Source organism: Lathyrus oleraceus, chromosome 5, assembly GCF_024323335.1.
Source record: "Lathyrus oleraceus cultivar Zhongwan6 chromosome 5, CAAS_Psat_ZW6_1.0, whole genome shotgun sequence".
In the NCBI taxonomy this organism is placed as follows: Eukaryota; Viridiplantae; Streptophyta; class Magnoliopsida; order Fabales; family Fabaceae; genus Lathyrus; species Lathyrus oleraceus.
The window spans coordinates 254,262,287-254,334,375 of record NC_066583.1 but is presented as its reverse complement, the minus strand read 5'-3'; the positions used below and the strand labels follow the sequence as shown (position 1 = coordinate 254,334,375).

The 72,089-nt window shown below is 37.1% G+C and overlaps 5 protein-coding genes, 1 long non-coding RNA gene and 1 other non-coding gene across 9 annotated transcripts; 4 read left to right on the top strand and 3 right to left on the bottom strand.

Moving 5' to 3' along the window:
- The first annotated feature begins 8,397 nt into the window (after positions 1–8,397).
- Positions 8,398–9,613, top strand: LOC127080050 (ABC transporter C family member 3). Its single transcript, XM_051020383.1, has one exon. The coding sequence runs from the start codon at positions 8,510–8,512 to the stop codon at positions 9,611–9,613; it is 1,104 nt and encodes a 367-aa protein (XP_050876340.1). The 5' UTR covers positions 8,398–8,509.
- Positions 9,614–19,043: 9,430 nt separating this feature from the next.
- On the bottom strand, positions 19,044–20,060 carry LOC127080049 (uncharacterized). The gene has a single exon (XM_051020382.1). The coding sequence runs from the start codon at positions 20,058–20,060 to the stop codon at positions 19,044–19,046; it is 1,017 nt and encodes a 338-aa protein (XP_050876339.1).
- A 21,125-nt stretch (positions 20,061–41,185) lies between these two features.
- LOC127083608 (serine/threonine-protein kinase STY13) lies at positions 41,186–43,323 on the top strand. 2 transcript variants are annotated; one of them, XM_051023923.1, is made up of 6 exons: positions 41,186–41,859; positions 41,983–42,104; positions 42,250–42,410; positions 42,494–42,668; positions 42,743–42,877; positions 42,959–43,323. In XM_051023923.1, the coding sequence occupies exons 1-6, from the start codon at positions 41,586–41,588 to the stop codon at positions 43,163–43,165; spliced, it is 1,074 nt and encodes a 357-aa protein (XP_050879880.1). In that variant the 5' UTR covers positions 41,186–41,585; the 3' UTR covers positions 43,166–43,323. The 2 variants fall into 2 exon arrangements, with proteins under 2 accessions (XP_050879880.1, XP_050879879.1); XM_051023922.1 differs by having other exon boundaries at positions 42,214–42,410.
- On the top strand, positions 41,299–41,372 carry TRNAT-AGU (transfer RNA threonine (anticodon AGU)). Its single transcript has one exon. It is a non-coding gene; the product is annotated as a tRNA-Thr (tRNA).
- Positions 42,207–43,885, bottom strand: LOC127083612 (uncharacterized). The gene is made up of 2 exons (XR_007788479.1): positions 43,530–43,885; positions 42,207–43,160 (listed from the first exon to the last, which is right to left on the bottom strand). It is a non-coding gene; the product is annotated as an uncharacterized LOC127083612 (long non-coding RNA).
- Positions 43,886–44,564: 679 nt separating this feature from the next.
- Positions 44,565–45,598, top strand: LOC127083609 (E3 ubiquitin-protein ligase ATL4). The gene has a single exon (XM_051023924.1). It carries the CDS (start codon positions 44,790–44,792, stop codon positions 45,255–45,257), a length of 468 nt encoding a protein of 155 aa, XP_050879881.1. The 5' UTR covers positions 44,565–44,789; the 3' UTR covers positions 45,258–45,598.
- Positions 45,599–46,578: 980 nt separating this feature from the next.
- Positions 46,579–48,948, bottom strand: LOC127083610 (protein DSS1 HOMOLOG ON CHROMOSOME V). 2 transcript variants are annotated; one of them, XM_051023925.1, is made up of 3 exons: positions 48,785–48,948; positions 48,534–48,644; positions 46,579–46,925 (listed from the first exon to the last, which is right to left on the bottom strand). In XM_051023925.1, exons 2-3 carry the CDS (start codon positions 48,622–48,624, stop codon positions 46,795–46,797), a joined length of 222 nt encoding a protein of 73 aa, XP_050879882.1. In that variant the 5' UTR covers positions 48,625–48,644; positions 48,785–48,948; the 3' UTR covers positions 46,579–46,794. The 2 variants fall into 2 exon arrangements, with proteins under 2 accessions (XP_050879882.1, XP_050879883.1); XM_051023926.1 differs by having other exon boundaries at positions 48,534–48,638; positions 48,785–48,947.
- Positions 48,949–72,089: the final 23,141 nt, after the last annotated feature.

Sequence of the window (72,089 nt, the reverse complement as noted above, 5' to 3'; positions counted from 1 at the left end):
CCTGGTCCTTTACCTTTCACAAGCGATAGGGCCATTCCTTGGCATTATGGGGGGAGTGTATACACACACGATCATGGGGTGGAACGACTTTTGAGGGTAGAAGAGGGTCAGAAGTCTGAACTCGAAGTTGAAGGTCCCGCAGTGGACAATGTTGGTGGAATCGGGCGATTCACCAGAAGTGGTAGACTGTTCTCACCACCAGTTACCCAAGCTGATAATGTTGATGCTGCGGCGAAAGCCAAAGGCAAGCAAGTTGTGAGTGAGGGTACATCTGCACCCCAGGCTGGTTCTGAGCCCACTTTTGCGAAGGATGTGGACGAGCTTCTGAGAATCATAAAGAAAAGCGACTACAAGGTAGTCGATCAGTTGATTCAGATGCCGTCTAAGATATCCATTCTCTCACTCCTATTCTGTTCAGAGGCACACAGGGAGGCACTTCTGAAGGTTCTTAATGCTGCATATGTGCCTCAGGAGATCTCAGTAAACCAACTAGAAGGGATCATTGCAAATGTTCATGCAAGCAACGGGTTGGGTTTTACTGATTCTGACTTAACACCAGCTGGACGCAACCATAACAAAGCTTTGCATATCTCAATGGAATGCAAAGACACCGTGTTATCTCATGTTCTGGTGGATACAGGTTCCTCTCTCAATGTGCTACCCAAGAGAGCCCTGTCAAGGTTAGAAGTAGAAGGTTTGATCTTGAAACCTTCCGATCTCATGGTGAGAGCCTTCGATGGTTCTAAGAGGTCGGTGTTTGGAGAGGTAGAATTGCCAATTCAGATTGGATCACAAACCTTCAACACCGTATTCTATGTGATGGATATCAGTCCCTCGTACAGTTGCCTTCTGGGTCGTCCTTGGATCCACAATGCTGGGGCAGTCTCTTCAACTCTACACCAGAAGATTAAGTTCCCGGTCAATGGAAGAATTATCACTGTCTGTGGTGAGGAGGACATCCTGGTCAGTAACCTGTCTACATTCAAGTATGTAGAGGTGGAAGGTGAAATTCAAGAGACTCTCTGTCAGGCCTTTGAGTCAGTTCAGATCAAGGATGCAGCTCCGGTGGAAGGGGTTAAAGCAGGAGCCCCTATCTCATCCTTCAAGCAGGCGCAAGCCTTGGTGGATTCAGGTATTGCTCCCGGTTGGGGACGTCTGTTGGAGTTACCAATGAAAGACGACAAGTTCGGGATTGGGTATCAACCAGCGCTGACTTCTACAACTTCAGCACTTCAGACTCGTCAGGGGCCGATTACTTTCTCCAGTGCTGGCGTCATCCAATATGGCCAGATTTCTGTGATCAACGATGAAAATGGGGATAGTGATTGCGACATCGACAACTGGGTGCGTCCGAGGATCCCTGGTGAAGTCATCAACAATTGGTCTTCCGAGGAAATTGTCCAAGTCACTCTTCTAGAGGAGTAATTTTTCTTTGTTTATTCATGCATGTCCAAGTCTTACGTTCCTCCCAGGGCGTAATGACTCATTGTAGGGCTCATCTATGTGAATACCTGCATTGTTTATCATAAATGAAGGACGTCTTTTGCATTCAAGTTTTTTGTTTACTGTCTTTCTATTTTTGCAGTTTTCAAAATTTCAAAAGAATAAAAATATTTGGCAATGTTTTGTTTAGTTTTCACTCACTGTCCACACTCATAAGCACATACCATCACTCATGCAGATGCACACCACCGGATCCTATTGATAACAGTTCTGCTATGGCTCGCTTCGACTTCGAAAATCCAATCTTCCAAGCTGAAGAAGAGAGTGATGAAGACTGTGAACTCCCTGAAGAACTTGCCAGGCTGTTAAAACAGGAGGAAAGGGTCATTCAACCGCATCAAGAGTCTACTGAAGTGATTAATCTTGGCACCGAGGACGTCAAGAAAGAAATCAAGATAGGGGTTGCTTTGGAAGATGATGTGAATAAGGGGTTGATTGAACTGTTGCAAGAGTATGTTGACGTCTTCGCTTGGTCTTATCAGGACATGCCAGGGCTTGACACAGATATTGTGGTACACCGTTTGCCTCTCAAAGAAGGTTGTCCTCCGGTCAAGCAGAAGCTCAGAAGAACAAGACCAGAGATGGCTGTCAAGATAAAGGAAGAAGTGCAGAAACAGTTGGATGCAGGGTTCCTAGCGGTTACCAATTATCCGCCATGGGTCGCAAACATCGTTCCAGTACCTAAGAAGGATGGAAAGGTACGGATGTGTGTCGACTACCGGGATCTGAACAGAGCTAGCCCTAAAGATGATTTCCCATTACCTCACATCGACGTTTTGGTGGATAACACGGCTCAGTTCTCGGTATTCTCCTTCATGGATGGCTTTTCTGGCTATAACCAAATCAAGATGGCACCAGAAGACATGGAGAAGACAACTTTCATAACCCCGTGGGGCACCTTCTGCTACAAGGTGATGCCGTTTGGTCTGAAAAAACGCTGGGGCAACATATCAACGAGCTATGGTGACTCTATTCCATGATATGATTCATCATGAAATCGAGGTTTATATGGACGATATGATTGCCAAATCTCAGACAGAAGAAGAACATCTGGTGAATCTGCAGAAGCTGTTTGAGCGTTTAAGGAAATTCAAGCTGAGGCTTAATCCGAACAAGTGCACTTTCGGGGTGAGATCTGGAAAATTGCTGGGTTTTATTGTTGCGGAAAAGGGATTGAGGTGGATCCTGACAAAGTGAAAGCAATACAGGAAATGCCCGAGCCAAGAACGGAGAAGCAAGTTCGTGGTTTCTTAGGAAGGTTGAACTACATTGCAAGGTTCATCTCTCACCTAACAGCCACGTGTGAGCCAATTTTCAAATTGTTTAGGAAAGATCAGGCTATCAGGTGGAACGACGATTGTCAAAGGGCTTTTGAAAAGATAAAAGAGTATTTGCAGAATCCTCCTATCCTTATGCCTCCAGTCTCAGGGAGACCGCTGATTATGTACTTGAGAGTACTTGACAATTCTATGGGTTGTGTTCTCGGTCAACACGACGAGACAGGCAGGAAAGAACATGCCATCTACTACTTGAGTAAGAAGTTCACAGATTGCGAGTCGAGATACTCAATGCTTGAAAAGACATGTTGTGCACTTGCATGGGCTGCTAAGCGATTGAGACAATACATGCTGACTCACACAACCTTACTAATCTCCAAGATGGATCCAGTCAAGTATATATTCGAGAAGCCAGCTCTCACCGGAAGGGTTGCTCGTTGGCAAATGGTACTGACAGAGTATGATATCCAGTATACATCCCAGAAAGCCATCAAGGGGAGTATTCTGTCAGACTATCTTGCTCAACAACCAATTGAAGACTACGAGCCGATGAAGTTTGATTTTCCAGATGAGGACATCATGTTCCTCAAGATGAAAGACTGTGAAGAGCCGGTTGTTGGGGAGGGACCTGATCCAGACGAAAAGTGGACTTTGTTATTTGATGGGGCCGTCAACGCCAAAGGAAGTGGAATTGGCGCTGTCATTACTACTCCGAAAGGTGCCCACATGCCTTTCACCGCTCGTCTGACTTTCGAGTGCACCAATAATGAAGCTGAGTACGAGGCCTGTATCTTGGGTATTGAGCAAGCCATTGATTTGAGAATCAAGACTCTGGACATCTTCGGAGATTCGGCTCTAGTGATCAATCAAGTGAATGGTAATTGGAATACTCTCCAGCCCACTCTGGTCCCCTACAGAGATTACACGAGAAGACTGTTGACTTTCTTCACAACAGTAAAGCTGTATCATATACCTCGTGATGAGAACCAGATGGCAGATGCTCTTGCTACTCTATCCTCCATGATCAAGGTGGTTCGGTGGAACCATGCTTCTAGGATTGATGTGATGCGCCTTGACAGGGCCGCGTATGTGTTTGCTGCTGAACTGGTAGTCGATGACAAACCCTGGTATCACGATATCAAGTGCTTTCTGAAGAATCAAGAGTACCCTGCAGGGGCATCCAACAATGACAGAATGACTTTGAGAAGATTGGCAGGCAGTTTCTTCTTGAACAAAGACGATGTGCTGTATAAGAGGAACTTCGACATGGTTTTGCTCAGATGCGTGGACAAACACGAGGCTGACATGTTAATGCAGGAAGTTCATGAAGGTTCCTTCGGTACTCATGCCGGCGGACATGCAATGGCTAAGAAATTGTTAAGGGCGGGTTATTATTGGATGACCATAGAATCAGATTGTTTCAAGTATGCTCGGAAGTGCCATAAATGCCAGATTTATGCGGATAAGGTGCATGTACCTCCGAATCCTCTGAATGTGATGTCTTCGCCGTGGCCGTTTGCAATGTGGGGCATTGACATGATTGGAAAGATTGAGCCGACTGCTTCCAATGGGCATCGCTTCATCCTTGTTGCCATCAACTATTTCACCAAGTGGGTCGAAGCAGCGTCATTCGCGAATGTCACCAGACATGTGGTTGCCCGTTTCATTAAGAAGGAAATCATTTGTCGCTATGGGATTCCCGAGAGAATCATTACTGATAATGGTTCCAATCTCAATAACAAAATGATGAAGGAGTTGTGCCAGAACTTCAACATTCAGCATCACAATTCTTCCCCCTATCGTCCTAAGATGAACGGTGCTGTTGAGGCAGCAAATAAGAACATAAAGAAGATTGTGCAGAAGATGGTCGTTACGTACAGAGATTGGCATGAGATGCTACCCTTCGCCTTGCATGGGTACCGCACTTCAGTACGTACATCGACCGGGGCAGCCCCTTACTCCCTTGTGTATGGTATGGAAGCGGCCCTGCCTGTCGAAGTGGAGATTCCATCTCTAAGAGTCTTGTTGGATGTCAAGCTAGACGAAGCTGAATGGATTCGAACAAGGTTCAACGAGTTGAGTCTTATCGAAGAGAAGCGAATGGCAGCCATTTGTCATGGGCAGTTGTATCAGACTCGGATGAAGAGAGCCTTTGATCAGAAAGTGCGTCCTCGTTGTTTCCAAGTCGGAGATTTAGTGTTGAAAAGGATCCTTCCTCCTCAGACGGATCACAGGGGCAAGTGGACTCCTAACTATGAGGGACCTTATATTGTCACCAAGGTTTTTGATGGAGGGGCCTTAATGCTTGCAACGATGGATGGCGAAGACTTCACTTCCCCTGTGAACTCAGACGCAGTTAAAAAATACTTCGCATAAAATAGACCCGCTGGACGGTAAAAAGAACAGTCCAGGCAAAAATGGGCATCCCGACGAACCAAGAAAAGGAAAAAGGTTCGGGCAAAAATTAGGGATTGAAAATGAAAAGATTGTACACCCGGTAAGTTGAAAACCTGAAAAGGCAACTTAGGCAAAAATGGGTATCCCAAAGGATTAAAAACCCGAAAAGGGCGATCCAGGCAAAAGTTAGGGATTAAGCGAATGACTACGTTCTGAGTTAGTTCTGAATCTCATCTCATGTCAATGACTGGAAACTTTCAAAAGGAAGAAAACAATCTAATCACCTTTTCAGAAGGCTGATCATCTGGAAGATCTTGAAGACGGGCAAGTCATAGCAGAATTGGAACCCAATAGAAATCCATTTCACATTGCCATTAGATTAATTCTTGTTTTGCGATTACCTCTTTCCAGGGATTGCTTCCTGATGTAAATGCCTATTCAGAGGCCATTCAATCAATAAAATCATGTTACTCAGTATATCTCTGTTTTCATTTTCATTTTACTGTTTTGTTTGCAAAAATGACGTCCGAATTTTTGATAAACATTGCATCATGACACATAAGGGCTTTACAGGTATATGCTTAATAAACATTTAAAGTTGATGTGAAGTTTAAGTGCTTTGGATCATCTATTCAGAACAGATACCCTCGGGGCATTTCCTAAGCATGTGTGTCAGACTATACACTCCCCAGCGGAGTTGACAGTACCAGACTGTATCTTCCCAGCAGAAGCAGCTGCTCCTCACAGTTCGATGTCAGATCGAGGATTTCAATCCCAGATCGATGATCTCTTTCCTGGAAGCATAACCTCGGTACCGTATCGGTGTTTGCTCCCCCCTGCTGAGTCATCTCTCGTAGATTATGGTTGCCAGAACCACTATCGCTTCGCCCAACAACAGTTTTGTAGCACCGTTCTCTCCCCAGTCAGAGTCTCGGTATCTCGTCATTGCCAGAGCACCGCGTGGCCGGTCATTTCCCCGCATAGTTCATTATGCTGTGCATCTCCAACAATAGTGCCAGGGTCCAGAAAATTGTGATCATTTCCCCAACAGGATTCCTTGCTTCAGCTTGGCATTTTCCCCAGCATTTCGCATCCCTGCATGTAGAATCATATTGCATTGCATCCTCCCAAATCGCGTAGCATTTCCATTTTCATGGAGCATTACGCCATCGCAAAATTCAAACATACGCATGTAAGCATAAAACATTCTCGGTATCCCAAGTGATAAGCCAGAAGTTTGTTTCCAGTGCTCAGACTGAAGGTTGTTATCCCCAGCATGGGTCGTTGGCCCACGTGCCGCCTCAATTATCATTTTCCCTATTTCTGCCGAGGCTGATAGGCATGAAGTTTCCGGTATCCAGACCGAAGTGGCATTCAGGCCAGTTTCCGATATTCAGATCGAAGAAGTTTCCGACATTCAGGTCGATGCAACTTGTGGTATTCAGGCCAGTTTTTTCTGATTTTCAGATCGAAGAAGTTTCCGACGATCAGGTCGAAGTACTTGTGGCATTCAAGCCAGTTTCCGATATTCAGATCGAAGAAGTTTCCGACATTCAGGTCGATGCAACTTGTGGCATTCAGGCCAGTTTCCGGTATCCAGACCGAAGTGGCATTCAGGCCAGTTTCCGATTTTCAGATCGAAGAAGTTTCCGACATTCAGGTCGATGCAACTTGTGGCATTCAGGCCAGTTTCCGGTATCCAGACCGAAGTGGCGTTCAGGCCAGTTTCCGATTTTCAGATCGAAGAAGTTTCCGACGATCAAGTCGAAGTACTTGTGGCATTCAGACCAGTTTTCCGATTTTCAGGTCGAAGTGGTGTTCAGACCAGATTTCCGGTGATCAGACCAACATTGATACTCTCATATTCCGATGCTTAGTGTTCAGACTAATGTGCGGAGTTCAGGCCATGGGTATTCCTGTGTTACCATTTATTTTGGTATCCATGTCAACTTTCTGTTTCGGTACTCAGGCCGATTTTCACCGTACCAGACGGATTCTTCTTTTGAGATTGCTTCTTTGCCGATTCTGACAGGCATTGTTAATCATTTCATAGGGATTCAGGATCAAAATCCGGGTCTTCTTAATATTTAACCATCTCCCACTATGATCATATGAAGAACGTCCTGCTTCATATTCTCTAGTTGAAGACGCTTAAATAGGGGCAACTGTCATACCCCAATTTTGGTCCTGAATTTTTTATTTTTTATTTTATTTAGCATGCTTGGCCTAACCTTACTTTGGTCTTATATGAGGATTGGTCTTGGTCCAAAGTCATGGTGTTGTTCATGTGATTGTGGATACATCTATGGCCTGGGTCATCTGAACAACCAAGCTTCTTGTGTTTCAAGCCACTTGCTAGTCATGTTTTTGGTTCATGGATACTATGTCAAAACCCTAACCTTATGGTCTCATTTCATGGCCTTGTTCATGTACATTATCAGTCAAGTTATTTTTTTCAAAAGTCAAACATTCAAGTCATAAGACAAAACAATTTGGAAGCCAACTTCAAACCATTTGTTAATCCATTTCAATATATTTCATGTCATTGTAAACCATTACATGTGGGATCCTATTACATAAACCATTTCAACTATAATATTCAATCACACCATTCAAATTTTCATTTAGCCCGATTGCATCCATACACAAGGTTTCCAATCAAAAAATACACAAAACCCACAATTTACAATTCCTAGTCAACTCCAAAGAAAACTATAGTACATCATGGAGCCTTTCAATCTTCTTTGATAGAAAACCAACACCCTGCCAAAGAAAAATAACAACAACAAAATGCAACAAGGAGATCCAACATTGAATTCTTGTGTTGATTGATGATGTTCTTACTTCTCGCCAATGTTGTTTTTTCCAATTGAACCTTAAGGCAGAAAATCCTCGGTTAATTTCAATTCTCAATGCAGATGCAAACTGCAGAAATGGTTCCTCAGGAAGATGAACTAATGGGATGTGAGGTGGAGTCTTGTGAATAAATGTATGAGCATTGGACCACAAGAACAATAGTGCAAGAACCAAAATCGAACTGTAAGAAAGTGATACTCTAGCAGCTCAAAAAACACCCAAATAGCAGTTGCTACACCGAGTGCACCAGCAGATATCTTCTTGTTCTTCCATAAGAAAACATCAGCACAAATCTGCAACCTTTCTAGATTTCCAAACACAAACAATGTTTTTTTTAAACAGACCAACATGGCACAAACCCAAAATCATAACAAGCAATTAACTATATCACAACTGCATATGGAGGAGCTCTCGCACCGTTCATAATATTGGCTCAGATTTTGTTTCAAACTCTTCAAATTGGAAGCAACTATTGGATGGCTTGGGCAACTCCAATCTCAGCAGATGTAGAGCCACCTGTTAAAGGAACAACTCTTATTGAAGTCTATGTTGTTTTGGCCATTGGAAGTGCTTTATGCGTTCTTGTTAGAGCATTGTTACTTGTTACATTCGGCTATAAGACAGCTACTATACTCTTCAATAAAATGCACTTGACCATTTTTCGCGCCCCGATGTCGTTTTTTGATTCTACTCCAAGTGGCCAAATCCTTAATAGAGCTTCAACTGATCAAAGTGCAGTGGATATAGACATTCCTTATCAAGTTGGCTCATTTGCCTTCTCCTTGATCCAGCTTCTAGGAATTATAATAGTGATGTCTCAGGTTGCATGGCAAGTTTTCATCGTCTTTATACCTGTCATAGCAATTAGCATTCACTATCAGCGATTTTATTTACCATCAGCGCGTGAACTATCACATTTATGTGGAGTGTGCAAAGCTCCTATCATTCAACACTTTGCAGAAACAATTTCCGGCACTTCAACCACTAGAAGCTTTGATCAACAGTCAAGATTTCATGCAGCGAACATGAAACTGGCGGATGGGTATAGTCGGCCAAAGTTCAATATTGCTGCTGCTATGGAATGGTTATGCATCCGCCTAGATATGTTGTCTTCCACCATATTTGTCTTTTCCTTGATGTTCTTGATTTCAATTCCACCTGGAATCATAAATCCAGGCCTTGTTGGTCTAGCCGTTACCTATGGACTGAATTTAAACCAAATACAAGCTTGGGTGATATGGAATATTTGCAACTTGGAGAACAAAATTATATATGTAGAAAGGATACTTCAATATACAAGCATTCAAAGTGAGCCTCCCCATGTTTTAGAAGAAGAAAATAGGCCAGATCCTTCATGGCCCGCAAATGGCGATGTTGTCCCACTTGATGAAGAATCAATTAACCATCTTCAGACTACAATAAACCAGTTTGCCAATGAGGCACTTAGAACTCTATGCCTTGCCTATATGGAATTGGAAAACAGGTTCTCTGCCGAAGACACCATTCCTGTTACTGGATTCACTTGTATAGGAGTTGTTGGTATCAAAGATCCTGTTCGTCTAGTGTTAAGGAGTCTGTAGCACTATGTCGTTCAGCTGGAATAACCGTAAGAATGGTTACAGGAGACAATATTAAACCTGCAAAAAACCAGTTGGCAACATCAGCATACACACTGAACCCAACATGTGTGAACTCTGCATAAAATGCCAACTCATGACCAAAAGGCTAGCCAAATGATGAAGCAAAAAAAACCAATGAACCAAACTTGAGCCACAATTCAAACAGATAAAGGCAAACATTTCAAGTGCAACAGGGCATGAACTTACAACAAGTATACACAAAGTTTGCGATGGATAACTGGAAACACGAGGGAATCTTCATCAAATCCTCAGCTTCTTCAATGTGTCCACTTGTAACCAATTTCACTGCAGTAACAGTTAATTACCAAAGCGTTAAAAATCCAGAATATCCCGATTAGGCAATAGAGACAAAACTCAAAGAGAAAGTTTGAGCTCAGATTACCTTTCCCGAATTGTAGCATCAAATAGGATAAAACTGATTCTGAGCAGACAAAAGCACTTATGGAATTTTTTCTTCTTTGAACTTTTGAGTACCAAATCAAAACCCTAATTAGCAGAACATAAATAGTGAGTGAGAACACGAAATTGAAGGGGCGGAATTGAAAACTTGAAAAGCAAAATTAAAACCCTAATCCTAAAATACAAGAAAACCAGCGTTTGAAGAGAGGAAGGGATAAGAAAGCATTACCTGAGCTCGCCGTCACCGTCGAAGGTTAGCCGTCCTGTCCAATTTTCTTTTGGGAACCATGGATTTGTCTTGTCGCGCTTTGTGCTTTGTTTGAGAGACGATGTTTGAGCGGTTTTGTGAGAGAGACGAGAGATTGAGAGTGACGCGATTGAGAGAGACTCGTTGGGAGAGTGAGAGAAGTGAGTGAGGTCGAGCTTGATATGCGATTCTGAGAGCAGAGAGAGGTTTCGCTTGAGAGAGTTATGAGTTAGAGAGATTTCTGAGTTTGAGATTGGAAAGGAGGACGATGCGTTTAGGATTCGTTTGCGTCCTCCATTTTCTTTCTTTTATTATTATCATTTGGTCTTTAAATTAAACATTATAAGACAGATCATTTAACCCCATTTAAGTGACCTTTGAGTGTTTCCAGTAAATATTAACGTTGGTGTTTAACAATGATTCCATTTTTTCTATTCCCAACTCACCAGCCTCTTAAACCCAACAGCCAAGCGGCTGGGTTTAATTACTGGTAGTCCAACAAACTTTTTTTTATTTTAGTTTTTTATTCTAATGTTTAATCTATTTTGGTTTATATATTTAAAGCAGCATCAAAATAATAACTAGTCATGAGTGGTCTGGTGGAGAAGACTAGTATCATAGTCTTGAGTGGGTTGGGTTCAATACTCATATGTAGCATTTTATTTTCTTTTAGTTATTTATTTCTTTTAACATTTTTTGTTATGTTTATGCTTTATTATTTTCATAGTTTCATTATCATAACATAGATTTATTTTCTTTTAATTTCATCATTCATTCAAAACCATTTTAAAACTATAAAAATCATATTTTTCTCGATTCAATATCGAGCCCATTTTCACACCTTTGTAAGTCGATTGCTTTTTAAGCATCGCCATCAACCTCATAGCTTACTCTTGGGCTTTCTTACAATGAGTCGGTTCTCTTGCACTCACACTCATGCATTATTTGTTGTTTGGGTCCGATTTAATTATTTCATGATTTTTAATCCCCATTTGACAAAATGTACCCCACTTCCCCCGATGTGTAATAATTTTACTGCTTTTCATTTCTTTATTTGTTTGACTGTTTAGTTAGCTACTAACACAAGAATAAAATCAGCCATTTCCAAAAGATATCAAAAATAAGACTCGATCCAACGTCGAGTATTTTCTCAATAAACAAATCAATCCATTTCTTTTTCCCATTCTATTCCATTTCTTTCAAAAACTTCATCAAATGCTTGATCCAATGTCAAGCCATTTTTCATAATAAAAAATAAAAAAAAACTTAATTCATAGTCAAGACTTTTTCAATAAAGATGGAAGTGGAACGTGGTGTATACCACGCACTCCTGAGACTAGGATTCGAGATGTATATCTCGCCAATCCTAGCTCTCGCCATCATCCAATTTACCCACTTTGCTCTATCAAACACTCATTCAAATCTTTCTTAAACGTCCATCAATACTTGATCTTGGTCAAGTCATTTTCACAACAAAAACTCAAAAATACCTAATTCTCATTTAACACTTTTTCAATAAAGGTGGAAATGGAACATGGTGTATACCATGCACTCCTGAGGTTAAGATTTGAGACGTATGCCTCGCCAATCTTAACTCTCGCCATCGTCTAAAATTGTCAATGCGGTTTCTTCAAACCCTTTCTCAATCAAATTCAAAAATACTTAATCTCTATTAAACACTTTTGCAAATAAAGATGGAAATGGAACATGGTGTATACCATGCACTCCTGAGGCTAGGATTCGAGATGTATATCTCGCCAATCCTAGTTCTCGCCATCACTCAAAGCACATCCAACCAATCAAACTCTTTTTCTCGCCGCCGTGCGACCAATCAAAAACCTTTTAAAATGAAAGATGTATTGTCATAAGAGATACAAAACAATGTTTCGACCACGTTTGTTGAGTAGAGATAGATGACGCTTTTCCGAATATAGATTTGTAAATCCTAACACCTAAGTACATATTGCATGACAACTCTAGGGCAGAGCTTCCCCATTTCTTTTAGACCTTCCGTGCGTCTCCGATCTTGTGGCATGTAGTCCGTCCTATTGCAAAGAGGTAACTGCCTAAGACTCGATTCAGCGAGCTGCGACACCTACTGCTAGGACGTGAACACATTGCCCACTCTCCTTTGACACAACTGGTGTCTTCCTTTGTAAGTCCATGTTCAGATGGCAATCCCTATGTAGCCGAACTACGGCAACTCTGATTCTCATGTTCAGATGAGATACGTAGGCACAAGATGCAATGTCTTGCCGAGTTTAACTAACAACTAACAACTAATCCTTGTTTGCTTTCGCCCTCGTTGCGATCCTTTCTCTCGCCCTCGTTGCGATCGAGACTTTCCTTTTCTCTTGCCCTAGTTGCAATCGAGACCCTTGTTCCCGTAGTTAGCTGAACTACGTTCTGCTCTGATTCTCATGTTCAGATGAGATACGTAGGCATAAGACGCGATGTCTTAGCGAGCACACATCTTTTTACCCATAGGTAGCCGAGCTACGAAGACTCTGATTCTCATATTCAGATGAGATACGTATGCAATGGATGCGACATCCGTGCGAGTCATTTTTCTCTTGACTCTTTTAGTAAATAGTACATTAGATAAACACACACCCTTTAGACAAGAACAACAAGAGTGGATCCCGTAGAGTACTACGGATGCGTAGGGGTGCTAATACCTTCCCTTCGCATAATCGACTCCCGAACCCAAGATTTGGTTGCGAGACCTTTGTCTTTTCCTTTCCTTTCTCCAGGTTTACTTCGAGCGTTTCCCTTCCCTCCTTTGGGATAAATAACGCACGGTGGCGACTCTTCTGTCATTTTCTTTCGCCGGTTGTTTTTTCGCACCTCTGTATTTTTCAGGCTGCGACAACAGTTAGTGAATTTCTTGCTCAAATAATAGATGGCATACTCTTTTCTTCCTGTTTCATCCTGTTGACCCAAGACACAACCCATAGATTCTTCTAGTACGGTCAGATACATAATCAATGGTCTTCCCTCAATTGGAGGGGACAAGATAGGAGGTTCTAGCAAATACTCTTTGATATTGTCGAAGGCTTTTTGACAATCATTCGTCCAAACACAACCCCGATCCTTTCGGAGGAGCTTAAAAATGGGAGCACAAGTAGCAGTCATATGAGATATGAACCTCGAAATGTAGTTCAAACGTCCAAGGAATCCCCTCACTTGTTTTTCTGTTTGAGGTGCTAGCATTTCCTGAATGGCTTTAACCTTGTCAAGATCAACTTCAATACCCTTTTGACTGACGATGAAGCCTAAAAGCTTTCCTGAATGAACCCCAAAGGTGCATTTGTTTAGGTTCAAGCGGAGTTTGTATTTTCTCAAACACTGAAACAATTTCGAAAGATACTCAACATGATCTTCCTCAGTATTTTATTTTGGTATCATATCATCTACATAATATTCAATCTCTTTATGTAGCATGTCATGAAAAAGAGTAGTCATAGTTCGTTGATAGGTGGCACCAACATTCTTCAAGCCGAAAGGCATTACTTTGTAGCAAAATATGCCCCAAGGTGTAATAAAAGCTGTTTTTTCCATATCTTCGGGCGCCATTTTGATTTGATTGTAATCGAAAAATCCATCCATGAAAGAGAAGACATTGAACTTGGTGGTGTTGTCGACCAACATGTCAATGTGTGGCAGAGGAAAGTCATCCTTAGGACTGGCTTTATTTAGATCTCTATAGTCAACGCACATGCGAACCTTTCCGTCCTTCTTGGGAACTGGCACAATGTTGGCCAACCACTGTGGATATTCTGATGTGACAAGGAAACCTGCATCAATCTGCTTTTGCACTTCCTCTTTGATTTTGATCGCCATGTCCGACCGAGTTTTTCTTAATTTTTGCTTGATCGGTGGACACTCTGGACTCAATGGTAAACGATGCTCCACAATATCGGTGTCCAACCCTGGCATGTCTTGCTATGACCAAGGAAACACATCAGTATATTCTCGGAGAAGCTCTATCATCCTCTCTTTGACCTCTGGCGTGAGCAGTGCTGCAACTTTGACTTCTTTTCTATCCTCTTCAGACCCCAAGTTGATTACTTCCATTGGCTCTTTGAATGATTGAATGGTCTTTTCTTCATTTTCGAGCAGTCTAGAGATTTCATCTTGAATGTTTTCCTCTTCTTCTTCTTCCGCTTCGTACACAGGGAATTCAAAGTTGCAAGAGGGCATAGGGTCATTGGTTTTAATGGATATGTCATGAATTAATCTACACATGTGATTTTATGCTTGCTTTAGAAACAGATAAAAGTGTGAAGTTATGTGCAGCTATCTGGAAGTGTTTATTTGTTTTTGTTTTTTAGATTACCATTTTTCCAGAAAAAATAGCAAAACATAACATTTTCATTGATTTAATTCTTGAAACATAAGCCCAAACATTATCACTTTCGCCTTAGGCATAACAAAAGGATTTTTTGAAAAGAAAACAGACAACAAAATATTACTTTGAAATGTGAACAATAACAGGAACATCAACAGAGGTCCAGTTTTGGTGAATTACTCCGTGAGCTATGAAGTCGGTCGGAACATCTTTAAGATTGTCTTCCACAATGGCATTGGCTTCAGCTGCTTCATCTTCTGACCCCGGGATGTATTCAAGTTCTCTATGATGAGGAAAGTACAAAGGCACATATGCATCTTCCACCTCAAGATCATATTCAGGATCATCGTAGTAGGGTTCCCATGTTGAATCATTATCCTCAGTGACGACACTAACTTCTGGCAAAGTGGGATTAATGAACCCTCCACTATGGAAAGTTTCTTTGATTGAACGAACAAATCTACTTCCTTCTGCAATCTTCTTGGAAGTAGGAGAAAAGCCTAAACCCTCTCGGTGTTTGTTTTCTAGGAGATCCAAAATTATTCCCCAACCATCGGTTATACCATCATTGACTAGCCGTTGTGCATCCTTGAATGAAGAGATGGATACTCCTCTCTTGACATCTTTGTCAATCAAAGAAAGGGCTTGGAATTGAGTTCCAACACCTTCTTCAGGTTCAAGATAAGAGAAAGATGATAAGTGACTCACAACCAGTGTTTTCTCCCCACAGACTGTCACTAGCTTCCCGTTCTTCACAAATTTAAGCTTCTGATGCAGAGTGGAAGTGACTGCCCCAGCTTCATGGATCCAAGGCTGACCCAATAAACAACTATACGCAGCTTCTATGTCTATCACCTGGAATATTATCTGGAAAGTATGAGGTCCGATGGTCATAGGAAGGTTAACTTCTCCAATGACTGTTTTTCTGGAACCATCAAAAGCTTTGACAATAATCCCGCTACTCCTCATAGGAGCACCTTGAAAAGAAAGTCTGGAAAGTGTCGACTTCGGCATGACATTGAGAGACGAGCCTGTATCCATTAACACACTTGACAAAGAGTCATTCATACAGTTGATTGAGATATTTAGTGTCATGTTATGATTTCTTCCTTCTTCGGGGAACTCTTCATTACTGAAACTCAAGTTGTTGCAGGCCGCGATGTTAGCAACGATACCATCAAACTGTCCGACCGTCACATCATGGTCTACATAGGCTTGTTCTAAGACTTTCTGCAAAGCTTCACGGTGAGCCTCAGAGTTCATCAACAAAGATAACACAGATATCTTGGAAGGTGTATGCAGTAATTGTTCCACCATATTGTATTCACTTTTCCTGATGAGCTTCAACACCTCATCATCATCACTTTTAAGATTCATGTTATTGGATTAGCCAACCGGTTCAAAAGGGACCTCAACATGAGCCTGCTTTCCTGCTGCGACATCCTCGGTCCTTTTTGCAAATATACGTCCACTCCTTGTGACTCTGCTTACATTAGTGACGTTAACAATGGAGGGTAGAGGAACATCCTTTCCATTCTCAGTCATTGTAGCATTGTACTTGTAAGGAACAACTTTATCAGATTGGTAGGGAACTGGGTCCGGTAAGTTAATGACCAGAGGAGTCGCAGAAGTCTTCCGACTGTCATAACTAATTTGTATAGGCTCAGAGTCGTTGAACTGAGGAACTATGACATTCACTTCGTTGTCACTATTGACCATATTGACTTGATTATAATCTCTATCTCGGTAGGCTTCAATGTAACCTTGGTCCATTTGATCCTGGAGATCCGTTACAACAGTTAGGCATCCTTGAGAGTTCCTAGAACAAACCCTACAAGAGGCGTAGTTATGTGGAGGCACAAAACCATTCTTGCTATATCTGGCGTATTTCTTTACTAAGTTCTCTCCCAATAATCGTACATCATAGATCCGGAAACTGCCCGGGCAACCATATACCATCTTAACTAAGGCTGAACCATGTTGCGGTAGAGGATTAACTTGAACATTGGGGTTTACGTCCTTAAATGAAAGGATACCACTCTTGACGAGCCTCTAAATATCTGACTTTAGACCAAAACAGTTTTCAATGCTATGTCCTGGTGCCCCTTGATGGTAAGCACAAAATTGATATGCCTTGTACCAATAGGGAAGGTCCTTTGGCATAGGTGGTGGAGACCTTGTCTGGACATGATTTTTAGCTAGCAGTGCATGAAACAATTCTGCATAGGACATTGGGATAGGATCAAATTGTGGCCTTTTTTGAATACGACTTTGATTGTTAAATTGAGAGCGATCCTGTTGTGGAGGTTGTTGATGCTGTTGATTTGGTGGTTGTTGTTGAACATGTTGTTGTTGCTGATGTTGTTGAGGATAATGTTGTTGATGTTGATGCGAGAACTGTGGCTGATAAATTGGCGCTACCGTTGGTGGACTAATGATTGGTGAAACGGCTGCAACATGTTGATACTTTCTTCTTTGTCTGCCATATGGAACGACACTAACATCTGATTCTTTCTTTTTGGAGAAATTAACATGACTAGAAGCGCCGACTTCCTTAGTCAAACGTCCCTCTCGGACTGCTTCCTCAAGTCACATGCCCATGTTTACCATCTCGGTGAAATCACTGGGTGCACTGGCGATCATGCGGTCATAGTAGAATGAACTCAGAGTTTTCAAAAAGATTTTAGACATCTCTTTCTCTTTAAGTGGAGGGAAAATTTGTGCAGCAATTTCACGCCACCTTTGAGCATATTCCTTGAAACTCTCTTTGTCTTTTTGAGACATGGCCCGGAGTTGATCTCTGTTTGGAGCCATATCTACATTATATTTGTATTGACGAACAAAAGCTTCACCAAGGTCGTTGAAAGTACGAATCTTTGCACCGTCCAAGCCCATGTACCAGTTAAAAGCGGCACCAGTTAAACTGTCTTGAAAGTAGTGGATCAGAAGCTGATGGTTGTCAGTCTGAGTGGACATCTTCCTAGCATACATAACCAAATGACTTTGAGGACATGAATTTCCTTTGTATTTCTCGAAGTCTGGTACTTTGAATTTAGGTGGAATTTGAACATTAGGAACCAAGCAGAGTTCGGAAGCGGTCTTGCCAAAAAGATCCTTACCTCGAAGAGCGTTGATTTCCCTTTCCATTTCTAAGAACTGATCTTGAAATCCCTCTAACCTTTCATCTACTCCCACAACTTCACTTGGAGCAGTGTGAAAAATGTTTTCTTCATTATAAGGAGTTGTATGCACCACAGGAGAAGGTATAAACATCACAACAGTCACTACTGGAGCTTCAGCGTTTTAAGGGCGGTATCCTGTTGGCATATAACCGTGAGGCATGCCCCAAGGGAAACCAGGTGGCATGTAATAATGTTGATCGTTGACGGCCGCCACTGGAATGGGCGTTGAGACGTTCTTAGAGATTGTTGTTCGTTGCAATGGATCTTGAGAATTGTTCGATGACTGATTCTGAGCAGCCACTAAAGTGTCCATCATAGCAGTAAGCCTTTCCAAACTATCTTTCAAGGTGATTACTTCCTCCCTGAGCTCTTGGTTTTCTTGTTCAAGTTGACTCATCCTTCTCCGGCGACTGACTCGAGTATTGTACTGGTGATCCAGTTTGACTATTGGAGGGAGAAGACACGTGTAAGTTTCTTGAAATGCAGGAACTTGTGCTTGAATGATGCATGATATGCATATGCAAAATATGAGTTTTAATTTTTTAAGAACTCAATAATTTATTGCAAATATTATAGAGACAAAATTTGGTATAAGCTGAACAAAAACCTCTTTTTATTAAACAATTGAGGGATTATAAAGGATGAAATACAATTTTAACGATCCTAAACAATACAAGAGGAAAATAGCTAAGTCTATGAGTCCTAAGGAATCTCATATGTAGAAGGTCCTGTTGTTGGCTGATGCTTCCTTTTCTGCCTCTTTAGCTGAGCATTCTCGATCATAAGCTTGTCGACGATTCCCTTCCAAGCACCTGAGGTGGGAGGTATGCTGGAGTATTCATGAAAAGGTTAGACTTTAGAGAGAAGTAAACCTTCTTGTTCCTCCTGTTTCTTCACAGCTTGTTGTTCCAAAATCTCAATCAAATCATCCTTCTCTTTTAGCTGCTGCTCCATCTTCATCTTCTTATCATTCAAGACACGGTACTTGCCTTCCCAAGTGTCTCTTTCCAATTTCAACCTATCCAAAATTTCTTGAAACTCTTCCCTATTCTCAATAGGAATAGTGGATGATGATGTTATAGCATAAGGAAATGAGGGCTTCTCAAAAGCATATGGCATCTTAAGTTCATTGGCTATAGCACAAACCCATCGGGTGTAGGGCTCAAAAGCAACACAATTATTTCTTCATAATCAGTCTTTTCCTTTTCTATGAATCTTGCACCAAGCATGTATGATTCTATCCTTCAAACCGGAACTCTTTTCGTCGTTGAGGTAAAAGAAACCTGACAACAGAAGGTTGGCGGGTTTATCTGCCATAGGATATCCTAACTGGCGTTTGGCAAGGATGGGGTTGTAGTTAATTCCCCCATGTACACCAATGAGAGGTACGTTAGTAAATTCACCATAATTGTCAATAATTACTCCAACATCATAAGAGGGGTCATACCAATGTATACTCCCTTGATCAATGGACATGAACCTCTGAGACCATCTGAGCTTCTGCGGATTCTCCCTGAAGAGCCTGGATCTGGGCAAGTGAGAAATAAACCACTTATATAGGAGAGGTGCACAACAAAGAATGGTTCCACCACCTTTCTTAATCCTGTGATGGATAGAATGGTAGGTATCTCCAAGTAATGTGGGTATTGGGTTACCAATTAAGAAGATTCGTATAACATTAACATCCACGAAGTCTTCAATGTTTGGGAAGAGTACAATTCCATAAATGAGTAGAGCAAAAATGGATTCAAAGGTATCTTTACTATCTGCTTCTGCAAAGATAAAGGCTTTCTCCAACAGGAATCTAGAGATTAGACCTAGAATCCCTCCTTTTTTAGTGAAGTTGTCCTTCACAACAGACGCTTCTAGGTGAAGTGCTTCTGCAATAGCTGCTGATGTATGGGTCTTCTCTGAACCACTGAATGGTAATTTATCAGAGACTGGCAAACCAAACCAATAAGAGTATTCTTCTAGAGTAGGCATAAGCTGGTAGTCTGGAAATGTGAAGCAATGGTAGAGTGTATCATAAAACTGTACCAGTGTGTTGAGAACTCCATCTTCAACCTTGGTCTTCAAGATACCCATAAGTCTTCCATACTGAGCTCTGAGATCCTCTGGACTAACAATCATAGAACCAAGCTTCTTCAACTCTGTTAAGTCAGGAAATTTGAAAGTGTATTTCTTGGTATTCCTCCATCCCCGTTCCATTTTACCTATCGATATTTGCAAAAGAAAACTATTGAGTTTCTTGGTTTTTATGCAAAAAGGTTTTTTATGGATGCATGAATGAATGTTTCACAAATACAGGTTTAGGGTTTTGACATTAAGCATGGAGCTAAGGGTCTAACCATTCCATAATGTATGAACTAATAGGTTTATTTTGTACCAGTAGAATAAGGTTCTAAAGTGGTCCCTAGAGTCATTGATCCATCTTTTGGATATTATCGGTTTAACGACTTGCTCGCAGACCAATAATATTCTCAAGAGAAACTCGTCTGAGTGTAGCATCGCGTAACAATTAACTCAGATCTTACACCTGAATAATCTCCGCACTACATCCTAAAAAGGCTTAGAGGGGTTGAAAGGGTTCTAAAGGTCCTCAGTTTCTTAGACTCCTAGATCGAAGATAATAATGCCACTACGATTTACTCGTAATAACAAATATTACCATCAAAGGGGTCTTCACTGAGCGGGGTTATATCATATGTTAATCATGCTTAGGATTACTCCAGACATGTAACTTTGATTATACGACCATCCTATCTTATTTGTATTCTCTAATCCGGGTTAGGATTTCGTCACCACTTATAGATCTCCATAATGAAACCCAAGAAAACATAGCAACAAATAATAATAAACACATATAAATAAGTTAGGTATCACCCACTTAATATTATGTCCCCAGTGAAGTCGCCATTTCTGTCGCGGTGAAGAATCGGAGACCAAGCTATTGATTAGACTTGACTCATGAATCAAAATATCACCACCGAACTTTAATTTAACCAAGGGAAGGGGAAAAGATTCAAAAATAACCCAATATGTATATGCAAATCTAGAATATTAAACTTAAGCTAAGCAAAAAGGGGGGAGATTCTAAAGGTACGAGGGGGTGTTATGAAAAGGGAAGGTATCAACACCCTAATCATCTGTAGTACTCTACAGGAACCTTTTAGATATATGTATTTGGTTTAAAATTGTTTGCTATTTGATTGGGGAGATGAGAAAAAGAACATTTTTTATTGTTTGATAATTTGGAAAGACGTTGAGTCTTATGCCTACGTACCCGTGAAGGATCAAAACCTCGTAGTTCGGGTTTAAAAGTAAGAAGGGGTTTGTTGGGGTTGATTTTATGAGAAAGAGACAAATTGTCATATTAAGGAGAAAAATCACATTTAAACCACCACAAATATGTGGAAGATAGATCTTTACATCAAATTGAAAGAAGGGCTTTCACTTGGATATAGAATCAACAAGTATGCCACATACCTCTTCCAAATGGAAAAGAATCAATGTCAAGCTCAACAATGTTATGGGGTAGGAGATTTAAATCTCAACTAGGGATGAATCATGTCTAATACTTTTATGAAAAGGTTTTAAACATGGAAAAGCCAAAGTGGCAAAAGGGTTTGAATTAAGTTTGTGTTTTTTAGGTCTAATGAAAAGATCTTTGAATATGCTTAAGTGTTTTGAAGCATTTGATTAAGAAATAAAACGAGAAACAATGACATAAGTCAAAGTTTATTACAAAAGTGGTTATAAGAAGGAGAAAGAGATAGAATCCTAAGGTTTAAATTGAGGGGAACCTAAGATTGTATCTAGAAGTTTTTGGATTAAGGGGAATAAAAAGTTGTATAGAATATAGATGAACACACACATGCAAATGACAATAATGTCATGATTCTTTTCCCTTGGATATAAACAATAACAAGATTGAATATGCATTAACATAAGGGTACAAAATATGGCTAAATACAATGGAAATCACAAGGTATGGATGACAATATTAAACATGGTTTTTTAGGCACTGAGATAAGCATAAAAAAAAACATGACAAAGTTTCACACAACATCACAAGACACAACATATTGATGGTGAAGACAAAATCATACTTAACATGGTAAACATAAAATGGATAAAATTAGGTCAAACATGCATCACATTACAAGTCTTCATAAAATAAACATTAGACTTGAATCAAAGTTCATGATAAGACCAAACTTAAGTGGAAACCTAATCACCTCCTAACCATTCAATCAAGCATGTTTTTTAAGGTGAATCATATGATACATTGTATGAAGATAATCAATTTCAAACATGTTAAGGATAACAATCAACATTTAAAGAGTATGCTTTAATCATACAAACTTCCAACATCAAGAACAAATAAGACATAAGCCAAAAGAATAAATTAGGAGCCTTAAAAAACACTTAAAACACATGTTTTTCTATCCAATCAAAAGTGGTGAAATAAATAATATTTTTTTGGGATTTTTTGGTGTCACCATAAAATAGACATTCTCATGAACACATGGAAAAAAGAATGGGTAAAAAATGTTAAGGGATCAAGAAGTTATGGATATTTGAAGTTATGAAGAAAAATGAAAATTTAACAAGTGAAAATTAAAAATCATTACACTTTCCAGATTTAAACCCACACTCAGTAACTTAACAAACCAGTGTTTTACCACTGGGCACAATGCCAATTCATGTATTCAGTTACATCAATTAAAATATATATTAAAGTGACTTTAAAAATTTTTAAAATGGCTCAAACATCATCTTCCTCATTCATCCCGTAGTCCATAGTTTCCACCATTTTCACATATTGTTAAAACTCTAACTCTCTCAATTCTTAACGAAATCAACATTGTAAAAACCAAAATTACTTAGAATTTCACAAGGAATCTAATGGTACTCACCAATTTCATTTATTTTTCATAAATATCCAGAAATCAAACAAAATCCATATGATCCCTAAAAATTGAACTTAAAATTAGATTCTAAACATCACCGATTAAGACCAATGATCATAGGGGTTTTGTTCCTGACATCTTAACAAGTGTAATGGTAACAAGAATGATGCAAAATGGTGTCTTAAATAATAAATTGCAGAAATGAATACATACCTCAAAAATGAAAACCGTCCTTTGGATTAGGAGTGTTCCATATGTGATTTTATGATCTGAACAGCTTCCTTACACCTCTAGGAAGGTGTTTGAATGCCCGACTTGAGGTGAGAGTGTTTGGTTCTTCCTTTCCAAATCAAGTTGAAAATTATGAAAATGTGATTTGGAAGATGATGGTAGGGCTGTTACAGAAGTTGTTCAAGTGTTTGGACAACTTCTAATGGATGTTTAGAAGTTGTTTGAAGTGTTGGTTTGGAGAAAACACAAGCACAATTGAATTTGGAAGTTTGAGGTTTGGAGAATTTGCTACAATGGAGTTTTTGTGCCAATTCGGGTGTGTTGAGTTATGAGGCTTGTCTCTCTATTTATAGAGGCTCCATATGGTTCATGTAACTTGCAGAAATCAATCTTGGTTCAATTGGAATGCTAGTTTGGTGACTTGGTTTCATTTTGCACAAAAAATCATAATGGATCATGATGAAAAGGTGGAGTCAAAGGAGGAGTTTAGAGGTACTTTTAGGATGTTGCTTCTGGTTTAGAGGTTAAGTGTGACCAAAATAAACAAGTTAGAAGCTCAATGCAAGAGTGGTTGGAAAATTTGGCCTTTATCAAAATGGATATGAAGCTTTTTGCAAAACCTTCCAAATATGGCATCAAGACTTGGTCAATGGCTCAATACCTTGTGTAATGCATCAAAGGTTTGTGTAATCTTATGATTAAGGTGAGATTTAGAAGCAAGATAGATTGAAAAGAAAGATCACGTAGCTTTGGCTCAAGGTTACATGATGAATTTGTCATGAAAATGACCCAAAATTCAGATTTGGAAAGCCAACTTCAACTCTTCGTAACTCCTAGCTCAAATATGATAATTTCACGATATTGGACATTTTGGAAATATAAGACCATCCTCTACAACTTTCATATTTATCACTTTTCTTTAATCAGTTGGGATCTGGGTGAAAAACTGGCATAAAGTTGGTCACTTGACTAGGTCAGCATGCTGAAAATTTCACCAAGTGTTTTACCACTTGACAAACAAATGAATCATCCACTTCATGGGCCCATATCTCCTTATTCGTGAATTTTTTGAGGTTTTATCACCTAGGAAAAAGTTGAAGTATGAAGAAAGGTCTTTAATATGATCGTTGGAGCAAAGAAAATGGTGGCTTGGATCATAAGTTGTGGCCTTGGAAAGTTGGGTACTTGGACATGTATTTTTTCATAACTTAGAAACATTTTCAAAACCAAATCTTGCCCTTTTTGCAAGTAACCTCAAATTTCTTGTTTACTCTTGATCAAATGACTTCAATGATAATATTTTCATAATCCTTGACTTGAAAAGTCCACAGTTGCCCAAAAATCTTAAAAGTCAAACTTTGACTTTAAGGATTTGTTAACTTTTTCATTAGTTGTGTTCAAACTTTCATCTGCTTATGAACCTAACCTCTTGAGCCATATGACTTGTATGAGTGGGTTATGAGTACACATTTTAATACCTTGGATCATACATCAATCCATAGAATCATGCTTTGGTCAAAGAGCCAACATTAAACTGACTTTGACCAAAACCCTAATTTTGAGTGTCAGATAAATTGTGGCTTGATGAACTTGAGATGGAATGATCTTGAAATAGATTCTTATTGATGGAAGTCACTTGACTACTTGGGAAGGATGAGGATTTTGAAATGTTAAAACTCATGTCAAGTCTTGATTGATCAATCGTTGAAAGCTCTTGGTGTAAAACCTTAAATTAAGACAAACAAAGTAGGAAATCTTTTTGTATTTTCAATAGGTTAGTAGTGCAAAGATCCTAGATGTCATGCAAATGATACAAATGATGGTGACATCTTAGGGTTGAAAATTAGGGTATGATACCATCCTCCTTCAAACTTCCACCTTCACAAAGTCAGTCACATAAATAACCATTAAACCACTGATGACTTCTCAGCAAATGTGTACCAATAATGTTAAAGTAATAAAAATATCGAATTCAAAAGGACTGCCTCCAAGCAAGACAAAATATGTGCAATGTATAAAATCTAGTAAGGGGAGGTCGAGTTTTAATGCGAAAAATAAATAAACGAGTAAACAATGTCACGAAAGTGGTCGGGTTGTGTTCTAGAATCCCCTATTCCTCTATTGTTAATGTTTGATACCCTGTATGAATGATCTAATCACTATAACCCTACGATGAATTAACAAAATTGCTATAGTTGATCCTTCACGAAATAACTCACTAGCCACTCGGAGCTTTCTATCCCTAGTTCGCCAGCGTAGGCAGGGTGAGGCAATGTATAGAACGTTAATTCTCTATGCCATTACTTAGGGTCTCCTATCCCTATTCAACCAGTGTAAGTACAACAACTACCCTAGGTCCTACACATAGACTAATGGTGAATATTCTCTATGTTCCCAAAATCAGATTAAAAGCATTACGAACAAGAAGCAATTGAATAAGATTATAGATCAATAGGTTCATACAATGGTTATACCAACATAGAATCCAAGAATATAGAAATGGGTTCATCATAACACAACCTAACCTAGAAGAGTTTAACTACTCATAATGTAATTAACAATACCATAATTGATAGATAAAAATAACATGAGAAGTCCCCTTAAGTGATGGCATATGTCACACCCCAAATTTTACCCATATATTTCATAATCATTTTCATCCTAGACATCATTCATGCATAGCTAACCTCAAGATCAAGATATGCCCGGTTTGTTTCATCTGTGAGTTAGGGTTTCCCTCAAAGAGTTCAAAGGATTGATCAGTCAAAGTTTTGGATTTATCATCAATAAATCAAGTTCTAATACACTCAATAGATCTCTATTCATCAACAAGTAAGTGTATTATGTCCTAAACACAAGTGCATCAATCTTCACTTTCATCTGGTTCACTAATTAGGGTTTCTCGGCAACATTCAATTTCATATGAGAATTTTGATCAAGAGATGATCTCAAGCCTTGAGATATGACTCAACATACTAAATTACATCCTTATAGCCCATCCATGATGTTTAATTGGCTCAAGAGTATAAATTCATTGAAGATCAAGAAATTCAAATTCATATGATACACAACCAATGCACTACAAAGTCAAACCTTTGACTTTTGAGATTTATGATCAAATATGAACTTCTCAAGTTAAATTTCATGAGTATATGTTTAATTGATGAATTTTATCAAGAAAAACCATGATGTTTAATTGGCTCAAGAGTATAAATTCATTGAAGATCAAAAAATTCAAATTCATATGATACACAACCAATGCACTACAAAGTCAAACCTTTGACTTTTGAGATTTATGATCAAATATGAACTTCTCAAGTTAAATTTCATGAGTATATGTTTAATTGATGAATTTTATCAAGAAAAATCAAGAAAAATGTGGTTACTTGCAAAAAGGGCAATCTTGAAGACATTGAAAATTTCACTAAGTATCCAAATTTCATATTCAAGTGCACTACTTTCTCAAGCCTTAACTTCCAATCCGAGCAACCATTTTCTTTGCTATAAAGCACAAATGAAATTTATTGTTCCATACTTCAACTTTTTCCTAGAGGGTTGATTCCCTAAAAGTGTAAGGATTTTGAGTTATGATGCCATAAAGTTGGTGTTTCAAGTCAGCTTTGATCCCTATGAAGTGATAAACTTTATAACCAATTTTCATCATGATCCACTTTTATTCAGAAAAAACTTAAAACATGAAAGTTGTAAAGCATGTTTGGGGCTTTTTAAAAAGTATAAGTACATTTTTTCCCATGCATGAGCTATGAGTTTCGAAAATGGGAAGTTAGGGTTCCAAACTTGAATTTCAAGTCATGTTCATGATGAATTCTTGGAGGAAAACCATTTCAAATGTGAAAATCTCTTGATTGCAGGTCCTCTTGTGTATAAATCTCTCTATAATCAGATGTTTATATGAACCTTAAGTGCATTACACAAGGAATTGAGGTTTTATTCATTGCATTATACCATTTATGAGTGAATTTGAAAAAGGTCACATTACTACTTTGTTAAAGCAAGCTTTATGACACCAACTCACTCTTTCACCCTTGAAACTTGTCCCTAAAGATAAAAAAAAATCTTAAGTGATTAGAAGCAACCTTGTAGAGGCTAGGAAAACATGACAAACTCCTTGGAACTCCATAATTCATGCAAACTTCTCATTCATTCTCAACCAAAACCATAACTTCACAACTCTTGTTTCTACTAGTTTCAATCCTCACTTTTTCCTTATAAATAGCGGGATCCCTTAAGCCTCAAAACACACAACAATGACCCCTCAACACTTCATCAAACTCTAATTCCATTAGAATTTTCAAAAATACACTATTTTTGCAAGTTCTCTAACCAAACTTATTCCCCACGTGTATCTTCCAAACAAACACCACAAACCATCTCTAGACACCATTTAGAGCTTGTTTAATCACTTGAACAAGTTTTCTATCCTCTATTTTATCATTCACCATTTCAATTCTTCATTTTTCAAGAACATTTGTGTGAGATAATACAAGTTGTTTCTGCCCATTCTCATTGTTCAAACACTATCCTCAAGGATCAACAAGGCTGATAGAATCTCTCTCTTATCTCTGTAGTAGCTAAGAAGAAGCATTGAACTTTCTCCAATAGGTAAGTGCACTTACACTTGAAAACTCTTGTTCATGCATCATTCTTGAATATTTATTGAAGTAAAAATGTAGTACATAGTGTGTTTGTTATATGTTTGCTACTGTATGCATTATACCATGCTCATGCATTGAGATTTTATTGTTTGAAAATTAAAAGTGCGGTTTTGGTTTTTGCCTTGGCACGCTTTGTAAATTGAGTTTTAGGATGAGATGATGATACCATTATATTCCTTGCGAAAAATAGAGCAATTTAGGTTCTTACGGTTTTTAATTTTATGGAAAATTGAGAGAGTTATGGTTGTTGGAAGTTTGAGAAAAAAAGAAGAAAAGAAATTGGAACAAACATGCAGGAACACGAGGAAGAAGATGATGAGCTGACTCCATTTTTCCAATTTCTGGAACCTTTTTATTATATATATATATATTAATGTTTGTAACTAAATTAATGGATATATCACCTCCCCAGCGGTTAGAGTGTGTGTGTTAAGGCTTTGTGTGTGCAAGAGGTTTGGGGTTTGAATCCCCCTCGCCCTAGATCCATTTTTATTTATTACTTTTTTACCTATTTATTTTTGTTATTTTTCATAACTTCAAAGGCTTATAACTTGATGATTCCTAAGTCTTTTTGAGCCACTCTTTTTGCTATGTGTTCATAATTTTGTCTATTTTATGATGGTAAAAAGAAATTTCAGAATTGATTTATTTTTCACATACTTATACTTGTCTAAAGTTGGTACCTTTTTAAGATTGTTTTAGGATTTCGAATGACCTTCTTTGGTTGATACTTTAATTTTCCTTGATCACCATGACTTGTATGAATATTGTGCATCATATATGAACTTTGTTTGATGTTTTTAATATGTGACTCTTGGTTTTGACCTAATTTTGACTTACTTTAATGTATGTTTACATGTTTATGTACTTTGAACTTTGTTACTATGCCATAAATTTTTGTGTGTTTATTTTTCCATTGATCCATGATTCACATGTCATTATTTCATGTCTTGTTTAACCTTAACATGAATGTCTTGAATACCTTAAGTTGTTTTCATGATTAAGTTGATGTTATGTCCAAACCATGTCTTACTTCATGCATATACATGTTCATTCATACTTATTATGACATTCGTATACATGTTCATGCATTGCTATGTCATTCATATTTATTTATTCATGATGATATATCCATGTCATTCATATTCATGTTAACTTTATACATCTTTGATTGATGTTGTTATATCTTTTGTTCATGTTCACATGTTATACATATGTGTTTACATACCATGCTTGATATTGTTATGATCATGCTTCCATATATTTGTTGATGTCATGTATGAACATCTTCTTCATCCTTGTTTGTCCTTGTTGATGTCATGCTTGAACATATTCTTTACCATTTGTTTATCTTTGTTGATGCCATGCTTGAACATCTTATTTATCATGTGCTTATATTTGTTGATGTCATGCTTGAACATATTCTTCATTTGATTATCTTCGTGGATGTCATGTCTGAACATCTTTCTTTACCATTTGTTTATCTTTGTTAATGTCATGCTTGAACATCTTATTTATCATGTGCTTATATTTGTTGATATCATGCTTGAACATCTTCTTCATTTGCTTATCTTCGTGGATGTCATGCTTAAACATCTTTCTTTACCATTTGTTTATCTTTGTTAATGTCATGCTTGAACATCTTCTTTATCATGTGCTTATATTTGTTGATGTCATGCTTGAAAATCTTCTTCATTTGCTTATCTTTGTGGATGTCATGCCTGAACATCTTTCTTTACCATTTGTTTACCTTTGATGTCATGCGTGAACATCTTTCTTTATCCTTTGCTTATCTTTGTGGATGTCATGCTTGAACATCTTGCTTATATTTTGTTTATCTTTTTACCCAAATCCAAGGGAATGGCCTCTTTATTGACTTAATGTCATAGGTAGTTTAGCAATCCCTAGTTCCCCTTTGACCTTGTTAGAGTCATTCTCACTTTTAACTTAGATTTAAGTAAGAGTTTGTAACTCTTGTAAGTGTGTTTGTTATGAACACTTACTTCCCCCTTTGGAACCTTAATCATTATCAATTGTTCTTTCTCCCTTAGTTAGGTGAACTACGGTTGCTCTGATTCCATCCTTATAAGGATACGTAGGCACATGACCGCGAAGTTTTGGCGAACAAACTTAATAAAACCTTTAGGTCCTTCCCAATAAAACATTTCCAAACAATAGCAAATAAACAATAACATAACACAAATACTTTCAAAAGGTTCCTATAGGATACTATAGATACTTAGGATGCTAATATCTTCCCTTAGTATAACCAACCCCCGAACTTTAGATCTCTTCATATTGTTTTTACATTGCACAATTAGGGTTTTATTCGACCTTTTCCCTTTCCCTTGGATAAATTAAAGTTCGGTGGTGAACATTTAATGTTTTCTGATTCAAGTTAACACAATAGCTTGATATCCGATTCTCACTGCGACAGCCTCCAATGGCTTCAAATGCTCTAAAAGTCTCCTATTATACCGTCAAAGTTGTGCTTCAATCTCCAAATTTTTTAACCCTTGTGAAAGTGCAGAAAATCCTCTTTTAAAGGCGTCAAAATGGACCGTAACGCATCAAAAAAAGCCCAAAAAATTTACCATCGTTTGTGATACCTTACGCCGCGCACGTGATGCAACTTTAACTGTCATATCGCGTGCGCGATGCTGCGCATGATTATTCCAATGGTTGCACGCGTTTGCTCCATTTTTCACTCCAACTTTCACTAAGTCCATAGTTTTCACACTTAGCTATTTTTTTCTCATTCTTATTTATTTTAGCTCAACTTTCACTTGTTTTGCTCTAATTCTTCAACTAAACATACGCAATGACGGACTGTCATCACAACCCCAAACTTGAATTGTTGCTTTTCCTCAAGTAACTTGCATGCAACTGCATATTTCAATAGTTAACAACTAGCACAATAACAATTGAACATCACCAAATTAAATATTTCTTTTACCTAACCATTGTTCTAGCTCCTAACTTCTATCCGAAGAATTCAAAAAAACTTCTTCAACATTGCCGAGTACTCAACATGTCTCTCAACTTACTATAACTCACTCATTGGATAGGGCGATCTCTCAATCAACATGCAAAATCAATTAAACTTAGCTTGATCATATTCTAATAGAGTTCATCATAAAAATCACAATACACACATTAGAGGACTTTTCAGATTGTAACTTGACTTATGTTAGGGTAGGATATTTTTTAGGAAAGTAGGTTTAAACCTTTGGAGTTAGGTTGCTAGTTCTCCTTCTATTATCATACCTCTTTGTTCCTTTTTTATAGTACTAGAGAGTTTTAATCCTTCTTATAATATCATTCTTTTCTTTTCTCATTCTTTTTTTTTGAAGAAATGTCCTTTTTTCACTTCTTTTCACAACAATTTTTGAAATTTTGGATCATATTCTCTAGTACCCCAACCCCAAACTTAAAAATTTGTTCACTTCCAAGGGAACCCCCAAACTTAATCTTTTTCATATACTTTAGGAACTATACTTCTACCTAACTTCAAAGAGAGGGTGGAAATAAAAGATCTTTCAAGTAATATGGCTAAGAATTTTAGGCCATGTCACCGAAATAAAGGCTTAAGCTCAAAGTGGTTAGCAATTGATATACCTATTACTACATGGTGGTTTACAAAGGCTCAAAGTTATAAATAAAAAACCGCATCAGTGTGTGTTGGTCAAACTAGATAACTTAATCGGAAATCAAATCAGATAAGAGAATAATGCATGGATACACTCATAAATAAAGAAAAATGAACAATATAAATATTTGGCTTAAACCTTACTAGATGAAATATTTATAGGTTGAGTATAAGTCTGTTGATTCTTTTCTCATTCTTCGCCTTCAAGTTTCTAGTTGTTATTGTGATAATCAAGTTCCTTTTGGATCATTTGTTCAATGCTAAAGTGTTAAACTTGCAATCTGAAAGAAACAAAATAGCTACAAACTTGTTTATTTAAGACAACATGGATCTTCATAGAAAGGTTATTCTTAAGTAGCTAGTTTCTCTTGTGGATGGTCTTGAATAAAAAGAAAGTAAAATTTTCAAAACAAAAACTAATTAAAATTGTTGGGGTTCCTCCTATCTAACGCTTCTTTTCCGTCAATAGCTTGTCGCTTAATTCTCAAAACACGTCAGGCGCAAGGGATACCCTCATGCTGGTGAAAACTCCTTTTTCATTCTTTTGTGAACTTCACTACCTTTCTCTTCCAATTTATAGCATGTCTCTAGATCTTCCATATATGGTGTCCATTGATATGCATTAAGCACCACCTTCACCTTATTAAACTTCAAAATCAATTCACATGTCTCCACATCTATTTTTGCCTTCCCGGTTGCCAAGAATGGGCACCCGAGAATTAGTGATCCTTCCGAATCATTTTTCATGTCAATTACCACAAAGTCTGCCAGGAAGGTCAAACCATCGACATGAACTAGCATATATTGTATAATACCAAGAGGTCGAGTCATAGATGAATCAGATAAAGTGGGTGTCATATTGCTCGGTATGATCTCTTAGATCTCCAATTCCCTAAATTTGCTCAGCGGCATGACATTGATGCTTGATCCTAAGTCACACAATGCATGTGGGATTTTTAACCCACCAATAGTACAAGTGATGTTGAACTCCCCTGGATCCTTCATCTTTGGTGGAACTTCTTATGGTTCTATAGCCTTTTCTTTCTCTGTCATGTTGACATGTTCTTAAGCCAACTTCTACTTTCCACCTCTCAGCAATACCTACATAAACTTAGCAAAATTGGGAATTAACTCTAAGCCAACTTGAATAGTTGTCTCAACATTTTTTTAAAAATTTCAAATATTCCAGCCCCATCCTCATGTACCAGTTTCTTCTTAATGACGAGATATGGTGGTTTTATCTAATCTGGTAAAGGTGGATTCAGTTCATTCAGGATTTGCTCCTTTGTTCTCTTCCAAGGAGAGTTTTTGTCTATGAGTTGATCAATTGTGACTACTCTTTCGTCTTTATCACATTGATTTACACTCTTTTGCTTTTCAATTTCACCTTCCTTTTTCTCGATTTCATCCTCTTGAACTCTTTCAGCTTTACCCTTTTTAGTAATTAACCCTAAATATGTATCCACAACCTTGCATGTTTCATTCTTACGATTATCAACGATGTTATTGGTGAATCCTCCACTTGATCTTGACAAATCACCTATTTGTCGGAATAATTGACCAATCTGAGTCTCCAAATTCTTGATTGACGCATCATGGTTTCTGCTCAATATTTCATGGTTCTTAGTTACCTGATCAAAGCTGCTTTGTGTAACTTTAATGAAATTATGTAGAGTCTCTTCCAACTATGATGGCTTCCTTTGAAATAGATCTCGTTGGATTTGATGCATACCTTGGTTGACATTAGAATTAGGATTATTGCTCTAACTGAATTTTGGGTGATCTTTCCAACCCGAGTTGTATGTGTGGGAATACGGGTTGTTCTTTTGAAAATTAGAAAATTGGACCTCCTTACTCGTCCCTTCGAACGAGCATCTTCCATTCACATTTTCTCCTCCATAGAAGTCACACCTAAGTGCTTGTACCTGCTACACCTAAGCTACTTGCAGCTAGCTTTTTATTTAACAATTCAATTGAACTAAAAGAGAAGTATAGGTATAAAGAGGTAACATACCTTTAGGTGTGCCCAAAGTTTCAAGCTTGACCGACCTTTCACTTTTCGAACGATACTCATTCATACACATCTTCTTAATGAGGTCTTTTACTTGTGGTTAGGTCATTTTGAGGATAGTACCTCCAGCGGAAGCATCCAATAACATGAGAGTTTCACTCTTAAGATCTTCGATGAAGTTTTGCATCTGCTCCATATTATCCATGTTGTGATTTAGGCATCTGCGTAACAAAAGTTTGAATCTTTCCCAAGCGTCATAAAGTGACTCAATTTCCTGCTGCTCTAAATTAACAATTTCTGCTCGGCGCTCGGTAAACTGAGTAGTAATAAAAAATATTTCAATGAATTTATCCTCAAATCCTTCCAAGTCTGGATTGTTCCATTCGGAAGGCAAATTAACTAATCTTTTGCCCTTCCAATCAGTGAGAACCCAAACAACCTCAATTTAATCTGGTCTTCAATGACATTAGTCGACTTGCACATTGAAGTTGTTTCGTAGAAGCATGCAAGATGCACCCATGGATCTCTAATCGCATTCTCGGTGAACATATTTTCTCTTAAACCTGAAAGTACAAATTTTTTAATATCAAAGTTATTATGGCCTTCTGGTACACACCCTATAGAAACCCATCCTTTATCAGTTCATTTACAGTAGTCCCCTATAGTGAGGGGTTATGCAGCTACCATGACTTCTTCAGAGTCAGAAGAACTTGATAGTTGCTCTTCTTCTGGTATTCCTCCTTCCAAAGTTGCTTCTCTAACTACTTTTTTAAGAGCGCATGCGGTTCTTTCAATTTATGGATCCAATGGAATTAATGGTGATCCTAAACTGCACATACACAAACAGAAAACACCTCAATAGCACTATGATAAACAAGAAATTAAAACAAAAATTAAAAAGACTAAAAATAAAAACAATTGCACAAACGTCGCCTTGTTGAAAAATCAATAGTCTCGGGCACCAATGTCAAAAACTTGATGACTTCTTGACAAGCGTATCGATAATGTTGATGTAATAAAAAGATCAAATCCACAGAGATTGCCTCCAAGCAAGACAAGTTGTGTGCAATGTATAAAAACTAGTAAAAAAAGGGGGGGGGGGTCAAGTTTTAATGTGAAAAGTAAATAAATAAGTAAACAATATCACGGAAGCGGTCAGGTTGTGTTCTAAAATCCTTTATTCCACTATTGTTGATGTTTGATGCCCTGTATGAATGGTCTAATCACTATAACCCCACGATAAATTAACAAAATCGTTATAGACAATCCCTCGCGAAATAACTCACTAACCATTACTCAGAGCTTTCTATCCCTAGTTCGCCAACGTAAGCAGGGTTAGGCGATGTATAGAACATTAATTCTCTATGCCACTACTCGGTGTCTCCTATCCCTATTCAACCAGCTTAAGTATAACAATTTCCCTAGGTCCAACACATAGACTAATAGTCAGTATTCCCTATGTGCCCAAAATCTGATTAAAAGAGTATCTCACATAAAAAACATTACGAATAAGAAGCAATTAAATAAGATTATAGATCATTAGGTTCATACAATGGTCAAATCAACATATAATCCAAGAATATAGAAATAGGTTCATCATAACACAACTTATCCTAGAGGAGTTTAGCTACTCATTATGCAATATACAATACCACAATTGATGTATGAAAATAACATGAGAAGTCCCTTGAAGTGATGGCCTCCAATGGCTTCAAATACTCTCAAACTCTCCCCTTGTGCCCTCAAAATCGTACTTCAATCTCCAAATTTTATAACCCTTATGAAAGTGCAGAAAATCCTCATTTAAAGACGTCAGAATGGATCATATGGCGTCAGAAAAAGGCCTATAAAAGTGAACATTGTGTGTGTGATACCCTTCATTGTGCGCGCGATGCAGCTTTAAATGCCTTATTGCATGCGCGATGATGCACATGATTATTCTAGTGGTTGCACGCTTTTGCTCCCTTTTTCACTTCAATTTTCACTAAGTCCACAACTTTCACACTTAGCTATTTTTTACTCATTTTTTGGTTATTCTTCTTCATTTTAGCTCAATTTTCACTTGTTTTGCTCTGACTTTTTGACTAAATATATGCAATGACAAACTGTCATCAACCACTACCAAACTTCACTACAATATCGATCATAAAATTCAAAACAAAAATAACAAAAGAATAACCATATGTCGAGAAACAAATCCTCACACCATGACATCACCATCAATAACACACTATCACTACAATCATACAAATCACATCCCACAAAAGCATCATACTCTTGGCTTTTAAAATGATTGAGAAGATGATTTGAGATTACTTTCCATACATGACTGAGACTGAAAAGCTTAGTATCAAATTTGTCTCTCAAATGGCTACCTCGTGTCAACAATATGAATTCAAGATGGAAGAGCATGTTCATGGTATCTACAACAACAACCACACAACCCTGCCACAAACAATGGGGAAAACAGAAAAAGGAAACAACATAGAGTAGAGAACCAAAGTAGAATCGTGTCGGAACCAAATGAGAAACCAAAACTAAAGTCAAATTCAAACTAAAACCAAAATTGAATTGAGTCGGAAATCCAAACCGTAACAGAGTCGAAACCGAACCCACCTCCGAGTGTAGTAGCCGCGCCGCCGCTGAACCGTGAACTCCACCGTTCCGACTATGATTTTTTACCATTTCCTAGCCGCCGTCGAGTCAAGTCTCATCGGAATCTTCCTTTTCGCACCACGAATACACTGCGACCCTCCATGTCGCAACCCACACCGCCGTCGTTGCAAATTTCAAATAATCCTCTTCATCATCGGAACTGCCCCCTTGTCAATCTCTATTGAGAGAGAGATGAGGGAAGTTTATTTGTTGATTGTGATATGGTGTTGTGTGAAATATAGAGAGTGATAAAGATGATTATTTCTAGGGGTGGCAAAATGGATGGATTGGATGGATATGGATTGGATCGTTAATGGATGGATCAAAACAATCCATTATCCATTAACAATCCACTAAAAGTTTTTAAAAAATATCCAATCCAATCCATCCATTAAGAATAAAAATCCATCCAATCCATCCATTATCATATTTTTAGTGGATGGATATCCATCCATCCATTTTGTTTCCTTTAAAATTTTTCTTTGAAATTTATTTTTTTTTAAAGTTTTTTACTTTTTTTTAATAAAACAATATCAGTTTTTTTTTTTGAGAAAAATTATTTTTTTTTCAAAAAAAAGTATATTTTTGTATTTTTGAAAAAAAAAAATTTTTTTTTTATATTCGTAAAAAAATAATTATTTTTTTTTATATTCGTAAAAAAACAATATAAGTTTTCTAATATAAAAATAAGATTTTTTTTATTTTTAAATTTTTGGAAAAAATCGATTTTTTGTATTTTCAAAAAAAATTGATTTATTTTCGAAAAAAAAAATATTTTTTATTTTTTATAAAAAAAATTTAATATTTGAAAAAAAATATTTTTTTTAAATTAGATAAAAAAATCCATTGGATCATTAAAATGTGTTGGATGGATTGGATCAATCCATGTTTATAAATGGATGGATTGGATCAATCCATTAACCTAATTTTTTATGTAGTGGATGGATTGGATGGATTTTTTGATGGATGGATTGGATGGATTTTCTTTTAATGGATCTAATTGTCACCCCTAATTATTTCACCTTCTCTGCATAATCGTTGAAAGAGAAAGAGGAATGGTAGAAGAAACACGACTGCTTTCCTTTTGCTTCATATAGACCCCATTGCCTTGTTATATTTTATAAACTTCACTAAGTTTTACCATTTATCTTTATGTATTTGTGTTGTGTCTGACAAACAAACTTATTTCTTATTCTTTCGAAGATTCTTCATGGGCATTATCTTCAATATCCTCTACCTTGGCATCGGAAGTGGAGAATTTTAAGGAGATATTTTTCTTTTCTTTTTTAAATTTCTCTTTCTTTTTCACATTTGCTTCACTAGCTTCAAGTATTTTTAACTCGTGTTCCAGTTCAGTAAGTTTTTAAAAAAAGAGTAGATATGTCAAGGTATTTAAGATTATTGGATTCTTTTATATCAGTCACATCCGGTTGTCGTTCCCAGTACATAGACCTTAATATTTCTTAGCACAATCCTAATTAGATAAAAAATTCCAAAATTTTCTAACTTATTGATTATATGGTTGAACCTCATATGTATGGAAGTCACGGTTTCACCTTGTACCATATGGAAGAGTTCACACTCCTATATTAAAGTATTAATTTTAGATTTCTTGATGTCTTAAGCAACATCATTGAATGCCTAAAGAGTGTTCGATATTATGTTAGCCGTTTTATAATTTGAAATTGAGACATACACATTAGCACTTAGACATAAATTATTATATTTCTTGCTCTAAAATCATAAAAGACTTTCTTAGTTTCGTCCAGTTTTTAGGGGCTTTATTAACCACGATGCCATTGACAATACTTTTTGGGAAAAAATGACAGTCCTCGATAGCAACCCAAAGCCTTTTATCTACTGATATAAAGTGAACATACATGCATTCTTCTAAATATGCTTAACTTTCTTCCTTTAATATGAGATCTCTATTATATGCACGCTCCCTATCGTCCTTACCCATATTCATTATATTTGAAGTCACAAGACCTGGTCGTAATACTAGATATAAAGTCAATTGTTGGGTTGAATATGATTGTACATTAGTCTAGAGAGGGGCTGAATATGTGGATGAAATATATTCTGCTTGAGGAAGAGTATATTGGATGGGCTTACACTTGAGGGAGAGATTTGTATGTACAAGTGTGAGTTGGAAGTCCCACGTTGCTTTGAAAAGTGGAGGTTGAGCACTTTATAAGTGATAAGACCCATAACCTTAATGTTTTGGGTGAATATATGGTGTCTCTCTCACTAGTTTTCTTGGAGCATTAGTCCTATTGGTGCTCCCGACTATCCTGAACTCCCTAACAGTGATATCATGAGCCTTTGGTTTGAGTGAAGGGACCGACTCACTTGTATCGAAAATATTCTCACATGGTCGTGGATAGAGTGTCCCTTTAAAAAGTGTCAACGGCGATACAAGTATATGTGGATAAAATAACTTCCACTTGAGGGAGAGAATTCTGGATATACTCACACTTAAGGGGGGTGTTGAGAATAACAAGTGTGAGTAGTGTGGGAAAGTCCCACATTGGTTAGAAATCTGAAAACTTGAGCATTTATAAGTGAGAGAATTCACACACCTATCACCTTATGGTTTTGGATGAATATGTGGTATCTATTTCACTTGTGTGTTGCTCTTGACCCAATATGGATGTTCCTCATTATGACCCAATAGAATACACCTTTCCCAAATAAAAATTGTTTTTTGAAAATTTCCAAAGTCAGAGTTAAAATGCGCCTGAGCGAAATTTTAAAAGGTTTTAGAAAGGAATTACACAATTAAATTGATAGACATGAATTCAATGAAAAAAATATGATAATGAATCAACTAATCAACAATAAGATAATTAGTCCAATTAGAATCAAACACAAACGTTTGAATATAATTTTATTATTCGGTTCAACAATCTAGAATTACAGTTTTTCAAAATTATCAGTAGAAAGAAATGTTTAGCATACTAGATCTAACACATATCTAAGGTTAAATATTAAATCGCTATATTCAACAAAACATAATCACATGCAAACTAGAAAGTAATTAAGATCTTAAAAAAATTAATTCTATAAAGAAATCAAAAGAGAAAATGGATAAAGAAAGAGTACACCTAGATTTATATTGGTTTGGTGTATTGTCCTGGTTTGCACCTAGTCGAGTCTTCAATGGTAAGCCATCGAAAATTGTTCAATCTTTGACTAATAGAAAATTTACAAATGCCTTTTAATACAATAGATAATCACAGACACACTGAAACTTAAAGCCAACATCTAAGAAACACAAATATGAATTTTTATTCTACTTATATTGTACATATCTCATTAGGTTGTAAATTCTTCAACATCTTCAAGCTTGAATCAAACAACCTTCTCAAAACCAAATCACTCCAAAATTTTGTCGGCAAATTTTTTCACTTGACCCTACCAAAATTCCATTATCCGAGTCTTTGAACTTATTGAAAGAGCTAGAAACTCCAAGACCTCTTAGAGAAGAAACTCTTATTTCTCTCCGGTGGATGCCAATCTCTAGAAATGACAATCATAATCTGATTCTTCAATTTGAAAATAGTAATTTTCACAAAAACATTAGAACATCTAATGAGTCACCTATCAATTATAACTCACACTCTCTTAAAGTTGAGAAACACTCAACAATTGTATTTTTTGCTAAAGGTTGAAGATGAAGTTTTTCAGAAAAATTTCACGCAACACTTGTTCAAACTCAAGAAATCAACACTAAAACAAATCAAATTTCTTTATATGAGAGAGAGAGAGAGTAGATTTTATATGTGTTATAGATAATGCACTAAAACATAATAAAAAAGATACATTGGTTCGAGACAATAGAAAAAAAGATGATCCAGATGTAGTGAGAGAATAACTTGAATCAACACGAGGAAAATCAAATTTTAGCATGTATGATTTGAGTCATAGGAAGTTGTGACTTGAGTCACATGATTCGAGTCAAACATAATGTGGATTCGAGTCACACTTCCACAGAATAAATCAAAAATTAAAAAATAAGTGTTTGATTCGAGTTAAATCAAGGTGTGACTAGAGTCACACTTTGAAAGAGAAATTTAAAATTTAAAAGTGTATGTTTGATTTGAGTTTAAGCATATCATGATTCAAGTCAGACACCTTATGATTTGAGTCAAAGAAGGGTGTGATTGAAGTCATGCATCTAGAGCCAAAATTCATTTTCTAAAACTTAGTTCATGATTTAAGTCATGACTTTTCATGACTCGGGTCTTGACTCATTATTCAACCAGTTCAAATTTTAATGGGTTGAGTTTCATGTCCAACCCGTTTAAATTTTATTTGTTTGAGTTTATTGTTCAACCCGTAATTTTACTATCTAAACCGAACCGACCAACATAATCATTTACATGTTAAGTTTGATTGGATTCGCGAGTTATGCATAAATTAAATAAAAAAATTAATAATTTCTTTTTTAATTTATAAAAAATTGTACCACAAATCAATACAGTTTGACACATTTTTAACATTCAAATGAGATGAAAACATTATATAATTTTTAATAAAAACAATTAATAATAATAATCAATTCTAAAAAACACATACTTTTTATAAAATTTATTAATTGAAATTGATAAAAAATAATAATAAACAATTAATCTTAAAATTAAGTAAATTCATTGGTGTCTAATAGAGGTATTGAAAAGTTTATAAGATGTCTAGTGGATCATGCCTGTGTAGAGGCGAGGGAAAGAATGTTGATAAAATATGGAAAGACAGAATAAAGATTTTTTTTCTAGGCTAATAAATTAAGTCATTGACTATACTAAGGTAAAATGTCTCATAAATGAGAGAATTAGATGTAACAATAATTAGTTTCGACCGAATACAAAAGTAATTGTGACTTAAATATTAATAACAAGTTACTAACAAAACAATGCATACGTTTTATGACTTAAATGATTCATCTTATACAAAATAATTTATATAAACTAATTTATTATAATTAAAAAACTTAAATAACTACTTTACTATTTATATATTTTTTATACATGTGATGTTATATGGAAAACAAATATAAAGATTAGTCTCTAAAATCCAGACTAAAAATACCTAGTCTTAAAATAAATAAATAAAACAAATATATTACTTTAAACTCTTCATTGGTAATGAAATTGTTCTAATTTTCCTGAAGATAAACTAAGAAATTGAAGACAAACAAAACCTCTATGCACCTTGAAGAAGAAGAAGAAGAAAGAGCACAAGTTTTGGCTGCAACCTTCATGACAGTTGAATAAAGATTGGATACGTTTTACGAGATTGAGCATTCATCCGAGCTCTCATAGCTCAGTTGGTTAGAGCACCCGTTTAGTAAGCGGGAGGTCTTGAGTTCAACTCTCAATGAGAGCAATTTTTTTCCTTTCTTTCTGAATTTTACTCATAAAACAGATGCATGTGCCGACATGGATTATTGGAGGGGCCGTCGCGGTTTTCCGGCATGATGGAAAACGACACCTCAAACAGCCACCACCATACTCTCATTGTTACCGGTTTTTACGCTGCAACTATAATCACACTCAGAAATACACACAACACAAGATAGAGTGAAGAGAGAGAAAGAAAATGAAGGAAAAGAATGATGGATTTATGAGAGCTGATCAAATTGATCTCAAGAACATAGATGAACAGCTTGAGAGACACCTCAACAAAGCATTGGCTATAGATCATAATGAGGATGTCTCAAACTCTGTTGCCACCGGTGATGGTGCTGTCTTCAACAAGAATCAAAGACAAGAGTGGGAAATTGACCCTTCTAGCCTCATCATCAAGAGTGTTATAGCTCGTGGCACTTTTGGTACTGTTCACCGTGGTGTCTATGATGCTCAAGATGTTGCTGGTAACTTTTAGCGATCAATTTTATCTCATTCAAGTTAAAGTGCATGTTTCCACTTTCTTTTCAAAGTTTCATTTATTATTTTTCTTGCTATGATCATTTTGTGCCTATTTACTTGATGTCCAGTAAAATTGCTGGACTGGGGTGAAGAAGGGCACAGAACAGAAGCTGAAATTGCGGCACTCAGGTCTGCGTTCACGCAAGAAGTTGTTGTTTGGCATAAACTTGATCATCCTAATGTCACTAAGGTACATTTCCTTTCTTGCTAATTTTAATGTGTTGTTCATGTTTGGATTATCAAGGGATGGATTTGCTCTTAGGAAATGGTTATCTGAATGCCGAGCAATATCTGTTTAGTTTATAGGGGCAACAATGGGGTCATCTGAATTGCAGATACAAACTGAGAATGGTGTAATTAGCATGCCGAGCAATATCTGTTGTGTGGTTGTCGAGTATCTTCCCGGAGGCGCACTCAAATCTTTCTTAATAAAGAATAGGAGGAGGAAGTTAGCTTTTAAGATCGTCGTCCAGCTAGCACTTGATATGGCTAGAGGGTACTTATTTTTTTGTGAAAATTTTCTCAATCTAATATGTTTCGACAACGGCTTAAATAGAATGAGTTCACTTGGGTTTGCAGACTGAATTATCTTCACTCTCAGAAGATTGTCCACAGAGATGTAAAGACAGAGAACATGCTGTTGGATAAGACGCGAACGGTTAAAATTGGTGATTTCGGAGTTGCGCGTATTGAAGCATTGAATCCTAATGACATGACCGGGGAGACTGGAACACTTGGTTACATGGCTCCTGAGGTTTGTGGCCAGTTTTCTTAGAAAGCTGAATAATTTACTTGGGACTTATTTGACAAATGGATGATGATTTACAGGTTTTAAATGGAAACCCTTATAACAGAAAATGTGATGTATATAGTTTTGGAATCTGTTTATGGGAAATATATTGCTGTGACATGCCATATCCTGACCTCAGTTTCTCAGAGATCACATCAGCCGTTGTTCGCCAGGTATGTATATTCTTCCGATTTCGATCGTCTTTCATAATGAATCCATGGTTATTAATATACTAGTTTGTATTGAACTTTCAGAATGCTAGACCTGAAATACCAAGATGCTGTCCAAGTTCTGTGGCAAATGTAATGAAAAGATGCTGGGATGCGAATCCCGATAAGCGACCTGAAATGGATGAGGTAGTTGCCATGTTGGAGGCTATTGACACATCCAAAGGTGGAGGTATGATCCCTTTTGATCAGCAACATGGTTGTCTCTGCTTCGGTAATCGCCGAGGGCCTTGATCCATAGTGAAATAAACCATTAAGGAATCAATATGTGTATGTTTGGTGAAAAAACAAGGATTGGTTAGTTATTTGTTCTAATTGGCTATATAAGCTTTCTACCTCTTCATGTAAAAATACAATCTCATTATAAAATACACTTTTCTCTAGTTTTATGATTTCTATCGAGAAATGTAACATGATATCAGAGTCTATCGATTCAAGCTACAGGCCACCCACGGTTTACATCCATGCACTGAACTCAACGGTGCTGAGAGCGTGAGGGGTGTATTGGAAAAAATTCAAATCCCACTTAGATTGAAGATAGAACCTAAGAACAAGTAACACAAAAAGAGAAAGTTGAAGGTAAAGAAAAGAAATGTACCTTCTGTGACATCAGGATGATCAGTTTATGCCAAGCAATAACTTCTTGTGTGAATGCAGCAATTTCAGCTTCTGTCTTACTGCATCAAATTCATTTCACACATTACACCTATATTGGGTAAGAAAAATAATATTAGTACAAATCCAAAAACCCACATCAACTCACATTTGGTGTTATTTCACAATCATAGTAGTATATAAGTTGTAGGTGTAGTGCATATTCCAAAATGCACTTAGTGTTGTAGCAAAAATGAAGTTGATCAAGTCATTATCATTACTAGTATAAAGTAGTCTTGATTTGAGTTTTGATACTTTAATCAACCAACCAACCACTAAATAATTTAATCAAGGACCATTAATTTAGAGGTTGAACTGTATTATTCCTCTTAACTACTTGATGCCTATCTCACCCAATAAAATTATTCTGCACTAATCAACATTTCTTCTTTTGAAGTTCCTGAAGAGTGTGAATTATACATGGATTAGTGTCAAATGCTAAATATGATTAAGGCCTTAGTTAAGAAATTGAAATTTAATTAACACAGACAGAGACAAGACTAGAACTAGCCCTGTGAAGCTCTGTGTACCAAACATTGTTATGTGCTACACCCCACCATGTCACCCTGGCTCCTCTATCAACACATGTAATGTCCTAATTAAACTATAGTTTTCTATATTTGTCCTTACTATTATTATAATTTGCTACTTTGCTTTGGACTTTTCTTGACTTCAACCACCACTAAATTCTGTATCTATATGCTCAATAATACATAATTCATAATTAGTACTAATTCTCTCTATTTCACAAAGCAAATAAAGTTAATATTTTAACTTTTTATAACCATAATACGTGTTCGAATACACAAGTTGGACTCGCAACTCTCAACCGAGTTTTTTTAGTATTCATTTCTTAAGATGTCTGAGTCTCTTATCGCTCTGACCAATCATATGTCGGTATGTATTTTAGTTAGTGTATGGAAACACATTTTTTAAAGTGACAAAAAATTAAATGTTTATATAACAACTCAATCATAAAAGCAAAGCTTTAAGCTTTCTTTGTATTTTTCTTATTAAAAATAATAATTAAAAACAAATAAGTGACAATAAGAACAGCCAGGTAGATTGCCGTAGCTACTACAAATATGTGATTGAGCTTCTATATTGTCGTGTTGTCATTGAGGAACAAACAAATTGTATCATAAGTATGTTTGAACCTTGTCTTAGTTTTTTCACCACCTGAAACTAAATTACACTGAAAACTATGGTAATGGAAATTGTCATTTCTTTGATAATCTTATTCGTTGGGATTGCTATTCTGGTTTCTATCCATTTCTGCATAGTTGGTAGAGCTTTTACAAGGGATAATAATAGTGCAGACATTCAAGTCCAGAGTAGTACTAGCAGAACAACAAAAGGAATGTTTGGTGACAATATTGGTGACTTGAAGAATCTTCCTTGCTTTGATTATGTGGAACAAGAGAGAGGAAACAGCAACAACAATAACAGCAACGTTGTCGACTGTGCTGTTTGTTTGGAGAGTTTTAACGTTGGTGATGCTTGTAGGTTGTTGCCTAATTGCAGACACAGTTTTCATGTTCAGTGTATAGACTTGTGGATTCTCAAGAAACCGTTTTGTCCGATTTGTAGAACATGGGTTCATTCAAGAGTAGTTCTGAGAGAAGAAAGTGCTGTTTCTGATTCTGATATTGTAGAAATTGAAATGCCGTAGAGATTCTGTTTTGTTGAAATCCTCAGGTGTAATGTTTTGCAAGTTTTTCTATTATTACCTTTGGTAAGATTGGTAAATATTTTTGTGATTCTGTTTTATTGAGTTACTGTTGTACTAATTGCAGTGGTAGAAGAATCGATTTAGTTTCATGCCAAATGTAGAAAGGGTCAAACATCATTCTCTCTGTGGTTGGTTGTGAAAAGCTTATCCATTCAAATTGCTGGGGGTGTTGTTGACAGGTTTTTAGTTGAAATAATAGGAACCACTACAAAAGTAGTACACTTGTTTCTGTCTTTTCGACTTGGTGAATGGCCAAATTTATTGTTGTCTGTTTCAAGCCATGTGATTTATCTTGATCGTTTTGTTGTGGTTATACTTAGTACGCCTCCAATGTTTGGTAGAAAATTTTGACTAGTAACTAGCATATGGTTAACCATGCAGCAGTGGTGAAGTTAAAATTATTAGCAGAGAAAGAAAAGATGAGTTATTAACGAAAATCTTAAGAAATGAATGTGGGCATTTAATCAATGAACTCATCCAAATTAATCATTTACAATCAATTGTTTGACTTTTACACAAAGGAGCAAATTCAGTTTCAAATCCTTGGAACTAAATCTTTTTATTTGAGACTCATGATTGAAAATCGTAGCCTGGCATTAGGAGTGTATTACTATTTTCCGTTAGTTTTATTTTAATTCACAGGATACCAAAACACAATGAGAAATTCATTGGCAATTTCATTAAAACAATCGAGTTCTAGTAGGCAATTGGAGTTTAGAAAAGTCACATCCAACAAGATTAAGATTGAGGATCTTAACAAATATACTAGGTAAGCAATCAAATATTATGACAGTATTTCTCACCAACAATTTCAAGCTTAACTCAATAAAGCAAGAAAATATCTACAGAGTTAAGATATTTTGTCAATAAGAAAAGTGCTAGTAACACATTGTTTAAAACACAGTTAAAATTCATATGAATCCCACCATATTTATATAGAATCCACATAATTTGGTGAGACCTATAGAAATTTCAATCACTTAATCTAGTGTCAAGAAGTTTGTTAGAAAGTGTGTTCATAGCATTATTTTTATCAACATGACGTACTATTTGACAATTTAAACCTGCATGCAAATTTGCTTTTGGCTAAAGGCAAACTGTTCGACCAATAGCTCAATCCGCCGAAAATGAAACACATAATAAGATATCAACTCCAAAACTCAAACATTACAAATTTAAGCCCATGTAAAACAACAATAGTGTGAAAAGCAGAGTTTGTAAAGCCAGATGCCAACAAATTCTATAGAATCACAGAACATAATTGAAAAACAAAAACAAGTACACAATAACTTCTATGAAGATGTTTAAAAGAAATAACATGTGAATTATGTCCTCGTGTTCTGTTCTTCTTACTCACATTTCCTTCCTAACACATCATAGTTTAAGTTCTTATGTAGGTAAGTAAACACCTCAAATACCTAAGTTGCAACTCATTCATTACACATGTTATATCAAACAATAATAGCCAGCAGGTGGTTTAATTCTTCTCTGTAGTGCTCTCGAGCTCCCTTCTCAGCTGAACTGAGAAATCGTCACTAACATCATCATCATCCCAATCATCCTCCCACTGTTGAGCTATTTCTTTACCTTCCTCCTTGTCATCCCACTCTGTAAGTTGTAAAACAATAAAGTGCAAAACGAAACATTAGAATGCGAGTGTGAATTCAAAACCCCCAAATTTCAAGTTTTCAAGCAAACGAAGTTGGATAGGCAGTATACACAAAAATACTCGCAAATGCCATTATTGGCAACTGAAAATAAGACTAAATATGATCCAAGCAAACTACGAAACCTATTATCTGAACCCTAAAAGTGTTCATGCCTAATGAGAAACCCATGAGAAGAGATATAAAAGTTTGACTTGACGTTTGTGCGTGTGTGTGAGAGGGTCCATTGACACCAGGTGTGAAATATAGAAAATAGCAAATTTACATATTCAATAACTCTGCATACAAAGCGAATTTAACCAATCTAACCATTGCATCATATTATATTATCTTGAAGTCAGTGTTGTCTATGGCGGAGAGCCAAAATCCTGCCATACCAGCCACAAACCCATTATAGCGGATTATGGCAGAAAAACCCACAATATCAGACGTCCGCCATAGGGTCGCCATGGCTGATATTTGATAACACAGCTTGACAATTATACATACACAATTTCGGACAATTCAGACATTCTTAAGTATATATGATTTAATAGTAGATATTTATATTTAAAATAGATCTTATATATTTGAATAGAGCTATGTTGTTAATCTTAATCAGAGATAGCGTTGCAAAGCACTAACCTCCTAAAATACATTAGCGGATAGCGGAATAGCCGCTATTGCAAAGAGTAAAAACCAATGTGCAAAGTAAACATAAATATTAAAAAATAGAAAAATAGAAAAAAATTAAAGTGACCTTCACATTTAGAGCTATGTTGTTAATCCCATATAGTGTTGCAAAGCACTGACCCCCTAAAATACTATACCAGATAGCAGATAGCCACTATTGCAAAGACTAAAAAACAAGTGTGCAAAGTAAACATAAATACTCAAATAGAAAAATTAAAGAGACTTTCATATTTAATAATAAAAAAACCTAATGTATATAGCAATAAAACTTAAACAGAGAAGAAAAGCATATCAGAACTGAAGAAAAAATAGGAAGAACCTATTGATTGTTTGTGAGCAAAGACAGTTTAAAAAAAGGCTTTGAGGAATTTCACCCTTAAACCCTATTAGGACTTGCATCAGCGGTTTGGAGCCACAATTAGAGGCCACTATAACCGCTATGGTTGATGGCAGCTCACAGGCCAAAAGCGCTAAACCCTACCAACGGCTACACTATTGACAACACAGAAAGTGGTGAGGTGCAGTATCGATTAACAAAAGGAATAAAATTTCCCCCTAACAAATTAACTACCAACATTGCATAGAAAAAATTGCATATAATATCAGGGTTTTAGAAGAAAGTTGTTACCCATAGTGATTAATTAGATTGCAACCACACAAAGAGTCTCACTCAAATTTGCAACAATACACGATGAAATCCCTAATTGATCAAACAACCGACTTCTTCCATGAATAAAAAACTCTTAACATCAAATCTAGCAATAGGTCATAATCAACATTTGACTAATAATCAGAAGAAACAACAAAAACACATGTAAACCTAAAACATAAGCGACGATAATGGCATCAGCAAAAGAATGAGATTAGTGAGTTATACCTTCATTGATTTCAAACTCTTCGAACTCATCGTCGTCTTCGAAGAGATCGATCTTGACATCCTCGGTAACAGCCTTCGTTTCGGTCGCCATATGTAAATCTGAATCTGTAACTAATTCAAATCCAAAAGCGCATAAATTTGTAAGGAGAATGAAGAAAAATAAAAACCCTAATTCGGTAAACGGAAATAAGGTTTGTCAAATTAACAATTCTTTTTCATAGAAGTAGTGACTCGAAGAAGAAGGTGCTTACCAGGTATTGGGGGAATGAAAACTACGATGATCCTTTAAGTGTTCGCTACTGATGAGATTAGAATAATTTTCTGCTTGCAAAGGAAGTAAAAAAAGGGTTTGTGTACCTTGAAATAATTTGGAACACTGTCAAGAAACGATGTCGTTTTGGTTCATTCAGATTATTTTTCTATTTATTTTATATATATTTTTTATTCATATTTTTATTTATTTTCTTCTTCTCTATATATTTAAGAATGAGTCATTTATTGTTATTAGAGCTCTAAAAATAGGGTTGCTCCATATACACGGGTCCGACCAGGTTCCAAAAATTATAGGGTTCGAATTTTATGATTGGAGTTCATATTTTTGAGGTTTTATCTCAGTTTTAAAAAATCTGTTATTTATTAGTGTTAGTCCGTATGGCCTGTGTGTATCCTGTTATAATTTTTTTTTAAATATTAATATTAATATTTTCTTATTTTAAAATAACATATTGATTTTGTTCACTTACTAAATTTTATCTCTATTATATTTAATCTTTCTTTTTTAAATCTTATGCATTAATATAATAAATATTATTTTCTCATACTCTGTTAGTTTCTCTCCTAGATTAAATATTCGAGTATTATTTTATATAATTTAAAAATGTGTTGTATTGAAACACACATTATAATATTTATAAAAGATAATATAATACTTAAAAATACATTATGTTTAAAGAATATAATTTTTAATTTTATTTATAATAAATATTTTTAGGTATTTATTTTAATTTTTTATTTTAAAAAGTCCCATTCAGGGTCAGATAGCCGGAAACCTATCTAGGGTCAGGTTTGAGTAGTAATTATCGAGTATATATTACAACTAGGCTTTTTCAGCCCAATCCTAAAAAGCCCAAGGCCCGTCAAGGTCAACCCGTTTAGGATCAGGTAGCCCATTTTGACAACTCTAATTGTTATGCATCAAAATGAGCCGATTTAGTCAGCCTATCAACAATCACCCAAATGAAATCACATTCATTCGCTGTCCTCGGCAAACTTGTCAAAAAATCCATGGAAATGCTATCCCATTTCCACTTAGGAATACTCAATGGTTGCATCAGACCAATGACTTTTGATGTTCAATCGCCGACTTATGACAAGTCAAATAAGTATACACAAACTCAACTACTTCATTCTTCATTCTTTGCCACCAAAACAATTTCTTCAAGTCTTAATCCATCTTAGTAGCACCAGAATAAATACTCAATTCACTTATAGGACTCTTCTCAAAAATACTCTTCTTAAGTTCAAGTACATCTGGTACACAAACTCTGCCTCTAAACTTCATCACGGTCTTCTCATCAATTATGCAGTCATCATTCTTACCTTGATTGATTAATATAAGTCGGTCAACCAATCCCACGTAAATCTTTTGACCTTCTATGATCTCTTCAAGGATACCACTAGTCAACTTCAACATATCATACTTCACACTATTAGGAATCTCTTCACATACCAAACTCATGTCTCTGAATTGCTCAATCAACTTTAACTCTCTAACCATCAACATCGACATATCCAAAGACTTTCTACTCAATGTATCAGCGAGAACATTAGCTTTACCCGGATGGTAACTCAAGCTAAAATCATAATCTTTCAAGAATTTGAGCCATCTTTGCTGCCTCATATTCAATTATTTATGATTGAATAGGTACTTCAAACTCTTGTGATCAGTGAACACCTCGAATCTAGAGCCAAACAGATAATGTCTCTAAATCTTCACCACAAATACCACTACTGCTAATTCTAGGTCATGCATTGGGTAATTCCTGTCATGGGCACTCAACTGTCTAGAGGTGTAAGCCACAACCTGATAATTATGCACCAGCAAACCACCTAGACCCGTCTTCGAAGCATCAAAATACACAACAAATGACTCACTTGGATTCAGAAAAATCAAAATTGGAGCAGACGTCAACTTCTTCTTGAGTTCTTGGAAACTATTTTCTCAATGCACATCCCAAACATAGGCTTGACCCTTTTGAGTCAACTGATTTAAACACAACTCTAGCTTTGAAAAACCTTCAATGAACTTCCAGTAGTAGCCGTCTAACCAAAGAAATTTTTTAATTTTCGTAACAGACTTCAGAGTCTCTCATTGCAACACGACATCTATCTTCGACGAAACCACAACTATACCACCACTAAAAATCACATGACCGAAGAAACTCACTTCTCGTAACCAGAACTCGCACTTGGACAACTTCACATATAACTGCTTATCTTTCAAATTTTGCAATACAACTCTTAGATGCTCCACATTTTCTTCATCATACTTGGAATATATCAAGATGTCATCAATGAACACAACCACATACTGATCTAAATACGGATGGAATATTATATTCATGTACTCCATGAACACTTCAGGCGCATTAGACACTCCAAACGACAACACTGAATACTCGTAGTGACTGTACCTCGTTCTGAAAGTAGTCTTCAGAATATCTTCAGACTTCACACAGATCTGATGATAACCCGAATGCAAATCGATCTTGCTAAACACACAATAACATACCAATTGATCCATCAAATCATCAATCATCGAAAGTGATACTTGTTATTGATAGTTACATTATTCAGTTGTCGGTAGTCAATACATAGTCTCATACTACCATTTTTCTTCTTTACTAATAACGTCGACGCACCCCACAATGAAACACTCGTCCGAACAAACTTCTTCTCAAGCAGATCTTCCAATTTCTTATTTAGTTAACTTAAATCTAAAGTAGAAATTATATAATGAGCCCTCGATACAGGACTAGTACCAGGTACTAAGTGTGTAGTAAACTCAACTTCACGCTCCGACGGAAAATCACTGATATCATTTGGAAACACTTCTGGAAAATTGCACACCATAGGCAATTAAACAATCACAGCTTTACTCCCAACCTTCATAAAAGCTAATATCATAAACACCTTGACCTCATATTGCACAAGCTCACCCACTTGCGTAGCAGACACAAACAACTAATCACTTGCATCAAACTCTGGAAATAACATTGTCTTGTCGTTACAGTTGATATGAACATGGTTGAACTCTAACCTGTTCATTCCATGGATAACATCGAAATTTCTCAAAGGTATACATACTCAATCCATACCAAAACTCTTACCAAAAATAGTAAGTATACAATTCAGACAAACCCACGAAGTGGTTACCAGACCTAGAATCGAGGCATCAATAATCATATTCTTATCCATAGAAGACAATTTTAAACCCAACCTCTCAGCACAATCAAGCAAAATAAACGAATGTGTTGCACCCGTGTCAATAATAGTAATCAATGGAATACTATCTATAGAACACATACCTCGAACCAAATGGTCAGTACTAGTAGTTTGTGATCCTGATAGAGCAAAGACTTTCCCTCCAGTTGTGCCTTCTTCAGCTTCTAACAATTAGTATTGATATGACCCTGTTCACCGAAGTTATAACAAGTCATCCTAACACTCTTGCAATCTGTAACACGGTGACCCGTTTTTCCACATTTGAAACAACTCATAACATTACTCTTGCACTCATTAGCATGGTGTCCCAACTCGCCACACTTAAAGCACTTGACAGAAGTATGAGTCTCTCCCCCACTTGACTTTTTATCATATGTAGCTCTTTGCTTCCCTCTGTCAGCTGGAGCAATGTATGGCTCCCCGTATACTAATTATTTCCCTTCCTCTCACTAATGCTCTTGTAGTGAGCGGAACGAGCCCTGCAGTCCTCATCATAAATCCTACACTTATTCAGTAGAGTAGGAAACCTGCAAATATTCTGATAGACAATACCTTGCTTAATCTCAGGGCGTAATCCATTCTCAAACTTAATGCACATCGACCCTCTCACAGCTGCACCATTATAGTGAGGGCATAACTTCACTAATTCCTCAATCTTGGCGGAATACTCAACAATCGTCATGTTTCCTTGCTTAAGTTCAAGGAATCCAATTTCCTTCTTGCTACACATCCTCAGAAAAGTAATTCTTTAGGAATTACACTTAAAACACAACCCAGGTGATCTCAGCACCAACAACTTCCAGTCTTTGGCGCGCATTATCCCACCATTCCTTATCTTCCTCAAAAGATATGTGAGTCCTAAACAATACTTTTTGTTCCTCGACATATGCCATCACTCTGAAAATCTTCTCCATTTATCTTAGCCACACCTGAGCAATCTCAGAATCATATTTGCCCTTGAACGTTGGCGAATTATTCCTCTAAAATTTCCCCAAGCCACAGAACTTATCACTTGTCTGATTCTACTATTCGTGCAGCGCCTAAGCCACTGACTATAAAACATCAACAATAGCGCAATTGTTTCTTCTAGCCATTATGCACACCATCAAACATATGTTGGAAAAAAACAATGCATCGATAGTATACACACACATGTTGCATACTAGGGTCTAGACAACATTACAAAACATGGTCGGACTGACCAACCAGACTTTGATACCACTATGCAACACACTAAACCCCGAAACTTATAAATAAAGAATTAAACGACAATTCAAGGTGTCACGACCAACAATCCTTCGAAACACATCAAAATAATTTGAAACTACACAGCAGAAGAACATTTTTTTCAACACAATTTCATAAGTCATTTATAAACTCCAAAACAACAAAAACAACATCAACTTCAAAAACATAATAAATCCCATCCTCGATGTTAAACAATTAGAGGGGTAAACCACTGATGTATTATAAAGTGAATGAAATAAAAGCGAAGAGTAGCTCCAGCAAGCCACCTTTCAACACACATCAACAAGGATCACTCTTGAGTATCTGTAACATGTCCATGGTGGATAACATGAAGCAAAGGGGTTGAGAAACAACAATCAATATAAACAATGTAAGGGATGCTAAGGTAAAGAATATATAACAAGCACACATTCATGACACAATCAACAAAAACATACTCTCAAAATCACTCATATCAACTTGCACATATTCACAATCAATAGACAACATCATGAACAATTAACTACATATGCAATTATGTATGAAATATAATCCACAACGAACTCATTATGCATGCGGTACCATTTATGAACACTCATGTTTTTCTCGCTTCTGAATCCCCATCATAGGACCAGAGCACACCAAATTGTTATCATCACCATATATAATGCTTCACTGGTTCCCATCTGAAACTGACTACTTTCTCCTGAATCCCCACCAAAGGATCAAATCACACCAAAAGTAGACCTAAGTTCATACACCATGATGCATGACACTCAATAATATGCATTATCACCAAAAGGTTCACCAAAAGAATCACCATGCACATTTCACAATTTTGTAAAGACAAAGTGTCATACAACATACGATATCAAGTTTCGATGATGACAAAAGACCATCATGCACATCTACGAACAAATGCAACACATTACCCACAATATCCTTTTCCACGTCATTCTAAATCTACCGTAATCATTAAAAACATGTAGACAAAGTGTGATCATGACTAAATACATAAAGAATCACTAATCACAGTTTCTCTGCAGATTTGAATGCTTTGAGTCGACCATAGGGGTCAGCTCAAAGCTCACGGGTCAGCGCAAAGCTCTGCCTAAACTAAAGGGAGTCAGCGCAAAGCTGCATGCGTCGACGCATAGGGTCAGCGCACAGCTCACGGGTCGGCGCATAAACCCCCTGAGTCGACCACACGTTGGCGCATGGCAAAATGATGCTATCCACGGGTCAGCGCATGAATCGTTTGAGTCGATGCATAGGGTCGACGCATGCCCCACGGGTCAGCACACGCCGACCTATGGTCGACCGCTCGCGCGCAATCTCAGTTTTCTGAGTTATTTCAAATTTTTGAAATACTGTTATGTCTGTTGGATTTTGTCTGTTACTATATATAGAAGTCAAAACACTTCTATTAACTAACATTTGCTATTTTGAGTTCAAGTGTTCAAGGAAACAAGAAAGAGTGAAAAAGTTGTCAAAGATTCATCATCTTCATCTTCAACAGTCCACAATACATCAACTGCACACAATAACTTTTGATGTGATTAGTGATAACTTGAAGGTGATAAGGTTCGACGTTGCGATTTAAGAATCGGGTTCGAGTTGAAGTCTTGGCAGGTTCTTTCTTGAATAAAACCATTAGGGTTTTATCCTCCAATACAAGTTTGCGTTTGGGGGTTTTTTGGACGAATCGCTTCATCAATATTCAGCCGAGCGAAGGTGATTGAGAAGAGGAAGTCTTCGTCAGTCTAGTAGCGGATTCGGTGGCATTGAAGTGAAGGATTCGGGTTCGACTCGTTGTGTTTGAGATCAGCCGGGCCGAGGGTTTGAAGAACGGAAGATTCTTCAACAAAGGGGCTGGAATCGGAGGTCTAGCAACAACGATCGAAGGTCTTGATTCATCTTGAATCAAGGAGCAAGGATAGGAAGCATCATTCAACACATTGGAAATTCTGTGTTTACTTGCTTTGCAATCCTTGTATAAACTGTTAAAGTTCACAGGTGATATTTAATTAAATCATCTCAATTCTATTTTTAGAATTGAGGGCAGACGTACCCCGAAGCGAGGACGGCGGGGGAACTGCCTCATCAAATCTCTGTCTCCTTTAACTTTCTGCATAATTTGTTTTTCAGCTTAAAATTTAAGTGATTTTAGCTCAAGCAATTTTTCAACAAACTTTGATATAAGTTGAGTAAGTGATTAAAACAGCTGTTGTAATACTAAGTACAATAACATATTGTACTAGGATAAATTGACTTACTTACTCAACTCAAATATCACTTGGAGTGCTTATGCACACCAAGTGTTTGTAAAATTGCCTAAGCCAAAGTTGCCTTAAGTTTGCACTGAGTTTTAATCTGGTATTTTGGTTCATTGGAACTAGGCTTGCTAGTGAGTGAACTCTATCATTGATTGTGCAACTAGTGTAGTGAATTGTATCTCGTTTTATCTCTTATCCATTAGCTTAACGCATATCCGGTTTTCCAATAACGGTTCGTTTTTAGACTAAATTTTCCTCGGTCGCTTCCGCACCTAAAACAATTTTAAAACCAATCTTTCTTTTAAATTGGTAGCGCCGACTCAAGTTTTTAACTGGGATCTATTCAACCCCCCCTTCTAGATCCGTGCCATAGTCTAACAAGTGGTATCAGGAGCTCCGGTTCATTCCGTGCTTCAAAATACAACGTTGATAGAAAATGGCTAACGAACCTAAAGGGGCTTACAATAGAGCTCCCGTTTTCAATGGTGAAAATTATAGTTATTGGAAAGACTGTATGCGGGTGCACATAAATTCCATAGATAGAAAAATATGGAATGTTATTCTCAATGGTCCAATTGAAATAACCATGACCAATGAGAATAATGAAATAGTGCCTAAGCCTGAAGCACAATGGACCGATGATGATGAAAAGAAATACAACTATGATTGGAAAGCCAAAAACATCTTAATCTCCTCATTAGGGGTAGACGAATACTACCGTGTATCCCATTGTCCTACTGCTAAGGCCATGTGGGATTCACTTCAAATTGCCCATGAGGGGACGAACGATGTTAAATTGGCTAGAATCAATACACTAACGCAAGAGTTTGATCTCTTTTTCATGGAGCAAGGGGAAACCATTGCCGACATGCAAAAGAGATTCACTCATCTAATCAATCGATTACATTCACTAGGTAAACCTATTTCCAATGATGTTGCTACTAATAAAATCTTAAGATGTCTTAACAGGGAATGGCAGCCGAAAGTGACCGCCATCAAAGAGGCAAACGATCTTACCATATTGGACTTGACAACATTGTTCGGCAAACTACAAGAGCACGAACAAGTTCTATTAAGCTTGGAACAACATGAAAAGAAAGATAAGAAAGACAAAGCCAAGGTGAGCGAAAAGAAATCAATAGCTCTAAAGACTTCCTCCTCAAAGTCTCAAGCAAAAGAGCAAAGTGATTATTCATCGAGTGACGAAGAAGAAGAGGACAAGAGTGAAGATATGGGGCTGTTCGTCAAACGCTACAACCGTTACGTGAGAAAGAACGGCATCCAACATTCCGAGAAAAACTTAGTTAACTTCCGGAAGCAATCTAGGTTCTCCAAAAATGATGACACCAAAGGAAAAACAACTAGAGGGTCGTGCTACAAGTGTGGAAAGCCGGGTCACTACAAACCGGACTGTCCGATGAACAAAAAGACAAAAGAAAAAGATTCATACAAATCACATAAGAAACCATCAAAGCCAAGGAGGGCATACATTGCTTGGGAAAGCGATAGCGACTCCTCCGATGATGAAAGCTCAAGTGATGAAGATGAAAATGCAAATCTATGTCTCTCTGCTCATCAAAAGAATAAGAAGAAACAGGTACGACATGCTAAATATGAAAATTCCTCTAGTATGTCTCATCATGAACTGCAAACTGTTTTTGAAACTTTACACTGTGAAGCAAAAGAGGCCTTTAAAAGGCTTGCCTCAAATAAGAAATTTTTTTCTCATTTAGAACAAAAAATTCAAGAATCCGAAAGGAAACTTGAGGCACTTAAGGCTTCTATAGTGGAAAGCACAAAAACAAGTTATGAGGACCTTAAAAGTAGAATGATGAACTTTGGGTGTGATACTTGTTACATTTGGCAAGGTGAAGTGAGAAACCTAAAAGCCAAACTTGACAAGGCTCTTGAGCCCAAGATTACATTTGCTATTGATAAAACTAATTTTCGAAAAAGTATGGTTAATCCATATCAAAAATACAAATATGTTATAAAGGATGAAGATAGCAAAAGTAATCAAAATGAAAAGTTCTCTTGTCTTTATTGTTGCAAGAAAGGTCATTCCATTGTTAAATGTAGATTTAGGAGATTTTTGGTTCCTAAAGGCATTTATCAATGGATGCCCAAATGCAATCATTTTGTTCCTCACCACTCAGGACCCAATAAGCCATTGGGTACCTTCTCTTGTTAATTATCTTATCACAGGTACAATGCCTCGAGACTACCGAGAGAAGATGGGTTCTCGATAGTGGATGCTCAAGGCATATGTCAGGAGACATATCTCTCTTCATTGACTTCGTGGCTAAGAAGAAGGGGTATGTAACTTATGGTGACAACAACCGAGGAGCAATACTTGGTAAAGGTAGTGTAGGTAATCCCTCTTCCACTACTATTTCTGACGTATTGCTTGTCGAAGGTCTTAAACATAACCTACTTAGCATCAGTCAGTTGTGTGACAAAGGATACAATGTATCGTTTTCAAAAGATTGTTGCAAAATTGTGCATACTGATGATAAGAAGAGCATGTTTAATGGTCTTCGTGTGAACAATGTCTATATGCTTGACTTAAATGAAGTATCGTTAACAAGTGACAAATGTCTTGTAACAATGAATGAAGATTCATGGTTATGGCATAGACGTTTAGCACATGTTAATTTCGATTTACTAAATAAAGTAGTCTCAAAAGACCTAGTCCTAGGTCTCCCCAAAATTAAGTTCACCAAGGATCACCTTTGTGATGCTTGTCAAAAGGGGAAGCAAACGAGGATCTCTTTTAAATCCAAAAATATTGTTTCAACAACGAGACCTCTCGAGCTTCTCCATATGGATTTATTTGGGCCATCTAGGATTAAAAGTCTAGGAGGAAACTATTACGGTTTCGTAATAGTGGACGACTTTTCTCGATTTTGTTGGACTATTTTCTTAGTAAGTAAGAGTGACACATTCGCCGCCTTTGAACGATTTGCTAAGCTTTCCCAAAATAAACTAAATACAAACATTGTTGCAATTAGAAGCGATCATGGAGGTGAATTTGAAAATCACTTATTTGAAGAATATTGCGGTAACCATGGTATTGATCATAACTTCTCCGCTCCACGTACTCCTCAACAAAATGGGGTTGTGGAGCGCAAAAATCGAATTTTGGAAGAATTGGGAAGGACAATGATCAATGAAAGTGGTTTACCAAAATATTTTTGGGCTGACGCCATTAGTACGGCTTGTTACGTTTTGAATAGGGTGCTCATTCGCCCCATTCTAAACAAAACACCGTATGAACTTTTAAAAGGGCGAAAGCCAAATGTTTCTCACCTACATGTCTTTGGTTGCAAATGTTTTGTATTGAACAATGGAAAGGAAAACTTAGGGAAATTCGATTCCAAGGCCGACGAAGGTATCTTCCTCGGATACTCTCAATCTAGCAAAGCATATAGAATATACAACAAGCGATTACTTACTGTAGAAGAGTCTGTGCACGTTACTTTTGATGAATCCAATCCGAGAAACGTCGGAAAGGGTAGTGTTTTTCATGGTGCAGGTACATCTACCGAAGACATACTCAAAGGTGGCGAGCCGGGGATTGATCAACCCGACATAGTCAAAATTGAGGAGGACAAAGATGTACTCCATGATGAAACCGTGGTAGATCATCCGCCTTCAAACGATGATCTTCCACAAGCTTGGAAGTCCTCTAAAGACCATCCAATCGACAACATTATCGGAGATATCTCAAAGGGTGTAACAACTCGGTCTAAGCTAAGTAATTTTTGTTATCACTTCGCTTTCGTTTCGCAGATGGAACCTAAAAACCCTAAAGAAGCCCTACTCGATGAACACTGGTTTTTATCAATGCAGGAGGAACTTAATCAGTTCACCAGAAATGAGGTTTGGGACCTTGTCCCTCCTCCGCGAGATCATCGAGTAATCGGCACCCGATGGGTGTTTAGGAACAAGCTGGACGAAAATGGGGTAATAACCCGTAATAAGGCGCGTTTAGTCGCGCAAGGGTATAACCAAGAGGAAGGCATCGACTATGAGGAAACTTATGCGCCGGTTGCCCGACTCGAAGCTATACGCCTTCTCCTTGCCTTCGCTTGTGCAAAGGATTTTAAGCTATCCCAAATGGATGTTAAGAGCGCTTTCCTTAACGGTCACATAAATGAAGAAGTTTATGTCGCACAACCTCCGGGTTTCGAATCCCATGAGTATCCTGATCATGTTTATAAACTGAAAAGAGCTTTGTATGGTCTCAAACAAGCTCCTAGAGCTTGGTATGAGAGACTAAGCAAGTTCCTACTAGATCAAGGTTACTCAAGAGGAAAGGTTGACACAACCCTCTTCATTAAACGTCAAGGAAAGCACTTGATATTAGTGCAAATTTATGTAGATGATATCATTTTTGGATCTACTAACATGAATCTTGTGAGAGAGTTCTCTGACCTTATGCAGGGCGAGTTCGAGATGAGTATGATGGGGGAGCTCACATACTTCCTCGGTCTGCAAATCAAACAGCTCAAAGAAGGAACTTTCGTAAGCCAGACAAAGTATTGTTTGGACCTTATCAAGAGATTTGACATGGCAAAAGCTAAGGCCATAGACACCCCCATGCCTACGTGTACCAACTTAAACAAAGATGAAGACGGTAAGGAAGTAGATGTGAAACGGTATAGAGGTATGATTGGTTCACTCCTTTATCTTACTGCTTCCCGTCCCGATATTATGTTTAGCGTATGCATGTGTGCAAGATATCAATCATGTCCCAAGGAATCCCATTTAAAAGCCGTTAAACGGATACTTCAATATTTATCCGGTACTCCGAAGTATGGTCTATGGTATTCCAAAGGTAATGATTGTTCCTTGGTAGGTTTTTCCGATTCCGACTTTGCCGGTTGCAAATCGGATAGGAAAAGCACAAGTGGCACTTGTCACCTATTTTCAAACTCTTTGGTTAGTTGGCATAGCAAGAAACAAGTTTCTGTTGCCCTGTCAACCGCCGAAGCGGAATACGTTGCCGCCGGTAGCTGTTGTGCCCAAATCCTATGGATTAAGCAACAACTATTGGATTTCAACCTCAAACTTGAACGTATTCCCATCTTTTGTGACAACACGAGTGCTATTAACCTGACCAAGAATCCTGTGCTACATTCCCGCACCAAACATATCGAAATTCGACACCACTTTCTCCGGGATCATGTAGAGAAAGGTGACATCGTGTTTGAACACGTAAATACTGAAAATCAACTAGCGGACATTTTCACAAAGCCGCTAGCCACTGAACCTTTCTTTCATATTCGCCGAGAACTTGGCATTCTCGATATTTCGGAACGGACACTATAATCTGCTGTTTACATTATTTCATTTAAAACCGTAATACTGTACTTCTGACAAATCTATGTTGTTGTAAGCACATGTCTACTGTTCACTAAGTCACTCCGGCATTAAGGTGATATTGTTCCTCTTCCTCTCTCTGCAAAATCTCATGACTGCAATAATTCTATCTCAAAATGATATTGCTTATATATATACGCCTAATATATCTCTTTGGTTGTGTATTGTTGTATGTGGTGTTAATTATGCATCAAACTGGTCATTGCATGTGCTGAGTAGTGAAAATAGAAAATTCTAAACTGTATGAGTCGACCGCACCAGGGTTATGGTCGACGCATGATTAAATAACCTTTGCAATTTTTTAAAAATCAAACAGTATGCGTCGACGCATACAGGGGTATGGTCGACGCATCGCTCAAAGATTTCGTTTTTCTGCAGAATTTTAAATCATCTCTCATGCATTCACATCATTAAATGTGCAATTACATTCCATCACCTTTCAAACTACCCACTACTTTGTAACTTGCATCTACCTAGTGGCTATTGATCTTTGATCTTCCATCTTCCCAAAACCCTAACCTTTCCACTATAAATTGGGAAAAACCCCTCTCTAGAGGAATCACTCTCAAAACCCTCATTAAACCTTCTCTCTGTATCCAAACACTCAATCTCAAACCCACTCAAATGGCTTCCTCATCACGCAGACCCTCCGGCAAAAGACCCCGAGAATCATCCGGTGCATCTCTTCCCGTATCTGCTGTATCACTCGTTCCACCTGCTCGTGTCGAAATGTTCAACAAAGACATCGGTAAACGAGGAGTTGTGCAACAACACGCGTTCTACAGACTTGAAGCTGAACGCATGCACTTACCGGAAGTCCTGTCTCTGCTGCAGCATCAAGGTCTCATCAACTTCTTGGAGTGCAACACTCAATACAGTGAAGACCTTGTCCGAGTCTTCTACTCCGGTCTTCATGAGAACTTTCGCGGACACAAGCTTTCCTCCAAAGTTGGCTCTACAAAGGTATCAGTTAAATCAAATTTCTGGAACAAATATTTTGATTTGTCTGTGGATGATTCTGGAAATCCCCTGCCTGAGGTGACTGATTCTCACCACATAGATGGCTATGAGTTTAAGAGTGCATTAAATGACATGTTGGAACGGCCATATTCTGATGATTTTGTGTAGAGTGACTTGTTCCCACGAACCGTCACTGCGGGCAAACTGAGCGCCGGGGAAAGGATTCTCCAATGGATTGTCTCACGCATCCTGCGGCCCAAGAAGGGCGGTCTCTCCAGAGTCGAACAGTCCGAGGTGCATTTGATCTACATTCTGAAAAATAAGATAAAAATCAACTGGCCATACTACATTGCTAGTAGAATGTATAATCTTCGGGATTCCGGACGAGGAACTGCTCTCGCCTACGGATCCTTTATCCAAGAAGCCCTTACAACAGCCAATGTTAGTCATCCGTCTTTCCCGTTAACATCAATCACACCTGACAAAGAATTTAGCACAAAAACCATGTCTATGATGGGATATATATGGTGCAAGGAGCGAAAGAAATATAAGTTTGTTAGAAGAGGATACGTTCCTCCAAGGGCTGACAGTGATGAAAGCGAAGAACAGGACGATGAAGTGGAAAATGAAGAAGAAGAAGATGATGAAGAAGAAGAAGCAAGGCACGATAATGCTCACAATGGTGGAGACGACAGTCCTTCACCCATTGGCACATACGACTACTCCGGCTCTGCTTGGGTACAGCAGCCGGATACATATGAAGAAGTTGGGGTGGCTGGGGTGAATGGCAACATACGGGTTGGACAACTCGACGTGAATCTTACCAACCGTATCATCATCCTGAGGAAGAATTCCTTCCATCCCCTCCACATCCTGTTGACTCTTCAGAGCTGTTGGAGATGATGCAAAGCATGCAACTTGCCCAACAAACCTTCATGGAATCCCAGGATGACCGACTTGCTCAAATTACCAGTCAACTTCAAACCCAAAATGAGCGGATCGAAAACCTCTCCACAAGCCTAAATGAACGATATGCAGATTTGGATAGGCAGGTCACAGGGAGTCTTAGGCATCTGGAAGGTGTTTGTGATTACCTAGAAACTCTGGCTGACCCTAGCAGAAACCCAGGCGTATGCTACCATCCCGGCCACCGTCACTTAAGACAATAGCCATTCATATGCACATTACATGTTGCTTGTTGTTTTTGCATGTATTTTGTTTTTGCTTTGCCTGTTTATGCACCACTGCTTCCTTATGTATTTTCTCCTTTTTAATTAACGACTATTGTTAAGAAATGATATAAGTGTGATATTATTTCGTTGGTATCTATACTACTGCCTGTGAACTTTTCGTTGCAATCTTGAATACTCACTCTGTCTCTCTTTTTGATGTTGTCAAAGGGGGAGAAATATGCTGACATGCTAACAAAATGCACACAACTAACAGTCGCTTTCGCTTTCTGCAAATGGCCTTAGATTACAAAAGAAAGGGGGAGTGTGCAAAATGTGTCAATACTGCATGATGTTCGTCACGTCGATTTATACAGGTTGTCATCATCAAAAAGGGGGAGTATGTAAAGACAAAGTGTCATACAACATACGATATCAAGTTTCGATGATGACAAAAGACCATCATGCACATCTACGAACAAATGCAACACATTACCCACAATATCCTTTTCCACGTCATTCTAAATCTACCGTAATCATTAAAAACATGTAGACAAAGTGTGATCATGACTAAATACATAAAGAATCACTAATCACAGTTTCTCTGCAGATTTGAATGCTTTGAGTCGACCATAGGGGTCAGCTCAAAGCTCACGGGTCAGCGCAAAGCTCTGCCTAAACTAAAGGGAGTCAGCGCAAAGCTGCATGCGTCGACGCATAGGGTCAGCGCACAGCTCACGGGTCGGCGCATAAACCCCCTGAGTCGACCACACGTTGGCGCATGGCAAAATGATGCTATCCACGGGTCAGCGCATGAATCGTTTGAGTCGATGCATAGGGTCGACGCATGCCCCACGGGTCAGCACACGCCGACCTATGGTCGACCGCTCGCGCGCAATCTCAGTTTTCTGAGTTATTTCAAATTTTTGAAATACTGTTATGTCTGTTGGATTTTGTCTGTTACTATATATAGAAGTCAAAACACTTCTATTAACTAACATTTGCTATTTTGAGTTCAAGTGTTCAAGGAAACAAGAAAGAGTGAAAAAGTTGTCAAAGATTCATCATCTTCATCTTCAACAGTCCACAATACATCAACTGCACACAATAACTTTTGATGTGATTAGTGATAACTTGAAGGTGATAAGGTTCGACGTTGCGATTTAAGAATCGGGTTCGAGTTGAAGTCTTGGCAGGTTCTTTCTTGAATAAAACCATTAGGGTTTTATCCTCCAATACAAGTTTGCGTTTGGGGGTTTTTTGGACGAATCGCTTCATCAATATTCAGCCGAGCGAAGGTGATTGAGAAGAGGAAGTCTTCGTCAGTCTAGTAGCGGATTCGGTGGCATTGAAGTGAAGGATTCGGGTTCGACTCGTTGTGTTTGAGATCAGCCGGGCCGAGGGTTTGAAGAACGGAAGATTCTTCAACAAAGGGGCTGGAATCGGAGGTCTAGCAACAACGATCGAAGGTCTTGATTCATCTTGAATCAAGGAGCAAGGATAGGAAGCATCATTCAACACATTGGAAATTCTGTGTTTACTTGCTTTGCAATCCTTGTATAAACTGTTAAAGTTCACAGGTGATATTTAATTAAATCATCTCAATTCTATTTTTAGAATTGAGGGCAGACGTACCCCGAAGCGAGGACGGCGGGGGAACTGCCTCATCAAATCTCTGTCTCCTTTAACTTTCTGCATAATTTGTTTTTCAGCTTAAAATTTAAGTGATTTTAGCTCAAGCAATTTTTCAACAAACTTTGATATAAGTTGAGTAAGTGATTAAAACAGCTGTTGTAATACTAAGTACAATAACATATTGTACTAGGATAAATTGACTTACTTACTCAACTCAAATATCACTTGGAGTGCTTATGCACACCAAGTGTTTGTAAAATTGCCTAAGCCAAAGTTGCCTTAAGTTTGCACTGAGTTTTAATCTGGTATTTTGGTTCATTGGAACTAGGCTTGCTAGTGAGTGAACTCTATCATTGATTGTGCAACTAGTGTAGTGAATTGTATCTCGTTTTATCTCTTATCCATTAGCTTAACGCATATCCGGTTTTCCAATAACGGTTCGTTTTTAGACTAAATTTTCCTCGGTCGCTTCCGCACCTAAAACAATTTTAAAACCAATCTTTCTTTTAAATTGGTAGCGCCGACTCAAGTTTTTAACTGGGATCTATTCAACCCCCCCTTCTAGATCCGTGCCATAGTCTAACAAATTTATGTACAACATCATTCATCATATGCGACAATTAATAAATGTTACAACATCAATAAACAACAACCAGTAGCAGCAACTCAACAAATGCATGTTCACGCGCATTCAATCATGTTCGTTCACCAAAACAATAACACATCATTGGATATACACAATGATTCATTAACCGATCATACAAGTCATCACAAACATTGTTACAGTAGTCATATGACTATAATTCAAATAATTAACCAAGATCTACCAAGAGGTATCTATGTATGTTAGAGATCCAGCGCTTCAAACGACGTCTCATTTGGACTTACAAAACGAAAGTTACGGTCAAAATCGACAAGTGAACCAACCAATTGAAATAGGGACCAATCGATTGACACAGGGGACCAACCGATTGTCCCTGACTCACTGTGAGCATTTTTTCCCAATTTTTGAAAGGACCAATGGATTACACCATGAGACCAATTGGTTGCTCCTTGGTTTCTGTCAATTTTTTTTTTATAGTTTTTAAGAGGAACCAATCGATTGGTCTAAGCCAAAATTTCCCAGAAACTCAATTTTTCACGTACATTAAGCATTGCCCCTCATCCCTAACATCCATACATAATCCCAATCAATTCTTCCAAAATTAAAAGACCCAAAACATGAATTTAATAGTGAATTATATTATCATAATCATCAACATATTACAACACTTATTTTCATCACAATCCACTATAATTCATCAATAATTCAATAACAATTTCATCATCAAGCATGGATACAACTCAATCATTCAAACATCTATCAATGGTAGAAAAATACAGTCACATGATCATGAAATTTCAAACATAAATCCAGTCATAGAAACACATGTAGATACATAATCAGCCAACAAATTTCCAGATTATTGTCATACAACAATGCATCTAATTAATTCATGGAACCCTAATGGGAGTAAATACATCTCTTATATGCCCCCATCATGAAATGCACACATATTGATTTCCATTTCTCCCCCTCATGCCTTAGACTTCCAGTAACGATAGTGAATCAAACAACTCATATGGATTCCTCTTCCCAATCCTAGCTCTCCTTCCCCAAAGCCCTTGGTTCTTCTTACCTCTTGTTTTCACGTACTACAAGAGTTCTCTAAAAACCTAGTTTCTCCCAACTTTTAGAATTTATATGATTTCTAATTGTTTTTCCAAAATTGCAGTTTTGTCCAACTTAATCTCAACTTCTCTCCTCTCGCCACATACTCCCCTCAATTCACACAATTGACCTAAATCTCCTATTTTCACCAATTTTCTCATCTTATTTCTAATAATAATAATTAAAATTCTAACTATTTTTAAATTATTATACCAAGCTACTACATTCACTCCACACCTTACTATCACCACTACACCCAACAACATATAATCATATAAATTTATTTTAATTCAAACCAATATCAAATAATTAAATAAAAATTCTAAATAACTTAATTGAATTTGGGGTGTTACATTTTCCTCCACACCTTCATAATCAACACATTAGGGATCCCATATCCTGCGATGATGGATAAAATGTTTTGTCTTCAAGCCATTATGATAAATTAACCATAAAAAGAATCTAGTCCTTGCAGGCATGTTGATCTTCCAAACAACATATTGTTGCTTATGACCATTAGTGTTCTCATGAGCACTTAGTTTATTAACAGTATCCAAGATAGTATAAGTTACATTATCTGTACCACCCTAAATACATATATGTTTTCATCATTTTCAGGTCTTGGAGGATGAATTAATACCAATCTTTCTAGAATCTCCTAAGCAAACATTGTTTTTTAGCAACCTGCAACTACATTCCTCGTCTACTATTGTTAACTCTGCAATAGTTACCTCGTCTTGATCCATAATAGCATCCTATTTAAAGTCCTTCAAAAGGAAACATGGAGCTACCTAACAATTATACCATGCCCTGATTTTCATGTTATTGCCCACTTCACAAAAGGACATGCTTTCGATGAGAGGCCAATTTATGAAGACAAGCTTCCAATACGTTTTGATGAAGACACTGTTTTAAAGGTCAAATCTTATTATCAAAGAAGAAGGAAAAATTGCTCTTGATCAACACTCAAGATATATGAAATCCTTATCATAGGCACTCTTGAAGTGCTCAATACATTTGATCATGCATTTGAAAACAATGATTATATAGTTTGTTAAAATATTTTTGAAATGATTTTACTAGCATTGGTTGAAAATTAAATATGATGCATTCATGAAGTATTTGGACTTAAATTTTTTTTCAAAAAGATTCAACATGCAATCGTTTGAAGCCTCTACGTAATTGATTGAATGGCTTTATGGAAAACAAATTTTTAACCCCTGCAATCGATTGCAGCATTGTAGTTTTTCAAATTTTTATTCCTTGTAATCGATTGATGGACTTGTGCAATCGATTACACCTGAACAAATTTTAAAAAATGATGAATCGTGTTCACTACTTCATTCACTCTTTTTCATGGCATCTCCTAATTTTAAACTCATTCTATTTTAGAAAAATTATCCAACCATTGCCATGTTTTATAAAGAGTTGTTCTCACTCTTTAAATAGAATTCAAATTTCATTTTACTATTACCTCTTTCAAACATATTATACAAAAACTCTCTGCCTAATTTTCAATACACTTGTTCAAGACTTATATGCTTTTTGAAAACTTTCATATCATTCTAAAAGCATCATTGAGCACTTAGAGAGTTTATGATATTGAAATTTCATATTTGGGAGAGAAGAAGTCCTACTTACATGTTTTAGTTTATCAAACTTATTTTACTCAAATTCATTATTGTATCAACATCTTATTTTTCCATGATTATTGGATATAAGATTGTGTGGTTATTGTACTTGTTATCCAGGACTGTTGGAAACAAGGGTGTAAGAAAATGGAGAATTGTTTTCTTTTCTTAAGTTGTAAATTACAAGAGGATTATTCTTGCTGATTAGGTTAGAACTCAGTGTATATAAGTATAGATTAAGTTTGTACAAAAGTTCTAACATTATTGAAATCTCTTACTACGTAAAGGGGACTGGAGTACTCTCAAATTGTAAGGGGAACCAGGATAATTCTCGGTGTTCTTTATTTTTTGTGTTTATTGCTTTCATCACTTATACACCAAGAAAGAAAATAAAGACACACCATATAAAAACCATATAAATTTTTAAACACCTAATTCACCCCCCCCCTCTCTTAGGTGTACTTATACACTTATAATTGGCATCATAACAGGTTATAGGTAACATGTTCCTAAAGATCCAGAATGGCTTCCGCAAGCGCAAATCCTGTTTTCAAAGATGGTGGCAATAACAATAAACATCAACTATTTTCTGGTGAATACTTCGATTTTTGGAAAATTTGCATGAATGCTCATTTGGAAGCACAGGGAGACGAAATATGGGATGATGTTGAGAATGGTCTATTTGTTCCTACAAGTGTTGTAAACGGGGTTGGGACACCGAAGATTAAGAGTTCATGGAATGAAGGTGATAAGAAAAAAGTCCTTTACATTAAGAAAGCTATCAACATACTTCAAAATGCACTTATCATGGATGAATTCTTTTGTGTCTCTAAATGTACATTGGCAAAGAAAATATGGGATATATTGGTAGAAACTCATGAAGGAACCGCTGAAGTGAAGAGATCTAGAATCATGGACTTTAGCTTATACGTCCCTTGTCATATTGTTACTTCTTGCATTATTTCTAATAATTGCTTTACACCACAAGGCTATTTCTCCACTATTTATCTTCCAACCAAGCTTTTCAATGCAGGCCTTGTTTATAATTGTAAGCTTCCTAAGGCCAAGCCCTCAAAATTTCTTTGGTTTTGCTACTTCTTCCCATATGATATTATGCATATGCTTATAACCTACAAGATCACCCAATATATATTTCTTTAGATCCTTTGAATTTATTCCAAGCAAGGTATTGGTACCATATTGCTCCTCATGATATAAGTAGGTATTGCCTCCAAAACCGACTTAGCCAAAGTGGTCATTCCTGCAAAGGACAACTGCCTGCTCTTCCAACTAGTTAATTTTGCTTTAACATGTTCAACAGTGAATTGATAATCCTTCACTTTAGGACTTATTCGTTTTGAGAGGCAATCCTAGATAAGTTCCTAGTTCCTTGACTTCCTTTAATCATGACACTTGACCGATTTTTTTCTTGTTTGACTGTCAAAATTATTGGAGAACATAATACTAGATTTCTCAATGTTAATCTTATGACCTAACCTATCATAAAAAAGTCCAATAATATCCATGATTCGAGTCAAGAGGATCTGTGACTTGAGTCAAGACCCCATAAGAAAAATCCATTTTTCACATCCTACGCATGATACAAGTCATCAATATTCCTGACTCAGGTCAAAGTTCCATAAGAAAAAATCATTTTCAAATCATGCTTATGATTCGTGTCATCCATATACTAGACACAAGTCAAGGTTTCAGAATCGAAATTCTGAGAAAAATTGATCATGATTTAAGTCAATATTTTGTCCAACTTGAATCATGTTTACACAACTTTCTTGATTCAAGTCGTAGACTTTTGGTAAAATTCCTGAGTTATGCATACAAAATAATTTTTAATGAAAAACTCTTAATTCAAAGAGATGTGCAATGACCTAATGGCAAGGAGACTCAATTACTAAAACAATAATTAAATTAAAAACATCAAAACCCTAAAATCTCAAGGATATACTAGGAGCCGCAATTTCAAGTCTCGCACTCCTGGGAGGGACAACCCATAATCCCCTAGTCTAAGAAGGATAAAGATCCAAAAAGAGGAGGAATGATAGACCAGTCTGTAACATACTCAACACCATTTCTAAAGGACTCATTGGAGAAGAAGAATCCAACTTTTAGATCTATGTGCTTGCAGGTATTGATGAGTGCAACAATCTGTTGACATGGTTTTTGATGATGATAACATTGGAAAATGAAGTCTTCATCTAATGTGATGATCAAGTTGTGGTACTTGGAGATTAAAATATCAAAGCATATATTGGAAGGTAACACCTAATGTCAAGTGGGATTTAGTGGAGTCAGTGAAGATATTTGATCAAACAATCTCTCTTATGATGGTATCTATCACGAAGCCTTATCAAGTCTCATCAGATAGAATAAGTCAAGTCCCAAATAAAGTGCTAAGTCTTTTATGAATCAAGCAAGGGATCTTGAATCTTCAGAGTTTTTAAAGAGAGGAAGTGTGAAAGCTCTCCTTGTCTATGTCGATTGATTTGTATATATACATGTATAAAATCACCTCTTGAATTACTAAGGCAAATTACACACACTTTCGTATGATTGGAGAGCCTCCACGTCTTTGTTAAAATTACCATGAAACTTTTTGTGCCTAGCTAATGGATTAAGGAATTATTCTAATTAATTAAGAGGTTTTTTACATGGTATAATCAATTATCCCGTTAGAGTTTATCAATTATAAATTTTGTAACCCTAATAATTGATTTGAGGAAGCCATAATAGTTTATTGACGGCTCCATTTAAGAAACTTACATATTTGAATATCATAATCAATTATGTGATATGCATAATTGATTATAAGCATTAGAAATCCCATGAGTTCTTTCCATTTGGGCCACGTTTTGTCATATAAACATATGGCTTATTTCTTGTTCCATTCACACCAGAAAACACATTTTTAATACTATCTTTCACTCTCCACACTCTTATCTCTCTTTATTTCTTCTTCACTTTTCCCTCGCTCTCTTGTGTTTGAAGTCACTTATTCAACAAGTGGCATCAAAGTCTAATTCCTGTTATAAGACTAATCGTTTCAGGAAGTAGTAAGATGATTGCAAACACCTTTGTTTTTAACAAAGGTCATTTCATTGGCCGAGGTCATCAAAGTCTGGGTCTTATTAAGCTTCTTTTTAATAATATATAACTCAGTATTGAGACCCATCACAAACCTATCAAATTGAGTATAGCCTTCGAATATCACCTGCTCAAGTATGATGCGCCTCAAGAGATGGTTTTCCACCAAGTTGGACCTCTTTTATGCCCCCGACTGATTCACCATATTGAGATCATTGGGGAAGTTAAGTTGAAAATTAAGATGCTCGAGTGCAATTCCTCTGGAGTCAAAGTCCTCATTCCAAAAAGAAGACGTAACCTTGCTCCCTAAAAGAGATGACAAAGTCGTTCTCTAAGACAACACCCCTTCTAAGTCTATGGAGGCATTTGCCTCCAAATCAATAATATCCTTATATTTATCAACCTTTGTTTTTTTGGATCGCATAGAAGACTGGATCTTATCAACCAATCTAAACTTCACAATGGATATGAGTGTGATCAAGATTATACAAGCCTCATCAACCGACTTCCTCTTCTTTTCACCTTGTGTTATCAAACTCGATGAGTTTCTCTTCAGATTGGAGGACTACATCTCACACTGATCAACCATCCTCTTGTCATATAGAGCCTTCTTCTCACCAACAAACATGGGGTTATTCTCTCTGTAAAAGGGAAAAAACAAGTTTAAATAAAAATAACCATACCAATAAGAGCATCAAACTATGCAAAACACTTACTTAAATAATCCTTATGTTTTTGCCACTCACATTGCTTCGATCATACTCCATCACCTCTATCGCACTCATAAGTAGAACTATTTATCAGCATGAGGTTGCTCGTCCAATAAAAAGGAAATCAGTGCTCGTGCTCTCTTTAAACATAACCATGGAGTGTTCTATTCTTACCCGTGCCCGCATAATTGGACGATAACATAACCATTGGACGATAACAAGGTAATAAGAGCCCTCTTGGAAAAGGCA

Bases quoted from the DNA above. Each gene is read 5' to 3' on its own strand.
- LOC127080050 (XM_051020383.1), top strand. From the start codon at position 8,510: ATGGCTTGGGCAACTCCAATCTCAGCAGATGTAGAGCCACCTGTTAAA.
- LOC127080049 (XM_051020382.1), bottom strand. From the start codon at position 20,060: ATGGAACGGGGATGGAGGAATACCAAGAAATACACTTTCAAATTTCCT.
- LOC127083608 (XM_051023922.1), top strand. From the start codon at position 41,586: ATGAAGGAAAAGAATGATGGATTTATGAGAGCTGATCAAATTGATCTC. The intron at 41,860-41,982 runs GTAACTTTTAGC...CTTGATGTCCAG, and splicing joins TGATGCTCAAGATGTTGCTG to TAAAATTGCTGGACTGGGGT. The intron at 42,411-42,493 runs GTACTTATTTTT...TTGGGTTTGCAG, and splicing joins GCACTTGATATGGCTAGAGG to ACTGAATTATCTTCACTCTC.
- LOC127083609 (XM_051023924.1), top strand. From the start codon at position 44,790: ATGGTAATGGAAATTGTCATTTCTTTGATAATCTTATTCGTTGGGATT.
- LOC127083610 (XM_051023925.1), bottom strand. From the start codon at position 48,624: ATGGCGACCGAAACGAAGGCTGTTACCGAGGATGTCAAGATCGATCTC. The intron at 46,926-48,533 runs GTATAACTCACT...TACAACTTACAG, and splicing joins AGAGTTTGAAATCAATGAAG to AGTGGGATGACAAGGAGGAA.